The sequence below is a fragment of the Aethina tumida genome, chromosome 2 (genome assembly GCF_024364675.1).
Source record: "Aethina tumida isolate Nest 87 chromosome 2, icAetTumi1.1, whole genome shotgun sequence".
NCBI classification, from domain to species: domain Eukaryota; kingdom Metazoa; phylum Arthropoda; class Insecta; order Coleoptera; family Nitidulidae; genus Aethina; species Aethina tumida.
The window spans coordinates 30485231-30557319 of NC_065436.1; the positions used below are offsets into that span (position 1 = coordinate 30485231).

Sequence of the window (72089 nt, forward strand, 5' to 3'; positions counted from 1 at the left end):
TTTTTCTAGGAGGTAGCATCAGCAACTCTACGGTAACCGGTAAAATTTGTACAACAGACATTATCGATAACATTGTTGAACATTATTGATGGAATTTGAAAATACATTTTCGATTTTTAGACGACTACGATAGATCACACAGAGGTAAGGTTGTCTCAACCATTTAGAAAATGCCCAAATTGAATGTCTGCCCCTTACCAGCCTTGTTGTCTGATCTGAATTGTATATATAGAACATGCCTGGGATATGCTCATTAATTGCTCATCAAGCCCGTGCACTTACTACCAAAGAATTAAGACTTCTTCCAGAATTATGGGACACTTTGGATCAAAATCATATGGATGTACTGATAAGAAGTATGCCACGGGGGTACAAGCTAGGAGATAGGAATCAGAGGCGGAATTACTCGACATAAAAAAGGTGTATTTTTCATTTTATATTTACACGGTTTAATTCTGAAAATGATGTCAAAACTGAGGTTAATACTTACTAGAACTCAGTATTGTTTTCTCTTGAAATGAATTTGCTTGTAAAACGATGGGAATAAATTGTTTATTATAATGATGATTTTGTTGAATATAAGTCTTTTCAAATAATGATATGTTACTTTAAAGGTTAAACGTTAAAATGGTATTATGCTTTCCAGTACTTGCTATTACTTGTTATTGCTTTTTAAATTCCTGACATTTGACTTTTGAAAGGAGAAACAAACGGACCGGATATTAAAGAAAATGAAAACATTTATTATATATTCTACTATGAAATTATTAAATTGTTCGCATTTAATTCGTACACTTGTTTGACATTTAAATTGAAATAGAGTCGATTTACCTCCACATGGTTAATACAATTGTTTAAATAGCTTTCAGCATATTTCACAATAATTTTGTGACCTTTAAAATTGCACCACAATCTATTTACTCCCATTTACTCAACCTACAAATACCGTATGTTGCAACTTTTTTATTTGCACTTCAATTTAAACCCTAACATTCCCGATAACTCAAAATTTTCCCCAGTTTTTTCCACCAACCGTCCGTTAATACGTACACTTGTTTGACATTTAAATTGAAATAGAATCGATTTACCTCCACATGGTTAATACAATTGTTTAAATAGCTTTCAGCATATTTCACAATAATTTTTTGACCTTTAAAAGTGCACCACAATCTATTTACTCCCACTTACTCAACCTACAAACACCGTATGTTGCAGCATTTTCATTTGCACTTCAATTTAAACCCTAATATTCCCGATAACTCAAAATTTTCCCCAGTTTTTTCCACCGACGGTCCGTTATTGTTGACGCACGGTGTCCAAATAATTGGAGAATCCACGATAAATCTCAGACTCGCAAATTGGATGTAAAAGCGGTGGCAACAGCTGCATACAAAAAAAGGGGTCCGACGTTTAAAAGGCAGACAAACCGTAATCCAGTTCCGACCACCCCCTAGCCGGTCGCAGCAAAAACGTTCGGAAAATTTCACGCGCCGAAATAAAGATATAACGTCGGCAACGCCGAAAAAGGGTCGTCCGTTCGAAAACACATTTATTATCTGCGATGATTGATGTCTTCCTCTCCAGGAAGCGGGCGTTATCAACCCCCGACGTTTAATCCGCATAATATTTTCCCGGGACTTTCGTTCACTTGATGCACACAACAACTGACAGCCATCAAATCCAGTTTTGGTTTGTTGCTGCAGCGAAACCGTTACGTTTCGATTTCGATTAGGCCCGGAAATTTTATACGTTCTATTGAGTAATTTAAACTTGCCGAAGTGGTTTTACATCTGTTAAGGCTGGAACGGGCGCTGCAGAAGTGAGCTACAGTCGAGTTGCTGTTTACTCAATTATTCAAAGTGAAGTTGTGTTGTCGGAGGGAGTGACGCAGAAATTTCAAGTAGCTTCTCATAGCGCTTTTCAGTAAAAATGGGTCATAACGATTGAGTTCATTTAAGGTTGAACAATATTTTTAAACAATTATCGTTGGGATATGCTTCAGGTTTTAATTGTTTTTATAGATTGATATTATTTGTGTCTTTCGAAGTGGATAATTTGAATTTCCTAGCATATGGAAATATTTCCACTATCTTTTATTTTGCATCGTTAAATTTATTTTACTTTTTTGTATTTAACAGATATAAAAATAAACAACATTCTATTTCTTGGAAAATTTATATTTCCATAAAATGCATATTGTCCATTTAAACACCCTATATTCTGTTCATTATTAATTTATCTGTTGTAACACCGTAAAATGCCTCAATGAAGAATTTCTTTGAGTGGCGGATGAGGTGGGTGAGGTAGTGCCTCATCTATGAACATTTTATTAACATAACGTTAAAAATACATTTTTTATGTTTTTATTCTTTAAAGTGGAATGAATATAGCTTAATATTTTCCCATGTACATTAGACCTAATGTGAAGCATGGTGGAGGAGGCGATATGGTTAGGGGATGTTTTCCTGGGTTTGGTTAAGATAGACGGGATAATGGATTAATTTGTTTATCATTTATATTCTGAAGAATCATATGCTTTCATTTGCAGTAGATAACTCGAGTTTAAGGTGGACTTTCAAGCAGGATCACTATCCGAAACACAGGTTTAAGTTTTTTAACTTCTGAAATTGGAAAATTAGTTCCTAGACACCTAACATGCTTTCCAAGGATGACCTCTTAACATAATTTTAATAGGAAAGTCCCCTTCATCTCAGTTTTCCATTTTTCCTTCAGTTACAGAATATTTCTATTAACATTTTTTGTAGGAAATTGGAGACTTTGCAAAGGTATCTTACAATTTTTCCATAACTCTTACCGTTTAAAAGATATCGAAGGTCAAAGCATTTACAAAAATTTCTTTTTTACTTCTAAATTTTATAACTTGTAGATAAGTAAATATTGTCCAAAATAAATGGTATACTTGTAAATGCGGAATATCACGTCCAAATGATACCTTGGAGGTAAAAAAAATATCTTTAAATTTAAATAATTAAAAATATAAACATTTTTTACATGTATGTTTTTGTAGAAATTTTCTTTTACGTACATATTTTACAAATTTACAACTATTTACATATTAGTTTATTTTATTAAATACTTTTGGACAAAAAATCTTTAAAAATAATAAAAAATAAAAATTATTTAAAAACATTCCAATTATTTGAAATTATAAATGAAAATAATTAATTATTTTTTGTAAATTACATTCTTATTTTTAAATGAATGTCATGAAAATAATTTATTAATTAAAATATTTTTTCCTCAATTCAAGAGCCTAGGAAAAGGTCTAACAATATTTTTTTCTTTTTATAAATGTAAAAAATCAAACCTAAGGATATGTTAACTTGGGGATAAACAAATAAGTTTAAAATTAAATAATTAAAAATATAAACAAGTTAATTTTTTACATGTATGTCTTTATATAAATATAATAATTTTTTAAAAATTATTTTTTGGACATAACTAATATTTCAAAATATCTAAAATTACATTAAAAAGATTAAAAAAGAATATTTAACTTTTTATTTAGAAATATTTCTATTATTTAGAATATTTATTATAAATGAAAAAAATTAATTGTTTGTAACTTCTTATTTTTAATTTTCATCAAATTGTTTTATTTTTAAATGAATGTCAAGTAAATAATTAATTAAGATATTTAAGTGTTATATTTGTAATATCACATCAAAATATCCATTCAGAGAATACAACATATAAAAAAATAAATATATAATATAAAATTAAATATCTAAAAATGTACAATAAAATAATTAAAATTTTTTATATGTGTATTTTTTCAAAAACAATATAATTTTTTAAAATAATTTTGTACATAAATAATATTTGAAAATATTTTAATTTTTTTTCTATTGATATATTTAATGATATTTCTTTATTTTTTAAATAAATAATGAATTATCTCATAATTCATGACTTAAATGGATAAATTGAAAATGTTTATTAATAAACTAAAAACAGAAATGTTTGTTAAATTCTTCAAACTTTGACCTCCGATATCTTTGTGGAATTTACCTGAGGCGGAAGGATGTGCCAAATGTTTAATTCGACTTATCAAGATTCAATTCATTGGGTATTCTGATTTTTGAAATAATTCAAATCATCATTCAAAAATATAGATAGAGAATTGAAAGATGCATAAATATAGAAGTTTATCTGCTATTGTAAAATGATATTATCTATTTTTCTAAAATATTTTCGAAGATCTACCATTTCCTGTTTAACTTTAAGATCTACTGTGTATATTACGAACGATTGTAATATTGAAAAGTTAATTCTTGGTATACACATTAACAAGAGACCATAATTAGCATCAGGAACCATAAATAGCATTCCAATATGTTATACAGGGTGTTTGATATTTCCCAGTTTTACTTATTGCAAATGAAAAATGTAAAGCAAATTAATACAAATTTAATTACCATGAAAAGTCAAATGAACATCATAAACTTGGTAACAAATTAATAATTAAAATAAAATATTCCAAATAAAAAATTTATATTAAATTGTGATGTCAATGAATAAATTTTCATTTGATCACACATTTAATTGAAAGATATTGTACATTTTATGCTCATTCCATTTATAAAACAACGAAAGTGTTTATATAAATTAAATTTGAATTGGACTATTGGAAACGGTAATGAATCGTGATGGACTGGAACTGATCTTGAAATATTGTCAGTATACGGATCGTCCATCTCAATATTATATCGGTAATGTATTGTGACAAATTTCGTTCTCATCTTCCAGTTACGTGATTTAAAGTCACATGTCGCATCTCTATTTTCATTAACCGCGATAAATCAATAGACACCGGGAAATGCAGAGTTCATTGTTCCATTCGTAATATAATATATTTGTTTTGTGTTACTTGCAGTGAAAATACGACATAGAATGGGTTTAATTAACATAATTGACATAAAGATTACAAATATTGCTCGTATAGATTAGGATTTATGGCTGTTTTCAATGTTACACATACGTTTATGTGTAATAAATCTGAAAAGAAAAGTAACAGGAAGAGGAAAAAAACATTTTTTTACCCACGACCCGTACCAATCAATGAGGGTTATAGCCTTAACCTTAGAAACTAATTAGTCAGTTAATTTAGTTTCGAAACTAAAATTTAATCCCGCCACCACTGATTATGTTTTAATCAAGTTTAGTTTATCCAATCATAGTATTTCTCTTGGACGAAATTTGCAAACTCAACTATTGAGTTACGTTTCCGAAGTTGGAACTTTCACTCTACTTACCTCCAGTTGGAAGGTCATCCGACAATCGAATAATGCAAATGCGCCCTTATACGACACTTCCTGTCGACTTCTTTTTTATGGGCAACAACAGGACAATGAAGCCCGAGCCAATAGTTATTTAAAACATAACTAAATCCCCCGTTAAAAGCGCCCCTAATGGCGCAATTTTCCACGTCGTCCCGCACTTTTTCAGGTCAGGAAATTGAAGACTTGCTCGAACCGGTATCGCGCGCCTAATGAAAATTTTATGCGTTTGATGTGCGCCATTTAAAATGCAGATTTATGATTCGAACGACTGTCCCCTTTTTAATTGTATCCACTGCAATTGCCGTCGCGTAGGCAGCATTATTATTTCTTCTCTATGGAAATTTATTTAATTTATATAATTGCGTTTTTAATTGAATTTTATTTACGTTATGCAGTAGATGAATGGATGTGCGATTAGAGTATCGATGTCGGATGAGAAACTAATTACTCAGGTTGCAGTTTAATTTTGTTTGTTCAATTCTGGTAAATGGGTTTGGATTTGGGTTTGCTAAAAGTATGTGGTTTTGGACGTCCATCAATATTTATTAGGACGTTTTAATCATGGCTATATTAAGTTTACATTAATTCGTTGATTACCTGTTACAAAACAATTGTTGGTGTGTTTAATGACTTTATTATGGCGAAAAGTGTTTTTAAATTAAATTGGTGTGAAATATAAATTTTAATATATGTTATAAAATAAAATATAATCAAAATTAATATCAACAATTTATAATAAAGTATTTTAATTCATTTTAATCATAAATCTGTAAAAATATTCTTTGTATTTCATTTTTAACTTTGAGGCAATTTTCCATTTGCTCTTCTCTGCACTACAAATATTTGTTTAAATTATGATATTATGAAATACTGTTTAAATATTTAACGTTTAAACATTTACATTGAAGGCAGTGTCTATATTTAAAAAATATACCTTTGACAACTTTTTCCTCTTTGATGGTGAAATTTATAATTATTCATAAAAACTGCATAAAATACAACTATTAGTTTATTATCAGTTAACTATTTATATGAATAATCAAAAATTTTGTTTGTATTTTTGTCAGTGTACCGTTCTTTTTCTTTTTGGTATTTCTAAAGTCATAAATTTAATTTACGATATTGTGATAATGGAGGCAGTGCCTGTATTTTAAAAAATTATAAATTTATCTATTTTTCTCTCTTAAATAATAAAATTTATAATTATTCATAAAAACAATATAAGCCAAAAGGAATTATCAGATAACTATTTATATTCATTTTTTTGTTTTAACTTTTAACTAACTTTTTTTATGGTATTCCTCAAGTCACAAGTTCACACAGCTAATACTCAAACATTTTATTTGTTTTTTTTTTCGTTATAACTTTCTTTTTCTTTTTAGTGTTCATCATGTCACAACTTTAAATTACGATATTGTGAAATATTCACTAAATATTTTTACTGGTGGCCTGTATTTCAAAAATTATAAATTTAACTACTTTCTCTTAAATAGTGAAATTTACAATTATTCATAAAAACAATATAAACTAAAAGGAATTTTATAACTATTTACATATTCATTTGAACAGCTAATACCCAAAAATTTTATATGTATTTTTTTCTTCATAACTTTATTTTTCTTTTTGATATTCCTCAGATCACAAATTAAGATATTGTGAAATTATACTTAAATATTTGTACTGAAGCAGTGTCTATATGTGAAAATTAAACATTTTACACTTTCTTCCTCTTAAATGGAGAAATTTATAATCATTTATAAAATCAATATAATCTAAAACTAAAAAGTATTATCAGATAACTATTTATATTCATTTTAACAATGAATAACGCAAAGTACAATGTTACAACGTTATTTTTCTTTAGTTTAATTTACGATATTGTGAAATATTCATTAAATATGTATACTGGAGGCAATGCCTCTATTTAAACAATTATAAATTTAACTGCTACATTGACACAATATAAACTAAAATCAAATAACCATTTATATTAATTTAACAGCTAATACCCAAAAATTTGATTTGTATTTTTTTCATTATAACTTTCTTTTTCTCTTTGGTATCCCTCAGACCAGAAGTCCTAATTTAATTTAAGATGTGAAATTCTGCTTAAGTGTTTGTGCTTGAGGCAGTGTCTATAGTGAAAAATTAAAGAGTTAACAATTTGTTCCCCTTAAATGATGAAATTTATAATCATTTATAAAGTCATTATAATTTAAAACTAGATTGTATTATCAATTAACTATTTATATTAATTTTAACCACGAATAACCAAAAATTTTCTTTGTATTTTTATCATTTTAACGATCTTTTTGGTATTTCCCAGTCACAAGTTTAATTTACGTGAAATATACATTAAATATTTATACTGGAGACAGTGCCTGTATAATTTAACTACTTCTTTCTCCTAAATAGTGAAATTTATAATTATTCATAAAAACAATACAAAGTAAAGAAAATTATCAGATAAATAGTTAATTCTTTGTGACAGCTTATACCCAAAAATTTTATTTGTATTTTTTTTTTGTTATAACTTTCTTTTTTCTTTTAAGTTATTGTGAAATTGTGCTTAAATATTTGATTGGAGCAATTCCTATATTTAAAAATTAAAAATTTAACAATTTCTTCCCCTTAAATGATATGAATTTATAATCATTCATAAAATTAATATAATTTAAAACTAAAAAGTATTATCTGTTAACGATTTATATTCATTTTAACAACGAATAACAAAAAATTTTCTTTGCATTTTTGTCATGATAAGGTTAAATTAAGGTATTGGAAAATTCTGTTTTAAATATCTGAAAATAGTGTCTATACTTATTACATATGTAACAATTTCTTCCCCTTAGATAGTGAAATTTATAATACTTCATAAAAACAATATAAACTAAAACTAAAACTATTTATATTCATTTTAACAGCAAATACTCAAAAATTTTGTCTCTATTTTCTTCGTTAAAACATTTTTTAAATATTTGTAGATAGATAAAGTACTTCTAATTAGGAAAAATTAAATCTCCAAATCCTATAATTAATTATTCATAAAATTAACATAAACCAAAGTAAAAATAAATTGTTAAGTTAACTCGTGGATTCATTAAAGCCGCAAATACCCCCAAATATTGTTTATATTTCGCTCGCCGTGACGTCGAAGCAATTCTCCTTTAGGTCACCCCCACGCGCCGTCTAAATCTGCACATCTAAATGAAGAAAATTCTCTCGCAGTGTAATTAAATAGCGACGTTTGCGTATGTGTGTGTAACCCCGTAACGCGCCCCGCGAGACCAACTCAACCCGCACCTTTTCAAACAGCCGTTCGCAACTTGATATTCATAACGTGTTCGAGGAGCACTGCTAAGACCCGATTTAAATCAATGGTAATTTGCAACGGGACGCCGAATCCCATCTGTTTACTCGACGTTGGAAAAAGTGGATCGTAAATTGAATACAGGAAATTGACAGTTTCATAATAATAATTATAATTATAATAATAATTTTTATTAGTGTCAGTATTAGTTAAAAATTGTAATATCTGCGATATCGTAATACGCCTTGTCCACTAAAAATTTATAAAGGATTGGTCCACTACTTGACAATCCTCTTTGACTGGAAGCTTATTAGAAAAACAGGGCCCTAGTAATTTAATGAGTGCCTACTTTTGTATATTCTGCAATATTCCACTGAAACATCCTCCTTGAGACGCGTATCATGATTATGTTGGACCGGTTCTGTTACATATTGATTAAAATTAACTTTTATGTAAACTAAGCCCTTTAAAAAATACTTTGATGGAACAACTAAAATTCTTAAATTGGGTTTTAAGATCTTCAGTGTATTTCTGAATGGAAAATATCCTCTTTAAATAACAAGAGTGTCTCCTACTCAACTACGAGTTTACAAATTGGAAAATAAATCTTTATATATCACTATGATTTTTCTATGCGTGTATGTTATATGAATTTTATAATACACTGTTCCAAGAAAGTAACGTACCATCTACAATTTTTTGAAATTACTCGAAATTTGAGAGAATTTGGACCTAAATGAAATTCAAATCCAGATTTTGAGTATGAATAGAACGTGTGAGGCTGTCATTCGTAGTAGAGATGGAAATACTATTATAAAAAAAATGTAAGGTAAAATAACTATAAATCAATGTAATTAATGGGAGCTGCAAAGAAAGACTAGCTACAAAAAGCACCTTCAATTCACAAGTATCCTTCAAACAACTTCAAAAATATAAAGGGAAAAACACTGTAAATCGTTAAGAAAAGTGACTCAACAAGAAATTAATGTCTTGAGATGCTTAAGTAAAAATAACTGGAGTACTGATAAAAAAAGCTTACTACACATATATCAGAGTCTAATAAGATCAAGGATTGATTATGCAGCAATTGCATATGCATCAGCCAAGAATTGCATCCTTCAAACAATACAAAATATACAGAGTGAGGCTTTGAGGACAGTGACAGGAGCTTTTTATACAAGTCCTATCGAGAGTATTCTTAGTGAACCACCACTGAAATTAAGAAAACAAATACAATCCTTTAAATATGTTGCTACAGTTACAACAGCGAAAGACCACCCAAACTCTACAACAGCAACTACCACAAGATTCCACAAAACTTAAGTCGACAAACCAAGACTTAGCCTCACCTTTGGAAAGAGAATATCTAAGTATAAAGATGAGCTAGACTAGAAAGAACTACCACAAAATTTTAAACAACCAACAAATATGCAGTACCTTGGATAATCGGGCTCCCTTCATGCGATACAAATCTTACAAAATGGGACTAAAATGAAAACATTCATCAAAGAATAATAAACGAGTTTAAGTATATCATAGTCATATACAGTAATTACACCCATATATGATGCATCAACGACTCTCACCTGACGCCTCTATATTCACCGCAGAGCTATACGCCATATTTAAGACAATACAATGGATAAATAACAATGAAACAATGAGCAAAGCATTAATAGTGACATATTCACTAAGTTCAATTATGGGAAAACAACTGTATAGCAAAGAGCCACTTCTACAAGAAATTAAAAGCTGTTTGTATGAAATTCAACAAAAAAATAAAATAGTTTGTTTCATCTGGGCCCCTTCACACATAGGTATGGTCGGTAACGAAATCGCGGATAAATGCCAAAATGGCCATTATCTCAGAAGAAGTCTAACAAGAAAACAAGATAACCCTAACAGATATAAAAAACAAAATTAAAAATGCAGCTCTACATCTATGGCAAACAAATTGGGAAAACCTTTCAACGAAATTGAATGACATCAAACGCCACGTCCTAAGCATTCCTAAAGAACCGATGACAAGAAAAGAACAAATTATAATAACACGTTATAGAATCGGTCATACAAAATACACACATGGACACCTTCCAAGCTCCGAAGAACCACCGTGGACGAGTAACTGTAAAACATGTACTGACCGAATGTGAACAATTCCGAGAAGAAAGAACAGAAAACAACATACCCAGGCAATCTTAGAGGACAAATTATCAATCACTAACCTGATACAATACCTAAAAGATATTCAAATGTATAATAAACCCTTATATGGTTAATGCGGATAATAATAAAAAAACTTTAAAAATACACCTTTATTTTTCCTCCCAGATACCTGGTCATCTTGTTTGTCCCTATACAGTTAGCCCTCCAATGTATGCCCAGAAATTTGATTGACTCTTTGGATTAATCAGTCGATTATAGGAGAACTACTCTATGACATTAAAGTTTGTTTTTTCAGTTTCCTCCATCCATTTTATACGTGTGTGTGTGTGATGAAAGGGGGTGGAAACTACACCAAGCAGCATCGATATCTCATTTCGGCACAGAACAGAAGTTTATTGTTGTCGCCGCTTTTTGTTAGAGGGGGCCAAGCATCATATTTTACGGACGCACGTAATTAATCATTCGTTTAACAATGAAACGCCCACGCCGTTAAAACCGATTGTTGGAATCTACAGATTTAATGAAACGCCAAGTGAAAGTGAAAAAAAAAACGGTAATCCACAAAAACACCCCAGCAAAAATAAAAGGCGCAAACAAAAATAAGGGAAAACAAGACACCTAGTATCAATTAAGAGATTTGAATGTGTGTTTTCGGTTCGAGAACGTGTTCTGAAGTGAACGCCTCGAGTCAAAATATTGTCGCAATTTGCCGCCGCATTTATATCACGCATACACGTACAGCATTTCTCCCCGTTTCGAACGTCGACACGTTTTAGCCCCTTACATATATTACCGTAATTACCGAAACGGTGACACACCAGACACACTTATTAATGCGAAGGCTCATTTTTTTCTCTTTGACTTGGTGATGATAAGTGAGTGCGACACAGGGGATTAACTTTTTCATTGTTAATGAAACTCAGTGCTCTCCCGATAATATTGTACGTCCCATTTTCGCCGGTCTTAATTGCACCGTTGTATGCGGGTTCGTTTTAATTGTGTCACATTTGTTTGTTCTAAGGAACAAACTAATTATTATTCGCAGACGACGATGGTCCATTTCGCTTATCAGACTTGACTTTTTCAGCGTTTTTAATATAAACTAGCACGTTTCAGTGAAAATAAAAGAATGCATGGATACAAATTAAAAATTAATAGACGAGGAAAATTTATGAGTTTCTAAAGAAACAAAATGTTTTATTCATCTTTTCGTTTGTTTGTTGTGATACGCCTCTAGAATATATATTTATAACGAACATGAATTCAATTTATAATTTAAAATTAATATTTTCAACAAAGAATGAAAATAATCCTCCATCATTTTGACTTGACACGTAGGCCAAAATTAATAAATGTCGAATCCCTTCATATTCAAAATATATATTAAATAACCTGTAAAATAGAAAAACTTCACAATTTAAATTTACATTTTAAAAAATGGCGAATGCACTGTCTAAAATTTCAACCACAACTGAGTAATAATTAATTGGTAGTAGATTTTTTTATAGAATTTATTGTCGTTGTAATTGTTATATTATCGAATATCAAGGTCAACTATTTTTTAAACTTATATTTCAAAAGTAACTGTAGGAAAATTATATATATATATATATATTATATTATTATATATATTTAAAACTAAAAATATCCAATAAATATTTTTAAAAAAATTAACTCAGTAATTTAACATAAAAATGAATAAATATCAATAATAAAATTATAAATTAAATAAATCTGAAACCGGCATAACACGATATTCTTTATGTCTAAATACCCTGACAAAATATATTTATGAAGTAGGTATCAATATGACCCAAGCTTAACACTCAAATAATTTTGTTTATGTACCTAGTTTGAATGGAGTATATACTTTCAATTTGAACAAAACCCAGAATAATAGCTAATAAGCAGGTCTTTTATTGAATTTATTGTTGTTGAAATAGTTAAGAACTAGAGTCAAAGTAAAACTCTGATAATAATTTCTTGAGAATATTTTGATAAAAAACCAACCAAAAAAAATTATTTTAACATACCATATATAGACATTTTTATTTTCAAATAAGTTTATAAGCAAATTCATTTAAATTTACAAAGGTAAATCAGAAGTAGAATGAGGATGATGTAGAACCTATTTAAAATTTAAAATTTCTCTTTGAAACTATAATGTGACTTATGATTTCGTGTTTATTATAAAGAAGTAAACCCGTTTTTTGTTGAAAGTTTTACATGAATTTGATCACCAAAATCTTTTTTTCGTTATAACATTCTTAAAACACTCTTCCAATAGATTTACCAGCTTCAACCCATGTCCTGTCAATTGTCATATTCAATTTCGTCGCATATAACACTACAATCAATAAAAGCTTCATTTGCGTCGCTTGCAATGAGATTGTAAGATAATTGTCAAACACTTAATATTATTAATCTCACTTTATGTGGAATACAACAAAATTAATAGTATGAAATATTTTTCTAATGGTTGACTCAAAGTTTATACCTTAAATAAACAGTATTAAAAACGTATTAGAAAAAATGAAAAATGTTTATTTATGTGGAAGAATATGTTAAAAATGGTGAATGCGCTTCCAAAAGAACTATTTTATGTTTTTATAGTTTCATTTTAATATATCAAATCATTCTTTAAAATAATTTATTTTTTATCGGCGAATTCATTTCAATTTGAAGAAGAGTTCAATCTCTAACTAATACTAGAAATATAAAGATAGAATGAGAATGAGATAAAACTTTCTATTTAACATTCTTAGCTTCACTTGAGTTTGTATTATATACTGTGATCTTCCATACTCATGAAGAAGCAAACAACCTTTTTATTGAAGAGAGTTTGTCCTTGAGTAAGTTTTTCATGAATTTGGACTCCATACAGTCATCAAAATCTTTTTTTGGTTAAGAGATTCTGAAAGTACTTTTCCAACTGACAATTGTCATATTCAACCCATTTTTCGTCGCATATAAAAAGACGATCAATAGAAACTTCATTTGCGTTGCGTGCAAGGGGAGAATTGAAAATTCTCAAACACCTAATTCTAAGGGTTGATTCAAAAAATTTTCTTTGGTTGGTTTCAGGGTGACCTTGAAGTTCTTCATCTTCAAGGCATTAATTGCCTCATTTAAACTTCATTTCATGCAGCATCTTCTCAAATTATAGCACCTAATATTGTTTATTGCAATATAAGAAAAATATATAAATAGAATAGTCAAAAAAAGTTTTCAAATAATATATAATGTTACACAATTTTTTTCAACTAAAAAATATAATGACTTTTTGGGAAATCATTAGTATTAATAGAAAATAATATATCTGCTTATATGCTCATTATCATATTAATAATTCAGTTATTTCAGTTTATATAATTGATTATTGAAGTAAACTATCCGTACGTAGTAAACATTAATCTGTTATCAGAGATAAAGATAACTGAACAGATTTTTTAATTTTTTATTGTATCATAAATATTATCTTTCGTACAAGGTTTATGTTTTGAAAACGGTGTTGTTTTAACGGTAAAGTTTATTTATACGTTGAACCTTTTATTACAGAATTGTTTTAAAACGATGTTGTAAAAAGATAAAATGTGTATCGTGAAAAAATGTTAAATAAAAAATAAGTTGTGCCTTAAAAATAATTTTTGTAAGTACATATCTTCATATATTCTGTATTAATTTTATTGATATTGACATTTAATTGTTTTTAGTTTACTAATAATAAGTATATTTCAATTACATTTAAAATATAAATTAAAAAATATGTATTTGTGAAATTAACTTTTTATTACTATTAAATTTACATATATCATAATTATTTATGAAATAAAGTATACAAATTAAATTAACACATCACTAATTATATTGCCTAAACTACCTTTAAAGAATTATATATTTATATCCGTTATTTGGACTTAATACTTCTGTATCAACACGTAAATCTCACCAAAATCAATCTGTGTCGAGTCAATAACAAACCTGTGAGAAAAGCTTTTATAACGTAATCTCTATAAACATCTTCATCGATAAATATCAGATTTCAGTTCATTAATGTAGATATTACCAAAACAATACAAATTGAATTTGTAATTCTAGAACATCATAAATGAAAATAAGGGTTCATTTAAATTGTTGTTGTTAATTTTCTCGAACATGATTTAAATTTAAATTATAATCCATTTATTAAAATTATAATGTACAACATTTTAATTACGAATTATATTATTTATTATGTGATATCTTAATGACAGAAAAAGTTTTGACTTGACATGCTAAGATGAACACTAAACAAACATTACCTTAAACCGGCAATCCTGTTTGTCCAACAACGACAAACAAAACCCCACTATCACTCAAACCACGTCAAATCGTGTCCCACTATACGCCATATGTCCCCCCCAAAAAAAAAAAAATACGAAGATAAAATCCCAGTGATTGCGACGCCCCGCACAATAAAACTTCGCAACGTCCTCGTAAACGGTCCTGTTGTTCCGATGTACCAAATGCAGGGAGAGAACGATTAGACGACGTCAAGCATCCCGACGCAACTGCGTTCATTCAGCGTTCCGACGCTCCGGTTTTGCTCTTCCCACTCTTTGCATCCGGCCATGGAGCAGTTTTGCAGATGAGACCTGAATCTACTTCTTTTTTTTCCTCTCTACTCAGTGATTGAATGCACTTTCACCGACTTTTCCGGATCCAATCTTTATGTGCTTCATGAGAGGAATGCGTAGGCAAATTCTAATTCACGAATTAATTGAAGTTATAGAACAGTATTTCAAAGCATTATAAATAAATGTGATGGAATATGTTTCTGTGGAGGGAGGGTTAAAGGAATAAAAGGGTGAATGAAATTCTGGTGAATGGTATTAAGGCCCTTTCATGTTAATGTGACAAATATAATTTATAATAGGTATTTATGTATATTCAATTTACGATGATAATGATGAAAAGTTTCAGATTTTATAATGCAATATTAATTATTAATTTTCGATTTTTTGTTTTTGAAGAGAATCCTTAATTCCACTCAATAGATTTTAATTTAGAAAAGCTAATATTGAAAAAAATTTTGAAAGACAATAAAAAAATTTATCATCATATTATAGCCTCTCTATTGGGTGATGTAAAAAATGTATAGATCAACTGAAAACTCATTTTTCTGATGATAGTTTATTGACCTCTGTTCAGCCTGTTGAGTTATAATAGAGTTTAACCATTTTCAATATTTAACATGTTAACCAACATTTTATTTTAAGTTATATGATAAGAATTCGGTAAAGGCTTTCTATACTATTAATAAAATGTTTTAGATACACCTTTAATTGGTATAAGTTAAAAAATTTTAATATAATGACAATGTTGATTTATTTCCGGCTTTTTATTATTTTTAGAAGGATTTCCTAAAATTTGATTAAATCATTTTTTTCTTCCATATCATGATACTAGTTAAGTTCAGCTGTATATTTGTTTGTTTATTTCTAATTTTTTACTAAATAAAACAAAATTACAATTGTCTTACAGTTTAAAGTAATCTTAAAACTTTTACGATAAACATTTAAATTTTTAACTCCCTTAATTGGTAAATTAGAAAGAAAAATTGATTTTGTAAATATGTAATTGTTACCACTTTTTTTCAGGACTGTTTTTATTAATAGTATATTTTCTCCTACACATATTCAATTAATTTTTAACATATCACCAATATTTTCATATGTTAAATTTATTATTATTTTAGCTGTACATTTGTTTACTTCTAAATTTTTATTAAATAAAATAACATAACAATTATCATAAAATTTGAAGCAGTCTTAAAAATTTTTACGATGAACACTTAGATTTTTAACTACCCTTGAGCGATGAAAAAAGGGTATAACCGGATTTGCCGGGATCGTTTTGACATCAAATAAAAATTCAGCCAAATTTCTTTTTTCAATAAATATTAAAAATTAATGATGGGGATATTTTTCCCAATTCTTACAAGCCATAAAAAATTTTATTTAATTTTTATTATGAATTTTTAAGAACAAAAACTAAACTAAAATCAGTTTTTTAACCGCTAAAACTAAATTTTGTCAGAAGAAAATAAAAATAAAAAATAAATAAAATAAAAATTTGTTTGATTCTTTTACACTAAGAAATTCAAAATTTGACATTTAAACTTTTGTTGGTAGAGAAATATAAAGAAATTTTTTTTAAATAAAAATATACAACTTATTCATAAAAACATTCATAATTTTGATTGTAATTGTCTTTAGTATTTTGTAGTGAGTGTAAAGAGTTCTAAAAATTATTTTCTAACAATATTTAAAAAGGAGGTTAAAAAATTGGTTTAAATTTTTTACTTCTAAAAATTGTAAAAAAAATCACTATTTAATTTTAACTTTTATTATCGAAAAAACGAAAGATTCGAAAACCGTTTAATGTAAAGAGCTGAAAATTTGGTTAAGTTATTTTTTCAACTTAATATACAAAACATATTCATCATTTTAATTTCTATTGTTTTTAGAAATTTATTGAAGTTATATTATAAACTGGAACTTTCAGTCATCTATTGTTAAGACAATAAATATTATATATTATTAAATAAATATTTTCGTTTATATTTATTATTATTAACAGTGAGAAATTATTGATAATAATACAAAAAAATTGCAATTAATTTTTGGATAACTAAATATTTTAAAAGTCAATTTAAATTTTTTAACGTCTTTAATCTTTTGGAGGAATGCATTTCTCGATTTTCTAAATATTTCTATGGGTAAGTAGTGTTTTATAAGTTATATTTATTTATTATATTATTTTATTATTGAAAAATTATTTTTTATGTATCGCTTTGCCAGCAGAAGAGTTTTGAAGCATTTAAACACAAGATTTTGAAAACAAGATTTATTTATTCATAATATCCCACCACTTAAAAAAATAAAACATTCCTGAGTGTAAAGAGGTTTAATAACATTTTCTGACAATTTTAGAAAGGAGGTCAAAAAATTGTTGTTAGTTTTGTACTTCTAAGAATTGGAAACAAAGTCACCATTGAAAAATTCGAAAACTGGTTAAGATAAGAGCTGAAATTTTTTATGAATTATTTTTTCGACTAAAAATTTACATCTTTTAAAATATTCACCTTTTTGATTTCTATCTTTAGAAATTTATTAAAATTAGTAATATATTATTATTATCTACTGAAACTTTCAAATACCTATTGTTAATAAATAGATATTATATCTTATTAAATAAATATTCATGTTTATATTTACTGTTATTAACAGTGTGAAATTATTGCAAATAATATAGAAAAAATATACCTTTTTTATTTGAATTAAATTTTGGATAAATAAATATTAGTCAATTAAATTTTTTTAATGTCCTTAAGCTTTTGGAGGAATGCATTTTTTAATTTTCTAAATATTTTTATGTATAATTTGTGTATTATAAGTAATATTTATTTATTACATTATTTAATTACTGAAAAAATATTTTTTATGTATCTCTACCAGCAAAATAGTTTTGGTGCGTTTAAGATTTTGAAAACAAGATTTATTTTTATTTTTTTCATACCCTACCACTGAAATTCCTGTCCTTTAAACGGCTTTAAAAAACATTTTTAGACACTTTTTAAAAAGGAGGTCTAAAAATTATTCTTAATTTTGAATATTAATTTTCACGTTTACTATTGAAAAAATTAAATAAAATCAAAAAGAGGTTTTTTAAAAAATTCGAAAACTATTTAAGGTAAAGAGCTGAAAATTTGACTGAATTATTTTTATATGATGTCAAAATAATTCCCCAAATTCAAATTGAAAAAGCTTCCAGGGCAGATTTCCCATATAAAATCGTCAAAGTTTATTGTAATTAAAAATATGTTGTTAAAGTACTTTTATTTCTATATTTAAATTAATTATTCAAATAATTACAACGTAATCTTTTATAATCCAGCAATATCGGCAATCCATTTATGATAAGACGGTACTCTGGAATAAACATTGGGATAATCCTCAGTGGCAATGCCACATTCCCTCGTGATGAACGACGCAATACCCGCTTGTTTCCCGTCAACCATCAAAGCAGTGCCAGAATCGCCCTAAAACCAAAGTCTTAATGCGATCCTCAAAAGTTCCAATAAACTTACGTTGCACGCGCCTCCGACTCCGGCACCGAAACAAACGTGATGATGATTATCGAAGCGTCTTCCGCATATCTTGTCCGTAAAAACGTCCACATCCATCTTTTGCAGCGTCCTCGCTAATGGGCCGCCGTGCTAAAAATACCCAAGCTTCAGTCACGTACGCACTTGCCGCCGACCAGCGGGGGCACGTTCATCAAATTTTAATAATCATGTTGGCCCAGCACCGTTAACCTTGGCACTCGTTAGCATATTTACTTACGTAGATTCTACCCCAACCGATGATGACTCCCTTCTGTTTGCTTCCAGTGTTTAGTTCGGTAGCCAGCTCCACGGGTGTCCATTTACCTGCCGGTATCGGCGATGCCAACTGGAAATCAACGCGATTTATTCGTTGCACAATTAGCTCTAATTAACCCACCTCTAAAACTGCAACGTCGTAAATTAAACGTTGGCTGCTGAATTTGTTACAGTTAATCGTTTCTACCGGCACTACGTTCACCGGTTCCCTGGTTATGTTTAGGACGTCGTATTGAATTGAGTATAAGGATGCATCTCGTGGCCTGGAAATAAACGATCGACGTTGTGGAATGGTGGAAGACAAAAGAAAGCGTCTAAAAGGATTTATGTTCTTACTCGGAATTTCTGCATACACAATGGGCCGCTGTGAGGATGAATTTTTCGTTTAATATTGTTCCTCCGCAAGTGTGACTATTGTTGTATCGGAGGGAAACCTGTTGTTGGATTTTATTTTTAGTTTTAATATTTGTGTAGGTGTGATGAAACTTACGGCGTAAGGAAACTCGCCTTCCTCCGCATTTGTACCGTTGACGATCCGAGAATCAGCTTCGGAAACACTCCACATTAATGACAATAAACTTGAATAAAAATCGGTGCTTACCCAAACTTCCCGCAATACACAAACTGACAATTAGTAAAAAGTACATGTTTAGCGATCAAAAACTAAACTTAGTTTGAATACTTTACGACCTGGTGAGCTTTATATGGACGGTACTATCAAACTAAAGCATTTAGGTGCTCAATTGAAATTAACAAATTGGATTATCGACAGTAAATTTGAATAATTTACCATAATATTATCACATAAATTTAGGACACCCATTTTCAATGTTATATCATCACGATTTACCACGTACAATATGTTTCAACTGAAATCCCATTAATGCGCCCACATTAAAATTATAGATGCGGAACGTTATGATAAAGTTTTGCTTTGGTGCAACTTGTATAGATTTAATACCTTTAAAATCCGCGGCTCAACACGGGAGACAAAGTTTATTTATGTGGGAACGTTACTAATAACACCACGATTCGATTTTGAACCTAAATATATCTTGTGAGTTTTGAAGTTTTGATGTTCAAGTAGTGCAGTGTTCGGATTTTATATTAAACTTTTCTCATTATTCACTCATCGAGTTAAATATATAAAAAGATTTATCTTGTTTCAATTGCTAATTAAAGTTTTACTTTGACGTCTGTACATGGAAATTATATGATATTTTAAGATTGTATTTCCTTTTAATTCAAAATTATGTGTCAACTTTTAAAATTACCTTTATTTTATACAACATTATTTTAATACCTCTTAATATTTAGTTATTTTAATATTTTAGTCAAATAATGATAATAAATATTGTCATCTTTTTTTTAAACATAAATACACATAAATACACTCCGATTCAAAAGTATTACATCACGGTATAATTTAATTTAAAATTAACAAAAATTTGTTCCTAATATATTATAGGCTCCTTCACATCTGCAAAGAATGCTTAAACCATACTCAATTGGGATCATATCCGAAGAAAGTGGTGGCCACACATTCATACAAATTTGGGATGATAGGATAAATATTAGATATTTGATGATTGTGAAAAATATAAAAACTTGGGTGGTTAGAACATAAAAATCATATTGATAATTTGTGTGTTTTTAACGTAGTATCTTATAAAAACCTGAAAAAATTTTAGATGAGTATTATTTAAACTATTTATTAAATTAGTTTAAAAATTAATTTTGTTTTGAGATACATGATAGTACTGTTGAGATGATAGTACTGTTGTAGGACACTATTTAGTGGAACGGAAACTGTGTATAAATTTTTTATTCACATATAATCTGCATTTTTTATTGCATTTTATTTATTTATTTATTTATTTTTTAAACAGTTAAATGTACATACATATACAGTTTGAAGGATGCAGGGAGGTAACAATATTTATTTAGATATTGAAATCAATACGAAAAAAATACCAAAAGAAATTAAAATCAAAAAAATATATATTAAAAAAAGCATTTTGTACAAACAAATTTCAAAAATTAATATTACTAAAATTGACAGTTTTTTACAAAAAAGTGTGTTTTCAATATAAAAATGACGAATTTAACCTTTTATCACAAAAACATATGTACTTTATTATTAAATTATTAATGCATCATCCAAAAACATACAAAAAAATAAGTAATAAAGGTTTATAAACATTTATTACAGTCCGAGTATGTGTTTATTACATTTACACAGTTCAGTAAATTGTAAATTGTAACACAAAAGCTTTTTATAAAACAACTACTATAGTAAATATACCGCTATGTGGAAGTATTTACTCAATGCCCATTCCCTTTATTTATGCAACTTGATAATAAAATGCTCCATGTGGGGCTTATCTTTATTAGGTTTTGATAAATTTCTAATACGGTAGATAATTTATTTCACCAAATATAATTGGGCAATTACGTAGAATTAATTAGGATTAATGTCTGCGATATTTGCTATCCAATTATAAACAGATGAGACGTTTACTGCTCCGTTAGGATAACTAGCGTTTGAAGGTCCACAGGAGGCTGATAAAAAACTGATGACACCAATAACTACGCCATCAATTGTCAAGGGAGACCCAGAATCACCCTGTAACGTGCAATATTTAGTATATAACAGGGGTTAATTTCAAATCACTTGCTTCACAAATACTTCCATTAGAAGATCCAAAGCAAATAACGTGGTCCCAGTAACATGTAGGGTAAATCTCCAGTTTGATTTGATGCAATGATTTCACAACTGTACCATTTTGCTGAAATTATTGACAACTTAGTTAATGACATTACACGTAATTCATTTTTTACCGACGATTTTCCCCATCCGGCTGCCAAGGCAATATTACCATCACCGACGTCGTAAGTGTCAGCCAATGTTGCAATTCTCCAGGCTTCGAATTCCGGAAGTTCACTTTGTAACTAAGCAACAAACGTTTAGCCGTTAAATTTGTCTTTTATTGTAATACTTACCCGAAGTATGGCTATATCTTGAGTTTCATGACAATATATCTTGGATGTGGCTTTTCTTGTGCCTAACATAAAATTAGATTTTCCGTAACTCACCGTGAAATTATCAGTTTTCGGTATGTATTTGTTGCTGAAGACAATATTTTAAATTATTGTTTTTCTTTTAACTTAATATTTACACCTTTGGTAGATACAGGGACAATGCCGTGCCGTCAGAATGAAATATTTGCTTATTATAGTTCCACCACAAAATAAACTTGTTTTAGTTCCAGCAATAGCTACCTACAGTTTTTAAGATGTTAAATCTTTTAATACTTTGTTAAGTAACTTACAATGTAGTCGACATCTTTTTTTAGTTTCCCTCCATAAATCTTTGAATCACTTAACAATCTTTTGCTAACATGTTTTCCCATTCCTAAAACTAAACAACGAACAATACCATAAATAATTGATCACTTGTTTTTTATGTTTTTAATATTACCCGATATAAGTGCTATAAATAATATCTTTTGCAGAAGCATGATGCGTCAACTAAAATACAATATTTACACCAATATATATATATAGATTAGATTATAATTTATGCATACACATATTGGAATTTAAAACCTGCAATTATACGGACACAAACAATATATTTGCAATACTTCCCATTGTTTCTGTGACTCAAGCTCATACATTAACATTATTTTTAGTTTTTATTACATTTAAATTTTGCTTATCAGAAATGTGTCACAATTCTTCTACCCAAAAAAAAACCAAGTTTCCATTTTGTTCCCAACATAGTTTGGTAAACTAAATGGGATCTTTTATTAAGCATTTCGTAACAGCTAACCTTATTAAAAGCGACCCAATTTGTAAATGCAATTAAAACATGGACACCAAATAATAGTTTGATAAATTGATTACCGTTAGCAGGAAAACTTGCCGAAATATTTAAATTGCCAAACCTAAATGAAGGTTTTTATGCAATACTGAAACTTATGTCCCCGCAAAATACGTTGTTAGATTTATCTCGGAGATGATGATAACAATAAATCTGTAGATAGCGGGAAAATCCTCTAAAAATAATAATAAAAGCAGTTGCAAAGATAGAAATACGTTAAAGAAACTTTACATGCCACCATGAAAAGTTTAACTTCAATTCGATACAAATAGTATTGTTGGGCACGATGCACTTTCCAATATTACCTCATAAGAAACGAGGTCGCAAATGGACGAACTGGAGTTTATTGTATCTCGTCAGACATTTACAAAACGGCTAAAGTAAGAATGTTGACCTATAATGCAAGTAAATACATTCCTGAATAAACTCTAAATGTAATTTTTAAATCAAAGACTTCATCGTTATATTTAACCAAGTGAAAACTTTAAACGGGACATCACAATATTTAATAGATTCTGTAAACCGAGGTGTTCTTATTTTTGAACATTTTTATATACTATGTATTTTTTAATGTTACAAGTAATAAAAACTGCATTTATTTTGCCAATAGTCAATATAACATTATTCTAACAAACATGATTGTGTACAAAAGAGTAGGCAAAGGTTTTATAATATTTTGGGAGGATGGTTTTTCAGTAGGTTCCGAATTCTCCATGTTTTCTATAGTTGAACTTTTTATTATATTGGTAGTCAAATTTTCTGATGTGGAAGTTAATGAAGCCTCTTCAGTCGTTGAAAGAGTGAAGTGAACTTCTTCTGTTGTTAAAGAACTTTCCCCATCTCCTCCAGAGGTTAAAGAACTTGAATCGTTCTCACTTTCTCCAGTCGTTGAAGAGTTCAATTCAATGTCTTCTGTTACTAAAGAACTTTGAACAGTTTCCTCAGTAGTTACAGAACTTGAATCATTCAAAGTAGTTATCTCACTTTCTACAGTCGTTGAAGAGGTCAATTCAATGTCTTCTGTTACTAAAGAACTTCGCATAGTTTCTTCAGTGATTACAGAACTTAAATCGTTCAAAGTAGTTATCTCACTTTCTACAGTCGTGGATGAGGTCAATTCAATATCTTCTGTTGCTAAAGAGCTTTGAACAGTTTCTTCAGTAGTTACAGAACTTGAATCGTTCAAAGTAGTTATCTCACTTTCTACAGTCGTTGAAGAGGTCAATTCAATGTCTTCTGTTACTAAAGAACTTCGCATAGTTTCTTCAGTGATTACAGAACTTAAATCGTTCAAAGTAGTTATCTCACTTTCTACAGTCGTGGAAGAGGTCAATTCAATATCCTCTGTTGCTAAAGAGCTTTGAACAGTTTCTTCAGTAGTTACAGAAATTGAATCGTTCAAAGTAGTTATCACACTTTCTACAGTCGTGGAAGAGGTCAATTCAATATCCTCTGTTGCTAAAGAGCTTTGAACAGTTTCTTCAGTAGTTACAGAACTTGAATCGTTCAAAGTAGTTATCTCACTTTCTACAGTCGTTGAAGAGGTCAATTCAATGTCTTCTGTTACTAAAGAACTTCGCATAGTTTCTTCAGTGATTACAGAACTTAAATCGTTCAAAGTAGTTATCTCACTTTCTACAGTCGTCGATGAAGTCAATTCAATATCTTCTGTTGCTAAAGAGCTTTGAACAGTTTCTTCAGTAGTTACAGAATTTGAATCGTTCAAAGTGGTTATCTCACTTTCTACAGTCGTTGAAGAAGTCAATTCAATATCTTCTGTTGCTAAAGAGCTTTGAACAGTTTCTTCAGTAGTTACAGAAATTGAATCGTTCAAAGTAGTTATCACACTTTCTACAGTCGTGGAAGAGGTCAATTCAATATCCTCTGTTGCTAAAGAGCTTTGAACAGTTTCTTCAGTAGTTACAGAACTTGAATCGTTCAAAGTAGTTATCTCACTTTCTACAGTCGTTGAAGAGGTCAATTCAATGTCTTCTGTTACTAAAGAACTTCGCATAGTTTCTTCAGTGATTACAGAACTTAAATCGTTCAAAGTAGTTATCTCACTTTCTACAGTCGTCGATGAAGTCAATTCAATATCTTCTGTTGCTAAAGAGCTTTGAACAGTTTCTTCAGTAGTTACAGAATTTGAATCGTTCAAAGTGGTTATCTCACTTTCTACAGTCGTTGAAGAAGTCAATTCAATATCTTCTGTTGCTAAAGAGCTTTGAACAGTTTCTTCAGTAGTTACAGAAATTGAATCGTTCAAAGTAGTTATCACACTTTCTACAGTCGTGGAAGAGGTCAATTCAATGTCTTCTGTTACTAAAGAGCTTGGCACAGTTTCTTCAGAGGTTACAGAAATTGTATCTCTCATAGTAGTTGTTTCATTTACGTCAAAGTCTTCTTCAGAATCATCTTCGGGATCTCCAAAATTAATGGATGAGACCGAATGGGCCTCTATCCAATCCCTAAATTTCGAAATTCTAGTCAAAATTTTTGGTCTATTCTCATCACTGATGCTGCAATCTTCAGACGCTCCAAACGTGACAATACCAATTTGTCGTCCACCCAACATCAAAGGACCTCCAGAATCTCCCTGAAAAATGTTCAGTCAGTGTGTTATAAATATCTTTAATTGGGGAAATCAATTATTGGAGTTAGTTAGTGTACGTGTGCCGACTAAATATTAACATTTCCGCTTTAGATCGTAAAACGAACTTTTTAATTCAAAACTGAATCATTGCTTTGCAGACAGATAACACTTTAATTCCCCATTCCTGAAAAGTTTGCCTACTGCGATTTGCACGGCACACAAAAACGCGAAAAAAGCCAAACCAGGCCGGGTAAAATCGAAAAACAATATTGCAGTGAAAAGCGAAGTAAATCGGATGCGTATTTCATTAAAGTCAGTCTATTTTCACCTGGCATGATCCTCTCCCATTATTCCTCCATCCCGCACAAATGTGGTACTCTATATTCCTAATTCCGCTCCAGCTGGATTCACATGTCGTGTCGTTGTATACGGTCACATCCACTTGCTGTAAAATATTTTGTATCGGTCCGTCTGTCTGGAAATAAATTGAAGGCTTTGGAACTCATGTAAGTGAAATACAGACGCGCGGTTATTTATCAAGAAAAAGTGGTCTTTTTGGATCTAAAGGAGATTTACTTACGTAGTTACGTCCCCAGCCGAGAATAATGCCGTTTTGTTCCGATCGTGTTGAAAATTGTCTTGATGCGAGCTTAACTTTACCAAAAAATGGATCCGGTATTGGGAACTGTAACTGCTCGAATTTCAACGTTAGGAGTCGAGTTGCTTTAATAATTTCCCAACCTTCAGAATTGCCAGATCTTTAATCAGCTCTAAGACGTCATAGTCGTGGCACGTGATTTCAGTAACAGGAAAATTGATATTTGCTGCGTCGTCGAGAAGTACATCGAAAGGTTTACGTACAGTTATCTGTTCTAGCCCGCTATTAAATTACCAAAGAAATAAATCACGTAAACAATTGTCATTCAAACACTTACATATCATTTGAACAAACACAATGCGCAGCTGTAAGCACATGATCTCTATTCAGGATCGTTCCGCCGCAAGAGTGTAGCCCATTGACTTGTACAGAGACCTAAAGTTCAACGTTTACTGAAAAAAAGAAAAAGAATCTAGATGCTAAAAAACGATACCATAAATTTGAAACTGCCGTTTGGAACGTCTGTTCCATTCACGATCCTTTTTTGTCCGCAAACCGAAACAGTGCTCAGATAAACGAATAAAATTATGGACCGCATTTTTTACTACTACTATGTTACTACTTACTCCATAAAATTGTACTGGCGCCTGCTTATTATATTGTGTACTATATCTTTATTGTGCTATTGATTGTAAATGTTTAATTTTAATCGTCGATATCATTTATAGGGAAAATAAACTAATACGAATGGAATTTTTATATATTTATTTACAACGTAAATGCATCTACTTAAAATTTTATTTTTCTAAATTTTATTTAACTGTGTGTGTGTGGGAGTACTACGATGAGTAACCCTAATTACTAGCCGATTTTTTTCTTTTGAAACATCAATTAATTAAACTTGATTACGATGTTCTTACGGGTATAATTAGAGGCGAGTCTTAATTAAAAACGTTGGCTAATTGATTAATTGGTCAGGTTATTAGCACAAATCTAAAAACCAACGTTATATATTATTATTTGTATCATTCTTTCATTTAATTATTAACGTTTAGCGCATTCCCTTATTTTTAAAATTCTATTTTATGCTGTTCTTAATAATGTCTTAAAATAGAACAATTAAAATGTTTAATTGTAAGTAAATTGCAGAGAACAAGTTAAAATAGTCTTTGCTGCATGTTATAAAGTTCACTTGTTTCGCGTTGGTTTATCGAATGACTTCACAAATTTAAGGTAATTAACTAATAAAATTATTTTAGATTAAGTGACTAAAATGGAATGAAAAGAATTTATGGAAAGACCTATAGATAATGTTTACACTTCCTCCCATTTTATATTAAATTATTTCAACAAATTCGATAATAAAATTGCAACAGCACATACTTTCTTGAAGAAAACAATAATATAAAATACACACATACCCGGGTTTCACAATTGGCAGTAAATATGATAAGGTTTATTATGGGTAATGAATAAATAAATACTGTTATCTATGCAATTTATCAAAAGTATCTATTAATTTATCAGAAAATCAATGTTAAACTATAATGTCTAGACCTATTTAAATTTAACAGAAATTAAAAGCAAGTATTTTATTTGTTAATTACATTAATAACTATTTATCATAACAGTTTTAACTATTAAAAAATCCAACTAGAATAACATAATATTCTAGTACGTTAGTCGATTATTATTTCCAATCAAAAGCACTTGATGCCAGAGATATTTCTAACGCCTAAGACGAGAATCATTCCTTAATTAGTATTTTATAGATTATTACTTTTTAAGTAGTGTTTGTCACAAAAGACACCGAAATTACGGTAAAAAGAAATATAGTAAAGTGCTTTAAAATTGTATCTTAGATGGTTTGTTTTCACAAAACTGGAAAACTTCTATTATACTTCCTACACAAAAAGTTTTTAATATTTCGTTATGTAGTGACTCTGTAGGTCTGTTGAATAAATTTTGGATACGATCGTAAAGAATAAACTTATCAAATATTCTGACAAAAATTCACACCATTTTTACACGATTTTGCAGGTTCCCAAAAATTCCGGTAAAAAGAAAGTACTTCGTACTTATACTTGTATTTATTAAATATATTATAAAAAATACAGTATAATATACTATATATAATATACAATGAAAAAAGAAAATAACATAATAACATGAGATTCAAGAAAAATTCATAGAATATTGAAAGTGGTGTTAAATCAAATTCGTACAAAAAGATGTGTGTGCACTCAGTTGATAATAAAAATTAGTTGAAAATAATAAAAATTTGTTAAAGAAATTGAATAAGATTGGTTTTGATTTAACTCTACTTAACTGGTTTGAAAATTACTTAACAAACCGATATTGAATTAACAAAAAGAAATTGATGTTCCACAAGGAACAGTCCTGGGGTCTTATACATAAATGATATTGTAAAATATATAAGTGTAATATTTGTATGCTTACAGACGATACAATTATGTATATTTCTGGTAATGATATTGAATATATATGTATGTTTGAAACTATAAATCAGAAGTTATGATGTATGATCTTTAAATGGATCTGTGATAATAGTTAAATATAAATATAGATAAATCTAAGTTTACGTTGATAGGTAAGCCTTATATATTGTCAATATGTAATAGGAAGAAATCTTAAAATTTATATTAATGATAAGGACCTTAGAAAGTAACAGAAATAAAATACCTAGATGTGGCTACAAATAATAACAATTTCCAAAAAAAATATTTATTTATCAGAATGGCTTACAACTTAGAAATGGGAAATTAATTTCATAAAATACAAAATAAATGCTTAAGGAAAATATTGAAGACATATAAATATACTCTTATAAAAATATGTGTTATACTTCCAACATTTATGAAATTAAAAACCAGATTACACCATCATATTTATGTAGAAAAGTAAATCAAGTAATTGACATAAGAAGTATAATATTAGAAGAAAAGAGGATTTTTATGTTACAACTGCCAAAACTTAATATTTAAACAAAAATATATTTTGTAAAGGTTTAAGACTGTATAATGACTTATCAAATAACCTAAAGCATTGTGATAATTTTCAAAAATGTAAGAGTAAAATTAGAACCTGTAGTTTTGTACAAATTTTAGTGTTGGTTTATTAATAATTTTTAGTTTTATATGTATATAAATTTGGTATTGCATTAGAGCATGATAAATAAATTTATTTAATTATACGGAACAATATACTTGAAGAGGCAACTGTTCATCAAAATACTCACACAAGAGTAATGTAATTAATCGATCATCGAGTTTAATATTATAGCTAACTGATAGTTTTATAACGATAATATTAAGTTAGTTACTTATTATATTTCAGAACTGCCTAGCAATAACAATTATTTAATAAATTGCTTCGTGCTATGTATTTAGTAAATAAAGACTAAAGTAAAGTGGCAGTAAAAAATATGAACAAAACAAACAGAGGTTTATTGTTAGGGTCACTAGATTTGACTTGACCTGCGGACATACGGCCCATAATGAAAGGTATAAAGGTCTCTTCGCCTATGAAGAACACAATAAGAGCGATTTAACACAACATTGTGTACCAATTGTTCGTAATTGAATTAAATTACCACCTTCAATTTTATTTAACCGTAAGCGAAAACAATTTGATCGCACGCACACATTTATAACCGGCAAATATGTCCTTAAATATTTGTCCCTATAATTTTATTTCAGGAAAGGAAAAATTCGAACATCTCAACGGAAAATATGGGACACATCTAACAAGCATTTTTATAGACTTCTTGACCATCACATTCAATTGATAGATCCATAAAAGCCATTCATCTTGATTTCACACTCCCCCCATGTGAAAAAAAGTGAAATAAAAAAAATCAGTGTATATCCCGTCGATATAATGAGGTAATAAAAAGATTCTCTCATGTCGCATAATCCAATGAAGCGACTAATTGAGAGTGTTGGGCCCTGGTCGCCAGTAATTGTCCACCACTTGATGGCATAAGTCACACAGCAGTGTCATTCAGTATTAAAAGAGCCGTTCCCGAATCGCGGACTGTGTTGAGTGACATGGGTACCTGGTTTGTGTTGGTGTACTTTTGTTGTTTCTGTTTCGCATACGGATACGATTTTAGCAGTCCACCCACAACTGTCAAGGCACGCGAAAACAATACGGTCCTCCTGCCATGTTATCTCAACACACTTTCGAACGGTCTGTTTAAATGATTTTTTTTATTAGATTTTTTTTTTGATTAATTAATCACTTTTAGAGTGGTGACACCTACATAAATGTTTTTATCGTCAATCGTTCACAAGCAGAGTTGGGCTTCCATTTATTTTAAAAATTATTAAAAAAATAAAAAAGGCTGTTTTTTAGGATATTTATACATTTCTCTATAAATATTCCTCTATAAATTATATATTTTATTTAAATATTTTCTTCTAATATACAGTTTTTGTATTCAAAAAATATTTATTTATATGACACTTGTAACAATTCTTATTCATAAAGGCAATTTATTTATTAACCAAGTAATACATTTTCTAAAATCTACTATATAAAAATAATATGTTATAATAAAATAATAAATATTTATTTTTTATTTATTTAATGTTTAAAACAATAATTTAATATACTATTTTAACGTATATTGATTTAATTTATCAAAAACGAGTAAATATTACTGACAGTAAAGGAAAATTTTTAATTGTCGAATTAACAAGCTTTATTTGCTTTTAATTGAAATCGGCGATTTAGCATTAAAGATACTAACCATCGCTGGGAATAGAATCACCGGCTGATATAAAGGTTCCAATTTACTAATTTATACTATGTGGGCTTTCTGTTTACCAAAACAATATTAGGAATAAGGAAGTGGTATATTAAGATTGCCGTTGAGATAACCGTACGTCATTATATTGATGTTCGCCTTTTACCCTGATGTGCATCAAGAATTAAGTACTAAACTCAGAGGGGCGAGATTATTCTCAGAAAATACAAAAATTTACAATTAATTTAGGAATACGTCCTTAAAATAGGCAACTACTACAACAAATAAATTCAAATCAGGTGTAATAAATTGAATATTCACTTTAAATTAGTTGTTCTAGGGTATTTTTGGTAAAAATAAGATCAAAGTATATTTGTGTAATGTATAGTTACAAACTGCACTTTAAGTGCAGCGTCTATTAACTGTGTGCATTATCGATTCCTCCAGGAAAGTAATAAAGTAAAGCGTTATTAACCCAAATATTTACACAATCTTTATCAATTCAATGAATATAAATTGCAATTATGCTTTAATTTACGTAAGTTTAATTGAGTTTTACCAACTTTAAATGACTAATTTTATATTCAATTTAAAATAGATTTGTATCAAACAATTTCTATGTAACTTGATTCCTTAGATTTAATTTTTTTTCTAAGTATAAACGTAAATCATAGTCACTTCTATACTTTATTCATGTCTTGAGTAGGTTACGGTTTTCATAAAATCATTTTTATGTTTAGATGAAGCGTATGCAGTAGCCGTGAGATGGTTCAAAGATCACGACCTGCTGGTAGACAGTTCAAATGAATCAATACCGGCACCAGAAAGACATACTTTGTGGGAGAACGGTTCTTTGGAAATTGTGACTGTCCAACCGATGGACACAGGTGAATACACATGTGAAATTGAAAGGCCTCATCCATGGGGTGCGGTACGTCAAAGACACGCCATCGAGGTTTTACGTAAGGCTGATTCCTTTTGCTCCATTTTAATGTTGCTCATGTTTTCCATCTTACAGATGCACCGTCAGTTGAGCCGTTTCCTCCCAATGGATTTCTGGAGGTCAGACTCGGCGAGGAAGTGAGGATGTCATGCAAAGGTGGGGGAGTTCCGTACCCTATTATTAACTGGTACTTTCAGGTTAGTAGTCAAACCTTGTTTGTCAATTGTGTTGAATTCAATAAAAATATTTAAAGGGGGAGGAATTGAAGCTGCTGGACCACAGGGAGATGTTGAAGTTCACAGCTTCAGATAGACTTTTGGCAGGAAAATATGCCTGTGAAGCTGTCAATGGAGTTGGAGAGCCGGCTAGAGCCGAAATTTCCCTTAACATCATCTGTACGTAATTTTCTTACTAGGTACCTATTACACTTTGTATTTTCCAACCACCTTTTATTTGAATTCTAGATCCCCCTGAAATTTTGACGTCGAGGTCTTGGATTCATACCGCTCCAGGTTTAAGGGCCCAATTAGAATGTAAAGTCAGTGCTGACCCCCAAGCTACAGTAACCTGGCTTAAAGGGGAGATACAAGTTCCTTTAGATAATAGAGTAGTATCCTTGCATGACGGCGACAAACACAGTTTGCTTATAAGAAACGTGCAAAGGAGTGATTTTGGCATTTACACATGTCGTGCTAACAACGAGCTGGGACAGGGAGAAGTCCACATTCAATTGTCAGGTCAGTTAATCCAGTCTTTTATTAAACATTAGTCGAATCATGTATATGTTTAAGGCGTACCCAACCCGGGTGTATTTAAGAAGACTCTGGAAAAGAATCTGGAGGCAAAAAATTCATACACATTAATTTGGGAAGTTGACAGTTACACTCCAATTATTGAATACAATTTGTGGTTCAGACCCTACAGACCGAAAAGCGGTTTGAATAAACCCGATTGGACTAAATTAACGATACCAACTGAACACAGTCTTGGCCCCGTGTATTCTAAGTCTTACACCATAAAAGGTCTAAAAGAGAAGAGTGTATATGAAGCTCTGTTAGTTTCGAGAAACAGATATGGTTGGTCTAAACCTTCGCCGATATTAAGGTTCGCAACTATGGGTGCAGGTAATTAAATTTTATAAAATTCATTTGATAATGGAATATAATGATGGTTTGTTTATAGTAATCAATGAAGAAGTGATGACAACAGTACAAATGATACCTCAAGATAATATTATACCCATGGATCTGTCACGATCTAGTGCGTCAACACCAAAATTTGTGAATGGATCTAAATATATCTTATATTTAATTTTATATATTGCATTAAAATACAAATAAAGAGAATGTTTTATTGTTTCTAAAACATATTTAAATCACAACTAATGGGAATATTTATTTATTTCTATTAGTTATTTATAAATAAAGTAACAAATTACAAATACTAATTAATAAATCAACTTGTATGTGCAAATGTGTAAACTAATTGATTTTAATTGTAGGATGTTTGATAAGAAATTCAAATACTTAAAACTTCGTATGTGCACATCATTTTATTTTTTAATATTACTAGAAGCTTCAAAGATAATAAAACCAAATTTTTATTGTAATAATCTATTTATGTACATTTGTCCATATTCTATATATTGAAGGAAAACTAAGCCAAAAGCAAATAAGCATTCCCATTAAATAAATTACCACCCTATTTCACAGTGGGTATAACAATTTACCATCTGCATAATACAATAACAGGAAAACATTACTATATAATTCACATAGCATATTTTTAATACATTTTAACTATTTAACATTGACCACTACTCTATATTACATTTAAAAGAAATTTGGTAAAAAATACTTGAAGTCTCATACTTCTGATTATTATAATTTTAATAATTATAATTAATATTGTTTTAAATTGGGGTTGATATAGGTAAAAAATTAAAAAACACTTGTAACTTTGAAATATATTCATAATTCATAAAGTAAATATATAAATGAGAAAATGCATAAAATGTATAACTTACAAAATACATTAGGTTCTATAACCAGTTCCAAAGCAAATTTAATCCTATTATAGAATGTCCACCAGTCTTAATTTTAATGAAAGTAATCAAAATAAATATAGGAACTAAATACAAAAATTTTTGTAAAAAATTTATTATCAAATATTTTCGAGCTCTCATCATTGCACTTCAGAATCACACTGTTTAAAATCACTGTTTCGTAACAATAAACCATTTCGGATATATCAAATAAAAAGTTTTCCTCTGGACATTCTGAGTATATAAGTTGATTGTGACCATAAAACTACGTTGTAGAGTGAGAAACTATTTACCCTAATACACCATAACTCAATGCTAAATATATCTATCAGGAATATACATATTTTATTCGACAACATCGAACCTATGGACTAATTGTTACGGAGAAAACCAAGCGTGAATGTCGCCTATTGAACAAGCTCGGAAATCACTCTGGTTAAATCATCATCGTATCTGGCCAATAAGGTCGCGTTCAGATCTCTGTCCCAAAAGCCCATTTCGGCCAAAGCCCTCAAATTAGCCTCCCGTGGAGTGTCTGCTCTTTGAGACACCCAGTGACCATTCACCCAAGCGCCATTCTGGAATATATCATTAATATAACTAAATAACTGGATAGCAATTTCGTCTCACCTCCCTAGGTGGTACAATCATGTTGATGACTGAACGTGCAGTGTTGATGGCAGAGGAAGCCACGTTCACGGCCCCAGTCACCAAAGTATCTGGCAGCAAATGCACCGGCGACGTAGTGCTCTGGCTTCGCGGAGGAGCCGATGGTTCCTGACGATTATACTCCGGAATTTCGTACTGCTGTTGTTCCTGCTGTCGCTGTTGTTGCTCGGCTCTATTCCTTGCCTCCACCTGACGCATTATTTCATCTGCATTTGGGGCACGCCTTTCCGCGGGCGGAGTTTGTTGATAGTTGGGAACGAAGGAGTCCGGACCACCGCCCAATGTGGTCACGCGGCAGTTTGTAGATGCTGTCGTGTAGATCGGCGCCGGGACCGATGGTTCCTCCAACGGACCGTACGGATCATACTTTGAAGCGCCTGTGTTAACTGCAAAGCAAGCAGGATACAATAACATAATGGGTTAAAATATTGACACTTACACTCAATATTAGGACTGGTGACATTGGGATTTTGTCTAGACTCGTACTGCTGACTTTGTTGTGAGAAGATAAACGGGGTTTCCTTTACAGTAGGTTCACTCGTAACTGGTTTATTTCGAACCTCGTATCCAGGGCATTCTTTTGGGAAAACGAACAGTCGAGAGGCACTATCTTGCATGGCCGAAGAATCCGTCATATCCCGCCACGGCATATTAGAAGAACTTGATGGTTCTTTAGGGACATCACCCTGTAACGAAATTTAATTGTTTATGATTTTTACTTAACTTATTGCTTATTTATACCTTTTGGATGTCTTGAGGAGTCTCAATTATTGTAGTAAGATCAGGATTATTTGTAGTATCATTTGGATTTATTCCATCCGTCCTCAGTAGTGAATTCAGATCGTCAATGAGACTTCTGGGGCTAGATGCCTTTTTGGGAATACGCTCTTCGATAACCGAATTTTCGTCATTTTGTGTGTCTTCCTCCCACTTATCGTTAATCACAACCACAGATGATGACGAAGATGATGTGGTGGTTTTTGTTTCTTCCTCGGACTTGGTTAGATACTTAGTTTTAATCATTTTTTTAGGAATATGCATCCCCTGGCCATTACCATTCACCACATAAGCGTATCCTAAACAATTACAACAAAATTAACTACAAATTAATTCCAACACAACAAAAAAATACCTTCTTCGATGCCGTCTTGAACGTTAGGCATTGTCAGGATTATATCAGCGTTGTGTGGAGAACAACCCCTACTCTCAGTGTTGTTGTTCGTGTCGAAATTTTCATCTGGTTTCACGGCGCAAGCGCCCTGCTCTTCACACACTTTCTCCACCTCCTCCTCCACTTCGAACAGATCGATGGAATCGATGCGATAGCAGCTGGATGGTGGCGGTATTTCCGTTTGGGGTAATTTAGGTTCCATTTTTATCGGGACTGGCACCAACACAAACTCATCTCCCAATACTTTACCAGATTCAGCTTCGTCAGAAGACGATTTAACACTCTGATTGTCAGAATCTGAACTACAATTTGTGTCGGTTGGTTCGTGATGGATTTTCAGAGCCTCTAATCTGGCATTCACTAGCTGATCAATAAATTTCTTTTCACCTATCTCGTCGGCATCAACCAAAGCTTCTTCTTGTGCACCTAATTTGTTTGGCTGCTGATTAGGTGTGTCAATAGAGAATTTCAGAATTTTCATCGGTGTAGTTTTCTCGTCGACGCTTTCGTGACAGCAACTCACTTTCGTTGGTGGTTCGTGGAATGGGACAACGGTCAATTGACAACCTAGCCATTGACCAAACCTGCGACCCATGTGATGGAAGTGCCAGTAGCATTCGTAAGTACCATACTCGACTGAAACAAACATAAATTAACAAAAGAAACAAGACAATCAAAATGAACAAATTACAAGGTATTTTAAGCTGCACGCCAATAGTTCCCTGTTCTCCAGGCTTGAGTTTCGGGCAAGGAACCCTAGCTCCAATAGGATGCAACGCTTTGGAACCCCAGGTATACTGAAGATACGTATCTGACGTCCAGTTCTCCAAGCCAGTATTTACCACATTCCAAGTGTGCATGTAGATCTCGCCGCCTTGGAAACGTGGTATGTGATCTTGAACGTTCTTGATCACGGCCGCGTCCATCTGATATTCGGGCGTAACGTCCCTCATCTTCTTGAGACTGGCGTGACTCGGACCTGCATCGCTGTCGCTTGTCGATTTAGTGAACAGGGCCAGTTTCTTCTCCTTGATTTTTTTAGTCTTGTTTTCGAGTTTTTCCAGTTTATTTTCGAGCTTACGCTCTAACTTCAATGATCTGATTATCTCTTTGCTGTGAATTGAAAAATTTATATTTAAAATGTCTAATTCTTTTAAGATTAAATTCTTATTTTCAATTTTCTAAGCTTAATAATTCAAAAATTATTAATTTAAATTTAATATTTATTTTATTATTTTTTTAATAAAATTGTTTATTTTTTTAATTAAAATGTTTATTTTATTTTTTATGCTTAATTCAAATATTAAAAATTTTAAAGATATTTTTTCTGTTAATTTAATTATATATAAAATATTAAAATATTAAAATAGAATATTTTTAATTTTTTAAGCTTGTTTCAAATTAAATATTTTAATTATTTTTAAATTAAATATTTTGATTTTTTAAAAATAAAATGCTTATATTTTTTAAGTTAACATTTGTAATATTAAAAATTTAAAATAAATATTTTATCATTTTCTTAATTTAAATGGTTAATTTAAAATTTTTAAACTTGATGTTTCAGATATTATAAACTTAACAATTTTAACTTTTTATAACTTAATATAAGTTGTAATATTTTAACAGACAACATACTCATTCACTTGATGTTCAACAATGCTGGGGTATTTTCTGGATCTCTTGGATTCTGGTTTACTCTTGCGCGAGTGGTAAAAATGTTGGGAAGGTGCTGGTGGTGCCGTCGCCATTGGTGGTTTCAAATTAGAAACTGATGCTGCCACAGCGGACTTAATTTCCTTGGATACCTCCTCTTTAAACTACAAGAAATACGCCCATTTAAACCCAATTAAATAATCTGCATACTACCATCCATACATACATCATATTCAATAAATTTTAATTGTTTTATTTATAATTATTTTTATTATTATTAAATTATTTGGGGTCTGTTTAATGTTCATTAATTCCATCAATTTTAGAGAACGAGATCTCGGTTTTGGAACTTAAGGATTATTGGAAAAAACTAGGAATATGGGAATTGTTTCAGATAAATGTAAATTAATAAATAAGAACTAATATTTAATTTTTAAAAATATACATATTTATTATTTATATTTTATAAATTATCAATTAATATGATTACAAAAATACAAAGAAATAAAAAATATGTTCTCATATTATAATATTATGTATAATAATATAATATTATTGAAGTGCGACCTTAATTGAAGGAGTTCTAGTTCTGTGGTGCTGCGGTGGTTCCCCTGATTATCTCGCTAACACAGCAGTACAACTTTGATCGTATTAACGTCTCACTACTGAGATGATTTCAGGGCATAATTTTTAATTGTATTTAAATTCTTGATGTTTTCTAATTAAGCCCAAACTAACCCAAAAAAAAACTTTGTTTTTGTCCTTTTTACTTCTTAATATTTTCAAATATTGTAACTCAAACAATTTTCATATTTATTTCGGAAAAATTATGAAACACCCCGTATACTGATTATAACGAATACACATCAGCAAAATATTTTATAACAAATAAAATTTTAATATTCTCTTTGTTATGAAGTATTTAGTTTTAATTAACACATACACAACGTGTATGAATCATCAGGATCAAATCTTGTAGACTTTGTACAAATTGCATTAACGTCCATATTCCAACTAAATGCTATATTTTAATTTCTTGGAGAGTAAATAACCAATATTACAATATGAAATATTTATATTAGGAAATTTTATACTATGAAATATATACATATATCTCGGGTTCTATAGATAAAGCCACGATAAATTTCTATTTATGACTCAGATAAGTAAGAGGAAATTAAATATTGTGAATTGTTGATATGCTATATGGCCAAAACAATAACTATTTTAGCATATACAATCATATTCTCATTTATGACTCATAATACAATATTGTGCAATCGCAATTTTCGATTAAGATCATCATAAATCTTCAAAAAATATGTAATGACAACAAAATTAAAAATAACACTCACCTTTGCCATATATGTAGTGAACCACATGGGAGGTTCTTCTTCAGCTGCCGGCGGTGTGATGGGTGAATCCACGACGTCAAATTGAGTCTCCACATCTATGGACTGCCTCTTTGTCTTGGTTTTTGTCTGCTGGGAAGACACCCTGTCCAACTTAAGGGTGATGATCTCGTTCATTCTGGCCTTACGTCTGAACGCATACAACGCAATTTCGAAGTCCCTCTGCGATTGTATGGGGAACTCCCGATTGCTGGACGTTATGTACGACACTTTCACATCGTCCAACGCAGTGCCAGCATTTTTTAGCTGAATGACAATTCGTCGTAAGAGTCGCTGTCGATAATAAAATGCATCAACTTACCAAATAGGACTTGAACACCTCCCAGTTGAGCGTCGTCGCCGGTATGTCGTACATTCCGACAATGTTCGCTTTCTCACCGCCATTTGCAGGATCGTTTTTCCACAGCAAATTGTACACGATTTCCAAGTCTCGCTTTTTGTTAGACTCCATCGTTGATCCGGCACGTTACGTGCTCAGATTTCGTTACAGTTTTGCACCGTCAATTTGGTTTGATCGTATAAACAAACACTACTGCGACACAACAACAACAGCTCAGATGATTCTGTATTTATTGTTTTGATTCTGTCATGACATAACAAAAGGGTGAAACCAATCGGATGGCATAGTTTTGCGTTTGCGCTCTCGCCTATTACGCAGTTAGGTTTTGTTCACTTTTAAGAGACTATTCGTAATTTTTTTTTGTCCTTTTGAGCAGAAACGATTTGTAAAATATGTATGTGTCAAAAAAGTAGAAAAGTTAATCAATGTAAAATAAATTAAAATAAATCGACGGTGGCGCTCCTTATGGCCGAACTATCAATTAAAATTCATGAAATTTCACTTATTTTGTTATTGTACTAAAACTAAAAGTTCAATGAAGTTAATTATATAATAATAACAATTGTTCATACATTTCAGATAAAGTGAACATTAATTTCACATCATGTTTTCTTATCATAACCAACCACCCCGTCATGCGCACCTGCTTCAAAACAGGATTGTTTTGGTTCATAAAAATAAATTTGATAACATGCCTGGTTTTTTACCTTTAAACCCGGGAACTGAAACATAGAGTGGCACTTGTATTTATAAATTGTGACCGGGATTAAGTGTGTGCCAAAATCGGGCTAAACAGTGGCACGATGAATCGGAGCAATACAGAAGCTTATTTGCGATTAGTTTCAGATATTTTAAGTGTTATAACAATATCGACATGTTTTATATTGAAAGTGCCGCAAATTTGGAATATTTTATCACTGAAAAATGCACGGGGAATCAGCCTCATCGGTCTAATGATGGAATTGACCAGGTGGATATTAAAGTGTCCATGAATTTAATAGTTACATTAATTAATGGCACATTTCAGCTACACAATAATGATGTCATACAACTATAGAAATCATTATGCCCTGCTCTCATATATGGAATATCCAATAATTTTGGTACAAGAATTGATATTAATTTTCTTTGTGCTCCACTACAAAAGACAAATAAACATAATAAGCCTCATTGGTATGGGAACGTACTTTTCATTTGCCGGTGGTTTATTATTTGGAATTGTGCCAATGGGCATTTTGGCCTTCCTTGTGGTTAGTACACAGATGACAAATAGAACAAATTTATAATGGTATGTACTTGAAATTTTACTTGCAGCCTTTATGTACACCCATTGGGGCATCTTCCAAAGTGGTACAACTGGTTGAAATCCTCAGAACTAAGAATTCAGATTCAGTGAGCGTCCTAACTTGGTTTATTTCAGCTTTTACCAATTTTAGTAAGCATTGAAATGTTTTAATAAAAGTTGTTTTTAACATAATTTATTTTAGCTCGAGTATTCACAATAATGGTTGAATCTGCAGATTTAACTCTGTTGTTGAATTTCACAGTGAATACAGCTTTGAGTACATCAGTAATGATGGCAGCATATTTCTACAAATCAGGCAGAGTGAAAAAAGAATGAGATTAATTCTAGGAAATTATTAAATAGGCTCAAAATTACATTTTGGTATTATGATTTTAATGCATATGAACACAAATTTACAAAATGAACAAATATTTTAGCCTATGAATTAATTTATATAATCTTATAGAAGATTGTATTTTTATATTTATTTTATATTTTATTTTGAATAAATGAAATGCTCATTTTGGATGGTTTTAGTTGTTTTAAAGGTCCTACTAATATGTCATATCCCCTCCTCTGGTTTATGTTCATTTCTAACCAAACATAACCCTACAATTTAAAAATTACAAAATTGCTTTCCTGTTTTTTGTCGTCAGCAACTCTAAATAAACTAATATTATTGCACACTTTGCAATGTTTAACAATATTAAGGCAAATTAATAATGTTTGTCCTTTTAGTTTAAAACATGACGGTGGCCACATCTTACGGAAATGGTTTGTTTACCTAATATTAATATAGTATAAAAACAGTAAACATTAATTTAATTTTATATTTTTGTAGCTGTTATTTGACCTGTGATATTTTCAATATAAACAAGCATGGAAACCTTGAAAGAGTTGGATACACAAAACATTTTTGTAAAAAATGAAATAGTAGATTCTAAGGAAACATCTTTGATATCAAAAAGTAACTGTCCCATTAAAACAGAAGTCAGTGAAACCCAAGAAAATGATGAGCTTAATAATATTCTCTATATCGATAAATCTATATTAATTAAAGAAGAAATTGATATAGACGAACAAGTATTAAATATTAATGAAGAGTGGGAAGAAAAGGAGATATGTAAGTTCGCTGAACTTTTATGTTGCATTGTAAACTAAAGAGCAATTTGTGTTGTCTAATTATTCATTTATTTATTACATTACTGTTATTTTTGCAAAAGGTAAAAGTGATTGAAACAATATTTTATCAATAAAAATCCACACAAAATTTGACCCATTCTATTGAGATCATATTGCATATTAAAACTTAATTGTATTTACTATGAATTTGTAAACTTCTAATTTCTGTTACATTTAAACAAATTAAGCTTCTAGGGTGTGATGTGTGTGAGACATTCAGTGAAGGCTATTGCACTGGATGTGGAATATCAAAAGTCCTAATTGACACATTTGTTGAGATTGGCACAAAAGACAGAGCAAGAAAAACACTTCCCAAAAGAGTCTTATCCATAGCTTCCAATCAAAATGGCAATATGGGAGTGTTTGCACTTGAAAATATCCAAAGTGGTGTACAAATGGGTCCATTTGAAGGACTTAAGAATGAAAATTTGGTATAGTTCTTTGTTGTACAACTTGTTTTACTTAAATAATTATTTGCATTAATGTAGTTAGATATAAACGACGAATCCCAGTCAAATTGGATGAGATATGTGAATCATGCTACTAGTTTTGAAGAAAGCAATGTTACAGCCTTTCAATATGAAGGTGACATATTTTATAGAACTTCCAAGGAAATTTGCAAAGGTGATGAAATATTAGTATCTTTTAATGATATTGCTGATCAAGTTAGCGTTGAAGAGGAGCCAATTAAAGAGTATTTTCGATGTGATTATTGTGATTTGTGCCTTACAACAGATAATTTCAAAAAGTTCCACATGAGAAGATGCAAGTGGAAGTTTGCAGATGAAGTACCACAAAGTTTTTTCCAATGTGAACACTGCCAAACTTACATTGCTGACGAAAATTATTTTAAGAAACACGTTACAAGATGCAGTCATCGAGAAATTGCGAAGTGAGTAACTAGTTTGTCAGCATATTTTAGAATTACGTAGTTAAATATTTCAGAAAGAAGCCAATAAAGAAACCAGAAGGGAAAACGTGCTATGATTGTGGCTACACAACAATCAGTAAAACTGATCTTAGAAGGCACATTTTTACCAAACACAGAAAAGGGGATTTCGTAAAATTTTGCTGTCCGCATTGTGATTACACAACCGTCCGCAAAAACACATTAACTCGCCACCTGAAAACACATTCAGACTCGCGCATATTCAAATGTTCCTACTGCGACAAAAGAGTATCGACCAAAAACAACTTGTATAATCATGTATTGAAGGAACATAAAAAGGAAAACGAGGAAAAGAATTTGGTACCACTTAAATGTAAAATTCACCAGTGTCCCACCTGTCCCTATATCACGGTAGCTAAAGGCCATTTAGTTGATCACATGCGGACGTGTGGAAATAAGACTCCTTTGGAAATGGACAGGAAAAATGATAGGAGGAAAATTAAGCGTTTGCGCTGTGAACATTGTCATCAAGAATTCCATACCAAGAAATATTTTGATAATCATGTGTTAACAAAACATCCACACACAGATTCATTGCAGCTGATTACGAGTAAAATTTTTAATTGTGAGCGGTGCCATTATAAAACTACTATTTCAAGTAATTTTAAAGCACATGTTAAAACTCATGAATGAGTTGGTGGTACTTTTCTATTTTATTACCAGTACCTGTGTTTTTATTATATTACTTTATTTTATGTAATTTATATTGGGGACGTTATTGTATCTTTTTATAAATTTTATTAAATATTAAAAATATTTTTTATAAATCTTTATTTGTAATATTTTGAATTAAATTTATGGAGAATTAGTTTTCAAATATATAACTATTATTAGTGATAAGAGATGGCGCTGTTGTACACAGAAGTATTCCATTTTAGTTATTTGTTTTCTGTAACGTCTATAGTGACAAAATAATTAACTTTGTAGCAGAGAGAGCTTTATTATTTCCTTAAGTGAGTAAGCGCCATCTACCAGCGACTAGTCAAATTTTTTTGTATGTAAAGAAAAAATAAAACAGTTCTGCATTACATAATATACAAACAATTCTCACATTCAAATTTTGAATATTGAATAAACAAATATTTGAAATAATTACTTTTATCTATTACAGTACATACATAGTATAAAATTTTGTGTAGGTATCAAATTAATATTAAATAAATTAAATTTATAATTAAACTAATTTTTTTTTAAATATTTTCGACTAATTAATTAAAATTTAGAATTGTATATTAGAAATGAGAAGATATTGTCGTATTATATGTATTGCTTAAAATTACAAAAAAATTACATTTTATGAAAATTTATAATATACAGTTTTATAATTAAAATTCTAAATGCTAATCTTTTTTTAAAATTTTATTATTCAAGTATCATATTATATCAGATTTTAATACTAATTTTGTAAGTACTGTACTAAATTTATGATTAGTATGCACAAGTAATCAATTAATTTGTAAATAAAAAGCATACTACAACATTAATTTAAATATATTGTACATACTTTTCTATAAAGAATTTAATTATAAAAATCAGAAAAAGAAATGGCGATACTCTTTTATTTCTACAGCCATATTCATTCAAATTATCTACCAGTTTTTACAGAATTTTAAACATAAGTTAATCATTCCATATCGTAAAAAAACAGCAGATGAATTGGCCATTGAACATTCTAAAAGACCTGTCGCAAAAACGTCGATCGCTCCAATCAGGCTTCGACACCAGCAGCAATGAAAAAAAAGGTAGTTTGCCAAAGACGATAAAAACCGGTTCGCACAAAGCGAACCGCTTCCATGCATCGAACTGCCGCGGCAGCAATTTTCCCTCCAACTGATGTTCGTGTGTGCGTCCGACGTCCGCCGCGACAACCCCAAATGGGCGCGGCCTCAAGCGCCGCCTCCGCAACGGCGGTTGCAGAGGCGGCCGTCAGGGGGCCAGCGGCACACGTCGAGTTTAAGTATATGGCGGATAAGTCGGTTGATTGTTAAATTGTTGATTGTCTTTGAATAAACGTATTTTGGTTTTGTGTTTTGATCGATTGCATCGGCATAGGACGGGGGAGTCGTCCACGCGGGACATTATGGGTAGGTAATGTTTCCGATTTGCTGTTGCCACTGTCATGCGTAGATGCTTTTATTTATTGCTGTTTGTTTAGGATTAAATACATAAAACTTCGACTGTTTCTTTTGATATGTGTTAGGATATAGAATGGAAACTGTGCAAATCGTTAGCTTTCAGAAACAATTATTGTTTGATTATAACGCAAAAAGACTTAAAAACAATAATACAATTTGAATTTCTTAGACCTAGTTTATTTGGATGAAAATGATTTTATTTAAATACGTGTTTAACACAATCTGTTATAATTTTTTTTTCATATTAAATTTGGCAAATTAAACTAATAAATATGAATTTCCTAGAAGTAGTGTTTACTGATGATTTTATTTAAATATTAAATGTTTATTGCGATCAATCGCAATTTTAAATTTTTAATCAAATTATAACAATAAAAAATAATTATGTGAATAATATAAAACTAGGAGATTTAAATTAAGTAACTATATTTTCGAAATTTAAGATCTTTATTAAATATTTTTTAAATATTAATATTTATTTATTTTATTAATAAAATTAATAACATATTAAGATGAAACATATTATGTATGTATTTAAAAAAATAATATTTCCAGTGACATTCTTAAATCTCAAGTGTCAGGTTTTAATAAATAAATAAATTAAAATATAATTATATTTAATATGGATATTCCCATTGATATTTTCAAATGTAAAAGTGTATTTGATTTTACAAATTAACATTAAATAAAAAATTTTTTGAATTTTTTAGATATTTTATTATACAATATGTATAACTAATTAAATTGAAATTAAGGACGATGTTTTCGAAATTAATTAATTAAAAATTTATTTTTAATTTTTAAAATTAACAATAAAAGATTTTATAAAGAAAAAAACAATGAATGAACTAGATATTCTCACTGATATCCTTAAATTTATAGCTGTGCTAAATTTGCAAATTAAAATACATTTAATTCAATGTTCAAATTTTAAATCAAATAAAATCAAAATATACTTATCTATTAATTTTAGATGTTAATAACATTTTTTACTAAAATGTTTAAATTAAATTTCCATATAATATGCTTTTTGTCTCAGATTTTATAGATCAATTTATAGTTAAAATGTTTAAATAAATTAAAATAAAATTCGTCAAGGAGTATAATATTAGAAAAAATTAAATTAAATAACATTTTTTTCGAAATTAGTTAAAAAACATCTTGAGTGATTAAATATTCCCACTGATATTCTTAAATTTATATTTGTGTCAGATTTGTTTAATTAAGATACAAATTTCAAAGTTTAAATAAATCATTTCAAGATAAATCATTTTAAGATAAAATGTTTAAATAAAAACGAAAATATTGTATATATATATATATATATATATATATATATATATATATATATATATATAAAAATGATTTTTATGTCAGATTTTGTAAATTAAAATAAAATTGGTAAAGTATTAGTATAAAATTAGAAAAAAGAAATAAATTAAATAATAATATTTGTTTAAATTAATTCATTAAAAAACATCTTTTCTATTTAATATATTAAACAATGTATGAACTATATATCCCCACTGATGTACTTAGATTTATAGTTGTGTTAATTTGACAAATTAAAATACATTTAATTCAAATTTAAAATAAAATAAATAATTAATAATATTAATCTAAGGAATATAAAATATGTGACATTGAAATTAAAAAAACAAACGAAATAAACAAGATATTTTTAATCCTTATTGTTTAAAATGTTTAAAATATAATTCGTTAAAGCATATTTAATTAAAAACAAACATTTTTTGTCAAATTAATTAATTAAAATATATCTTTAAAAATGTTTAAATTTGAGAAAGAAAAACATTATGAATAAAAGACAATGAATAAACTAGATGTTCCTAAAGTCATTTTTTAAATTTAAAATTGTTAAAGATTTGGTTGGTAAATTAAAATACATTAAATTTAAATTTAAAATTTTAAATCAAATAAAATTAGAATATAATTATTCAAGGAATATGAAATAAATAAAATTAAAAAGAATTAACATTTAAAAATGATTAAATATGATGTATTTGTATAAAAAAAGAATTTTTATAAATTAAAATAAAAATCTTTAAGGAATGTAAAATTAGAAAAAATTGAAATTAAACAAACGATTTTCTAAGCTTTGCAGTTGTTTGAAATTGTTTAAATTAAAATAAATTTAATAGAAATTTTAAATCAAAAAATAATTAAAATGTTAAACATTATGAATATGTATAAAAAAATTATATTTGCATAAAAATATTGAAGGAACTGAATATGTTCAATGATATTTTTAAATTTTCAGTTGTTAAAGGTTTTACAAACTAAAATATATGTAATTATTATTTAAAATTTTAAATCAAATAAAATTATGGTAAAATACAATTTTTTAAGGAATATAAAATAAGGACTATGGCAATTTATCAAAATTTGATATAATCTAGTTTTAAATTTATAATTAAAAAGTACTGAAAAGAATTAAAATGTATATTAAAAAATGAGGATATTTGTATTAAAACAATATTGCCACATATATTAAATTTGAAACTTTATTTAATAAAGAAAATATGAAAACATGTTAATTAAAATTAAATATTATAATTTATATTATCGGCAATATATATTTTGTAACAGAATTGATTTTATTTAAAATACCGAATTCTAATAAAATTTGAATTTAATAATATGCTTAAGAGTTTTTATTGGTTTATATTGCATACATATTTATTTTTGTATGTAAAATTAATTATATTTTATTAAAAGGTTTCCCATAATATCATATTTTTAAATACATTGTTAACGGATCATTTCATAATTAAAATATAATAACCTGGAGGATTATCCAGATAAAAATATCGCAACAAAACTGCACCCAAACCAAAAATACTCTATCAGGTGAATAAATGTTTCTATTTCCGACCGAAACGCAGAAAGCAGAAAAGTCGAACACCACATTCACCTCGACGACAGTCGGCACTTTTTCTATTCGTGACTCAATTAAAAAATCGACACGGGGTCGAATATTTGACATTTCCTTGTAAACACATCGCCGTGGTGTTGACACGTGAACACGCGTACACATGTACAAAACTGGCATGGGTGACGACATTTTTATTATGTGGGCCCATAGGTGAACGGGTGATCAACATGAAAGCTGTAAAATTAGTTAATGACCGGCTTTTTCGTTTCTTATTGGCGTATAAAAGTATAAAGTATTAACAGGTTCGTTTCTGTACGGTATGCACGCTCGTAAATCAGGGACAAACTAATTTAGGACTGGCTGAAAGAATGAATAATGACAAGGGAACAAAACAGATGCAACGAACGGAATATGACGAGAAAATAAAGCTGAGCAACTTAAAAGTTTGACTGAATTGTGATTTTACGAAACGGTGACTTGTGCGCTAGTTAAACAAGTTTAATAGTTTTAACTCTACAAACGATTGTTATTATATTTTATACGTTGCGCCGGTGCTATTATAAAACCATTTCGCAAATTTTGTACACACCACCTGCGGTGCCAGTTCATCAATCTCTCGAGAGACGGGGTCTACGGACACATCCATCCACCCTGTGCCGGGGTGTTAATCCGCGACTCTCCTTTTGTTGTCCGTTTAACTCTTTTCAATCGCGATTTCATGCAACGTCATACCCGCCTGGCATTAACACCCCTCATTTTCTAATCGCGTTTTTTACCATTCCGTCTAATCGGTTCCGCTAACACAAGTGTTCCGATAGTGTGTTATAATGTGCAATAAATATTTGTAAATATGGGATTTGTACGTCTGGAATTAATCGTCTGATCCGATTATGGTACTTAAATTATTACCCCCTAATTATTTCTTGACATGCAGATGAAATTAGATTTTAAATAACCCGAACTAAAACGTGATCAAAGTATATGATTCCTTCTAGTTATTTAAACTATTATGTAAAGCATAGGTTGTGTCTTTATAGAGTTTTAAATAGGAATACAGTGTATTTAATGAATATGTAATTAATAACTCCAATTCCGATTTCAAAGATTTACAACAGGGATGGCGAACCTCTTTTGATGTCCGTGCCACAAAGTCATAAACATTTTTTTTTAAATAGGTAACGAGTCACAATAAAATTTCACGAAAGTATAATTAAATAAACAAAAAAAGCAATTCTTTTTTAAACAATTTTTTATTAATCAATGATTTACAAAAAAGAATATACAAAAAAACAAAATTTACGTTAAAAATAATTGTTTTTAATGTGATTTTTATTGCTGTACACATGATGATTAAGATTTAACATCAGGTTCATATTTCAAAATTTTATCTAATATACTTCGAGAGAATTCATGGGATATTTTAATAATAAAATGTATAATATGACGGCTCTAGTTAACATACTAAGATAGGTATTCACTACTACAAATTTATATCATAAATTATAAATTAAATGTAGATTAATAATTTTTAATTCATTTCTATCAAAAAAGGTAACCTAAAAAAAAATAATTTTGTTTTTATGCGTGCCATAAAAATTTTCGTGCCACTTGTGGCACTTGTGTCATTGGTTTGCCATCCCTGATCTATAATATCTTTAGCTGTAGGGAACTTAGAGGAAGCAGTGTTATTATTCCCTGTTTAAAATTATAAAAAATGTATGGCAATTTTTCAAGTTTCAAATTCTGATTAAATGTCTTCTTTTCATTCTACCATTCTATCACGTCTTCCTATTTACATTATTGATTAATTTCGACTTTTTAAAAATAATTTGGAATGGTTTAAGATTTATAATCTATATTCATACCTAAGTTTCCCTTTGAAAGAAAAAGGTCCGTTCTATTTGAAGTTGAATCTTTTCTACAATTTTTTCTTTTAATTTGTACTTCTAAAATTTACAGGAATTCCACCTACTTTCTCCTATTCATATTATTGTTTAACTTCGACTTTTTTAAAATAATTAGAATTGGGTTATGCTTTATAGTCTATATTCCATGATCAGGTTTGCTTCATCAACACAGACCATTAATATTACCTTAATTATTTTTGTTTTCTGTAAAATTTTCTCAAGTTTTTTTCAAAATTCTCTCTAGAGATAATGTTATTTCACTTGTTTTGTAATAGTTTAATCAAGTGGTAGCACCTTTGATATCATATTTGAAGGAAAATGGCTAATTCTATTTGAAGTTGAATGTTTTCTATATTTTTTCCTTTTAATCTTAACTTTTAAAAATCAAAGGAATTCCACCCACTTCCTTCTGTTCATATTATTGTTTAAATTCGATTTTTTTAAATAATTAGAAATGGGTTATGCTTTATAGTCTATATTCCATGATCAGGTTGCTTCATCAACACAGGCCATTAATATTAGCTTAATTATTTTTGTTTTCTGTAAAATTTTCTCAAATTTTTTTCAAAATTCTCTCTAGAGATAATATTATTTCACTTGTTTTGTAATAGTTCAATCAAGTGGTAGGACCTTTTATATCATATTTGAAGAAAAAAGGCTAATTCTATTTGAAGTTGAAATATTTTTACATTTTTTCCTTTTAATCTTAACTTTTAAAATTCAAAGGAATTCCACTTACTTCCTCCTATTAATATTATTGTTTAAACTCAATTTTTTTTAAATAATTAGAAATGGGTTATGCTTTATAGTCTATATTACATGATCTGGTTGCTTCATCAACACAGACCATTAATATTACCTTTTTTTTCCTGTAAGATCTTCCCAAGATTTTTTTCAAAATTTCCTGTAGGAAATGTAATTTCACTTGTTTTGTAATACTTTGATCAAGTGGTAGCTTTTTGATGTCATATTTGAAGGAAAAAGGCTAATTCTATTTGATGTTGAATATTTCTACATTTTTTCCTTTTCCAAAGTTTAAAGGAATTTCACCCACTTCTTCCTAGTCATATTATTATAGACTTTTTTAAAATAATTGGAAATGGTTTGTAATCCAGGCTCTGGTTGTTTCATCAACACGTACCATTAATATTAATCAATATTACCTCAATGGAATAGTAACAATTTTGATGTCATAGTTGAGGAAAAAAGGCTAATTCTTTTTGAAGTTGAATTTTAAAATCTAATTTCTATTGGATTTATATAAGAGAAAATTTGGAAGTTCTAGAAGTAAAACAAAAAACTGATATATTTGAAATTTTTGTTTTGTCTGGACCCACAAACAAAGTGGGCATAAAACCGTAATCACAAAGACCAATAAATTTTCCACTTGTATCAGATTTCGCATTGGAACTGGGGTAAAATGTCGAAAGTTGACCGGATCACCTGTAAGCAATTCAGTATTATTTACGCCCCGCAATAATATCGGGGCCTGTCTGCTTTATGAATCAATTAATCACGCTCGAATCGTTCTCAATAATCCCCCTTCGGTTTCGATTACTCGCCTGTTTTTGGGGTCCGACGCGGGGGCACCGGCTCCCCCAGTCTCATATCGTGCCTTCTAATTGATAAAATATTCCAAATATGTTTACACATCCGCGAGCACGACGAATAAAAATAATTAGTTCTGCTTAGTTATGTCTCTGAAGTCTCTATGTCGAGTGGAATTTCGACAATTTGACAAGGGACTGTTCGGACGTGGTAAAAAGAAACAATTTATAAAATTTAATTCCGCCAATCGTACACAATTTTCCGGCCTTGTCATTACGCGTCCGCACCGATTCAATTTTTAATTGCGACGTACCAAAGGGCTCATCGATTAGTAAAACGGTTAATTGTTGGTAGGAACACATTGGCTATAGTCAATAGTGGTTGTAAAACATGGTATAAATGTAGTGTATTCGGTCGTGTTTGTTGCAGCTGGCGGCCTGGGTCCTTTGTGCGGTATGTGTTGCAGGCCCATCAACGATCGATTCCTTCTAAGGATAATGGACGCGTCTTACCACGAACAGTGTGTGCAGTGTTGCGCGTGTGGCGACCGCCTCCACCACACTTGTTTCGTCAGGGACTGCAAACTTTACTGCAGGATCGACTACGACAGGCAAGTCCATGTACATTTTCTCTTAATATCACCATAGGTTGTCAAGAATTTTGTTGAGTTTTTCAATCTTAAAAATAAAATGCACAAATCTAAGATTAAACAAATCTTGATCAATCGAAATATGTTAGGAATCGTGGGAGTCAAAACATTTTTGCTAACGAGAAAGAAGTTTATTTATACCGATAAATTAGAGGTTCTCAAGGCGATGAAATCGCCAAAGGCAGCAGATCACCAAACAGTAATTATAACATTTTGTTGGTGCAATTTTGTTTTTGGAAAGTGTTTAGCCATTGTGCTGAACATCGTTGAAGAAGAGAAACAGTTCGTTCACGAGGTGTAAAAGAAGATTAGATGACACCCCATAACGGTGGTTTTTGTGATATTCATTCAATTTCTGTAGCACCCATTATAGAGCTTTTTGGTCTTTTTAATCTGTTTGAGGTAGTTAGAAATGAGAGTACATGTTACGTCTAATTCAGCAGCAATCTCTGGAACTTTGCTTGAAGTGGAACAAGAAAATTGTACGAATTTGCTACTTATCCAAACTTTATTCAAAGCCTTGAATAAGTGACCAAATGATTTCAAATAAAAACGGGATTACACATTTAGATAGAGCAAAACACATCAACATATTAAAAATTTGACCCAATAATCATCACTAAGAAACCAATTAACAAAGAAAGCAATGACTTTCTTGACAGTCTAACAGTAATCAAGATGAAGTTCTCTTCCGTACGCCTCACTGAAAAAAAAAACCTAAAACCCATACAATCAGTTTCCTTGTGCCTCCTCATCAAAGGCGCTTCGAAGTGCGAATTCTCGAAAAGCAATTAGCGACAGTGGCACGCACTATTGATCAAAAGGCAAGAAAAGTCAAACACGTCGTCGTCTCGGGGCGACACGTGATCACCGTGCCTTGACAAAAACTCATTTGGTGCGAACTTTCGGACGGAACGAACTCGTTCAAATATTTGCGCGCAGAAAACCGGCAAAGGTTTTCACCGTTATGCGGCGCGACACCGTTTGGAAGTTTATATAAAGCACCTCGGAGCAATCGGATGCGACGAGAGCACTCCAGGTTAGTTTGCAAATATTTCATCGGAAGAATGCCGAACTGTTCGCCGTTCTTTCGAGATATTTTCTTATCGTAAACGCCCCGACGCCCCGAACAGGGGCGCCGGCATATCGAAAACGGAATGTCGTCACCTCCCTCCTCGCCCCGCGGGCCGCTCCATCGACCGCACAAATATTTTCAATGAAATGTGTTCAACTATTTTAAATAACCGCGACAGACTGAATTTTATTGACGCATTCTTTGGGAAAATGTACATATTTTCTTCGAATCTGATGAGACGTTGGTCATCGGTGTGTCCCCTGTTTATTATTTTATTAAATTACGCTGGTTTACAGCCATTTTGCCTAGCATGTCACATTATGATTTTCATATATGTTTGGGCCCACTAAACACGAAAGTTACACTAAAAAAAAATTATGTATTTTTTAATTTCAATTTTTACCGACGTTTTTAAATATTGACCGATTTGGCTAAAGAACCATTTAATAAAGTCAATTGTTGGGACAAAAATACCTAAAATTTACATAGATAAGTAAGTTTATTTTGAATTTTTGTACATGAAGATTTACAAAAAATATAAATTTCTAGAAATCTAAATCGAACGACAACTTACGTTACAGTTCTTTGACGATTTTTGCATATTTTCTCTCTTTTATTGAAACAATTAAAAATGATCTCACAATTAAGAAGCTGTCTTAATTTTGTGGCACTATGAGCACGGGGCTGGTGAGCAATGATCTTCCAAACATATTCCAGACATGTTCTATGCAATTCAGATCAGGCGACAGGGCTGGTAAGGGTAGACGCTCAATTTGGGCATTTTCTAAATGGTTGAGGACAACCCTAGCTCTGTGCTAGAATGTTGTCTAGAAATCTATGTTCAACAATGTTATGGATAATATCTGGTGCATACATTTTATTTCTACTTCCTATGAAAACACCACCCCATACTAGTATGAACCCACCTTGGTATAAGTGAACTTCCTGCAAATAACGTCGTTTTATTCTTTAACTTGGAGGTCTCTAGACTTGTACTGACCATCACTAAATTCTCTAAATCTGCTTTTTCATCTGTAAACTTCATAGTATTCTACTCTTCATGTCATAATTCTCTTTTTTGACATCAAGCTAATCTCGTTGGAGGGGTATTTGCCTTATGGGTCTCCTGCAACGGAGTCCTGTATTATTTAACCGATTTAACACTGTCCTTGGGCTTATATGACGTCCAATATCTAAAATCAAATCTTGTCTGAGAAGTGTGCAGTTTTTTATTGGATCCGTTCTTGTTTCTTTGATTAATAATCTGTCTCTTTGTTGATTTTCTCTAAGCCGATCTTGCACATTGCACGAATTGGTCAACATTGAATGCAGCAGCCAGATCTTGCCACATCAACTTGTCTTGTGCCAAACTGAAGCATTCCTACATCACGATGTAGGTCAGCTTTTGATAAAATACGTCTTTGCATGATTGTAAGAAAAGGCACTAGAAATTGGTTGTTAGTTCTTAAACAGAGTTAAAATTTATATTTTGGTCGAAATATGTTAATATGTACTTTTTTCGATCAGTTTATGTGAATTTTCTGCAACGATTTTTGAACAAAAAAATTCGCTGTCATCTAAACTATTGGACTAATCTCAAAGCTACATAAATATAGAACGTTGATTTATATTTAATTTAAATGTTTGTTTAGCCAAATCGGTTAATTATATCTCGAGTTATACTCAAAAGTAACGGAACAACTATAAAAATTGAAAAATCATGGTGGAACATAAAAGACAATTTTTTTAAAGTAGTGTTATACTTCGAAACATATCAAACACCGAATTAATTATACATACCCCTTAATATTATTCATTTAATGGGGTTGTAAGAGCGAAATGTGAATTAATTTTGCGGATCATCCCTTTAAAACTGAGGCAGGTGTACGCGGTAGGGTGGAAGACAACATTGACCCTTCTAATATTCCGAAAGTAAACACCGTCATGAACCACACTTTATTGACATCCAATTCAAATTAGTCCAAATGGTAATTTCATTTCTAAATCGAAAACGACCGATTTGTATATTAAGGGTACAATTCGATTCTGGGCGCTAGATAAACAATAATATACATTTGGGTTTAACCCCCCGGGCTAGAAAAAACGCTTGGACAAATCTGGTGCAATATGTTGCCCGCCTTAGACCGAGAAGCCGTTTTCTCCTGCTTGCAGTAATCCGAATTTGTGGGGATGCCGCTTAAATAAACGCTTATCCGAATATTATGGGGGATTCGCCTTTATTGTTGTATAGTAGTCAGATGAAATCCGCTTAAATTCGTTCTGCACATATTCCTACACAAAAGAACCTCTGGAAACTGTAACGGAGAAATATTGCTGCGACGAGAAAGATTAATTGATTTCATACGATTAATCTACATACTATGTCTAGCAGGAGACTAACACTACTCGGCAAATACGAAGAAAATTACCACTGATGATGTAACAGGTCCGAAAACTGTCCACCAAGTATAGATGTTGGGTTATAGAATACATCAGTTATTTTAATTTTCTTCTAAATTTCTTATATAATTGACAGTAATGTAAAGGTTAAGGCCTTCGTTGGCCATTGTTTGCATATTTATAGTTGTTCAGGTTTACAGATCAACGTCTGTTGGAATTATTTCCTATCGGAAACCTCTTCAGAGGTTTGATTTGATTCGTATCACTTTGACACGTCCCAATATTTGATCAGTCACTAAGTTTGATGCCTATGGTTTGCTGCTAGAGCTAATACCAAAAAAGGGCGATAACTCCGAAGACAGATCGAATACCAATTGGCCTACATTTATTGTCAAAAAATTCATCAGCGTTGAACTCATCTTGTCCTTGCAAACCGGTGTAATAGACCAATTGTATTTCAAGTAGACCAAATGGAGGAAAAGTTAATTAGACAGTGCCCGAATTGAGACAAGTTTGAATAGTTTTTTAATTAGAGATGAAAACATCGATGCATGAAGCGGCGTCTGACGATTGACCAAACAGAATGGCAACGTAAACAAATTGCGCCTCCGGCCAGCTAATAACCGTAAGTAGCCAGTCAAAGATGGCACAAGTCGAAAGTTTGCTTAAGTGCTTCGACGATCGGGTGCAACGGGGTGTACACGTGTCCGCTTCGGTCCCCGGTGGTCCTGGGGATACGTCAACGCCGACGGTCAACTGTGGCTGTGCAAACATCCCGAATGCTCAGTCCCGGCCGACACGGTCGTCCGACCGTGAGATTGCCAAGTTTTCATAAACCCCATAGAAACTACCAGTCAACTATCGGTGTTATTAAATTCTGTGTTTGCTGCCAAAACATGAGGGATTATCGGAATAATAAATATGTTCGGGACCGCATTGATTTGCTCGACGCGAACGATGAGAAAGTTTCCAGGATTCGGTTTATATACCAGTTTCATATTCATGGTTTGTGGGAATTGTACAAACACCGCCGTCTAGTTTGATTAGGTATTCACAACTGACCAAACTGAACCAATTAAAATCATTTATCTATCTGGCTACTGTAAAAGATGCTTATTGATCCGGATACGTGCGTGACCAAAGAAGGAGGAAACCTCAAATTATACGGAACCATTTAGGTGCTCCATCATCGTTAAACATATGCACCGTAATACAAAAATCTGGAAAACCAAAAACGCGTTTTTGATAAAGAACATCCACCCGGAGTATATAGACAGTTTTTGATATATTTGATGTGTATTTAATAACGAGGACACCTGTAAAAAAAGTGGGGGGTGACGAACGAGTCGTGATCTGTGCTCTTGCTGCATATGCTGCCCATAATGTGACACATCTCCGCCCTTGCACGCTTTTTAAGTATGATGTATATATTTAGGGGACGAATTGTGTCGTAGCTCGAATATGTGACGGGCAGTGGCGCACTGAAAAAATTCAATTTAAGACAACGGGCGTAAGAAAGGATTACGATGGCTGCTCCAGATTTTTATGAACACATAAAAGTTAGAGGTTTTTTATCTCGGCCTTGGCCTCTTGAGAAAAAAGTGGATTGTCATAAAGAACTTCTAATTGTATCAATTGTTTTTTTGAAGTTTGCAGATAGAAGTGGTTTATTCTTCTAAAAACATATACACTCCATTCAAAAGTCTTGCACCACTTTATAAATTACTTAAAATTAACAAAATTTGTTATTATACCTATTGTTAGACATATTGTTAGACATCTGCACATCTGTAAAAAACCTCTAAAGGGTTTTAAAATTTACCAAATAGAGAATAATTATGTTAATAAGAAATATAACTAGAATACCTTCATCATCAACAAACTTTATTATCAAAAAAGATAATTAAAGACAATTTAAGTTAAAAGTGCCTCTTATGCATGCCTTTTGTTAGATTATTAATAAATTCTTGAAGGATATTATTCAATTCTTCAGCTGCAGCCTATAGTGGGTCCAGATACTCTTATATAAATTTAAATGGTGTCGAATTAATCTGGATAATTAATCTTTAATTGGATTCACATACCGGGAAAGTGATGGTCATTCCGTTCTTTCGGTTCCATCTTCCATACATAATTCCACCCCAAAACATGACCAGTCAGCATATATAACTACTCCACTGGAAACAACGTTGCTGTGCACCTCTTTCTCTCCAGACTCCAATGAGACGATTCTTACTCACCAATCCTATCTTTCTTTCTATCCTCCATGGACCCATTTTTTGATGTTCTCGGTCTATATAATAGCCCAGGTACTCTTAAAGGTTTTCTAGATCTTAATCTAGCTAAGCAATTTCTCATAAGTAAATTCATCATTAACAGGGTGGTGCAAGACTTCTGAAACTGAAATTACATGGAATTAATTTTTTCAAATCAGTCAGCAAAAGCTTAAGAAACAGAACCAATATTCATTTATGAGATATTGACATGATTGGATTTTTTTCTGTGCGCCACTGCTCCTCATATGATCGGTACAAGCTGTTGTAGTTACTGAATAGCGACGCAGCGAAGGGAGTTTCTGGTGCACGTGCGGCAGTGGCGCAAACGACGCCGCAATCATATATTAATATATGCACATCGTCGGAGCCGAGACTCCCGTTTAATATCCACCCCTTTGTCTTGGTGTTTGACTTTTTCCAAGTAGGCTCATGTCGATCATAACTAACAGGTGCACGATTTTTAATCAGCCGTTTCCTTGCAGGTTGTTTGTCAAGAAATGTCTGGGCTGTTCCGAAAGGGTTAGTCCGGAGGAGCTCGTGATGAGGGCGAGCGACAATATTTTTCACCTCAGGTGTTTCGTTTGCGTCGTTTGCGGCATCCGGTTGCAAAAGGGTGACCTGTACGTCATCAAGCAGGGCCAGCTATTCTGTCGCATCGACTACGAGAAGGAAGTGGAGATGTTGCAGGGACTGGGGTACGGTATGTAAATGTAGACGTTGCACCAGAAGTGACCACATCCAGATTCGTCTTTTGAACATTTGATTTTCACTTTGTGTCCGTTTAGGTGAATTCATCTGTGACGATCTGCTGACGTCCAACAGATCGCACGACGGACGGCGCGGTCCGAAGAGGCCCAGGACGATCTTGACGACGCAGCAGAGACGCGCCTTCAAAGCGTCGTTTGAAGTGAGCCCGAAACCGTGCCGTAAAGTTCGCGAAACTCTCGCCAAAGATACGGGCCTGAGCGTGCGAATAGTTCAAGTAAGTTGAGCAAGTTTCGTGCCTGCTTCCCGACGAGTTTTCGGTATGTTCGGAAGTCAGTCAACATTGACAGAGAATCGGAAATAGTTTCGATGTTTTTGCACCCTAGCCCCACGGCTTTTGAGAACAACAAAACCGGCCGGTTCTTTCGATTACTTTTTTATTTTTGTTGGGAGCGAAGTATTTCGTTCACGCACTGAAACGAAATACATTCCGCAGTTTTATTGCCGGTTATGTATTCGGAAATGCTAAAGAGACGTTCTCTCTTTTGTGCCACTCGGTCCGTGACTAACGCACGTTACTTCCGACAGGTTTGGTTCCAAAACCAGCGTGCCAAAATGAAGAAAATGCAAAAGAAAGCGAGACAGGATAACAAAGCGACCAAGGATCCGGAAAGTGATGAAAAGAAATTGAACGTAAAGGAGGAGGATCCAAGTACGTACATTCTCTCCCCGTCCTCCAATTGTTTTCTAATTGACTGCATGCCTGTTTTGTTGCCTAGCCTCTTTGTTTAAAACGCTAGCTCATTCTACGGGAATTAATAAAACAAGTTGGACGGTTTTCAGGATTTGGAGTTACAGGAGTTTTAACGCCGCGACTTTCGAACTTTAAGCCTCTAAATTTGCACGGTTGTTTGCACCAACGTTTTCGGGGATTATGCTAATTGTAACGGGAAATAATTGGTTGTTGTCGCAGGTCCCAGATCCACACCGTTCTTCAACGACAGCTGCAGCGACACCGAAACCGTTACGGGAGAAGACGGGATCATACAAACCTCCAATGACCGACACTTCATCAGCATCAAAGAGGAGCGGGAGAACGACAACCCTTTTTTCAAAGCCAACAACAACCTACCCCTGCACACATTCCCAGGTAAACAACAACTTAACCGGCGCATAAATACTCAAAAACTCTCCTTAGGTGTTGACATCACTAAAAGACGAGACGACCATTTTATGGGAATTGCGTTCCCTTCTGCCCTAGACTCGGGCCAGTCGCAGTTCTTTCTGAATCCCCCAGTGGCCCATCAGAATCCCCCGCAAACTGCTCCCGGTTTGAACCCAATTGACCGGCTTTATTCGATGCAAAACTCCTATTTTTGTGGCGAGGAACAAATGGAACAATGAAACCAAAGCTTTGCTTTAACACTCACGCTTCTTTTGGACCCGTTTTGAAGATTGTAAATATGATGTTCTGTTGGATATTTATTGGAACGAATTATCGATAAGCTTCTTTTAATTGTGTGTGTTGTAGCACGCGAAAATTTTACCCTCACGAATTTTATGATGCCATTTATGTATTTTAATAAACTGGATATATTAATTGGTGATTTTTATTTGAACCTACTGAGCCAGCTTCCTTTTGTATCGATGCACGTCGATGATTATTAGTTTTAGTTGAATAGTATCAACATGCGGAGCGTCAAACTAATTCCATCTGCGATATTACCAAAAGGGCGTAAGTTGCGCAACACAATGGATAATGACTGTGTAACACAGCAAGGGCCCGTGTTGGTATTAGGTAATTCTTGTTTGGTTATTGAGCAAGGGACACAGAGCCGGGCAATATTAGGGGATTTCGGTCCCGATTCAATTACACCATTGTAAACTCTGTGTTCGATAGATTTACTGAAATCACCTGACGTCGTTATGGATCGAAAGCTAGCATTTATCGGATTAGGAAGGACCGTTCCGCGATGTTATTGAGCTTAGTGGACTTTAAAACAGGACAATGTAACATTCAGATTTTCCTCTTTGACTCTCTGCCAAAAATAATACAACGTAATGAGTTTAATTTTAGTACTGTTCCCCAGCGTCAAATATACACTTGTTGCTGACAAATATTGTAGATTAGATAGGATTGTGTACAGGATCTTAATCTGCAGGTGTGCTTTTTCTATAAACAACACCTGAATATCATCAATGCTTATTTAAATACATACTCATGAATTGTCAGAATAAAATATCAATGTAAACATTGAATATCCTATGGAATCGAGATTTTGTCGGATGAAGTTAAGTATCACAGCTGAGTAATGATACTAAAGAAATCAATAAGGTTATCGTAAGCTGAACAAATATGCACTGCTTGTCTTTTGAAGTGGATAATTTGAATTTACTGGAATAAATTAATTTAATTTTCAATGTTTTATTTTGACCAGAAAAATTTATTTGAATATTTGAAGACATAAACGGTTAGTATTTTAACTTATTTTACTTTTTGCCATATACAATGTGTTTCTAAATTGGTGGCAGTTAGAACAAGTCCAATAAAGAAGAAAATCTCCAGTGTTTTTCTTGAAGAAAATACAGCCCCTCAAATTTAAATTTCAAAAATTGTGGTTGTTATTTCTGTAATCTTTCTTGGAAGAAATAAAGCACTATTGTTAATAATCACAGCCATTTTTCAGATATTTTAGTTTTAATGATTATATTAATTTTGAAATATTGAAATATTTTATCAGAATCAAGAGGACATTTTCTAAATTGTGCAAAAAGCTAATAGTTTGTGGGCGTAGGAAATTTTATACATAAAAAATCAAAATATATTTTTATATTTTTTTAAAAGTGTTCTATTTTTTGGCACGATGAAGAAATTGTTTTGGTCGATTTAAAAAGGATTTAAATATCTTAGAGAAAAAATAATTTAAATCAATTAATTTTTGAGGTTGTTCTCTGAAATTGCATGGACACACTAATCCAAACTTTTTGGTTCTTTGACAAATTTGTAAATATTTTAGCAAACAATTTTTTTAAATAAACAAGATCATAACAGTATTATTTTTAACAACAATAAATAAAAACCTAACTCTACCTAATGTGACCTAACCTAACTCATTTTTCTTTCAGAAAGTTAATCAAAAATAGAATATTTTCAAAAAATTAATTGTCAATAGCATTATTTTTCATTTTTATTAAATTTAATAATAATTACAAAATTTTTATTAAATTTAATAAAAAAATTAAAAATTATGATTTTTGATTAATTTTCTGAAATAAAATAGGTTAGGTTAGGTATTCATTTATTTATTGATGACCTTTATGATATAAAATTTAAATTTAATAAAAAAATGAAAAATTATGTTATTGAAATTTTTATAAAAAGAAATTTATACTGTATGTCCATTTTTTTCAAAAATCATAATTTTTAATTTTTTTTATTTAATTTGATAAACATTTTCAAAAATATATAAAAAATTTTTGATCAACCTTCAAAGTTAAGTTAGGTATTTATTTATTTATTTTTTGAAAATATTCTATTTTTGATGAATTTTATGAGAAAAATGGGCATACAGTATAAACATTTTTTTAATGAAAATTTCAATAATGTAATTTTTCATTTTTCTATTAAATTAAATAAAAATTACAAATTTTTGATTATTTTTTTTCTCTTTTTGATGAACTTTCTGAATAAAATAGGTTAGGTTAGGTATTTTTGATGAACCTTGTGAAACAAATTAGGTATTTTTATAAAAAGAAATTTTATACTGTATTTTTTTCAAAAATCATAATTTTAAATTTTTTTATTTAATTTGATAAAAATTTACAAAAGTTAATAAAAAATGAATAATTACGTTATTGACATTTTTTTTTGAAAATATTCTATTTTTGATTAACTTTCCGAAAAAAGTTTTAATGAACTTTGAATTGAAATTGTCAATAATGTAATTTTTTATTTTTTTACTAAATTTAATCAGTTTTCAAAAATGTATAAAAAATTTAAAAATTACGTTATCGATATTTTCTTTTTTTTTTTTTGAAAATATTCTATTTTTGATCAACTTTCAAAGTTAAGTTAGGTTATTTACTTAATTATTTTTTGAAAATATTCTATTTTTGATTTTATGAGAAAACTGGGCATACAGTATAAACATTTTTTTTATAAAAATTTCAATAACGTAATTTTTCATTTTTCTATTAAATTTAATAAAAATTACAAATTTTTCTAAATTGGGAATTTTTTTGCAAATATTCTCTTTTTGATGAACTTAGGTTAGGTATTTATTTATTTATTTTAAAAATATTTTATTTTTGGTGAACCTTATGAAACAATTTAGGTATAAACAATTTTTTATGAAAATTTCAAGCACAAAACCACAAAAATCGAAAATTTACAAATTTAAAATTATTTTTTCTCCAAGAAATATTAATTTTTTTTCTCGATCAAAACATACTCTTTAATGTGCCGAAAAATAGCCGAAATTTGTCGATAGTTCAATTTTTCGATTTTTTATAGTTGAAAATAGGTGAAGCCGTGATTCTAAATAATTACCTTGAATGTGCTCCTAAATTTTGCCCATCTAATTTTTCGAAACACCAATCACATTATTACTTGTTAGGGAATGATTTCATTGTTTGTTAAAACTTATTATAATATATTTGTTGTAATATAATACCACTGATATTCAGATTTTTAAAATAATCCAAATTGCCCACTTCAGAATTTACGTGTGAGTGATTTTAACGGGTGATGTGCATTTTTCGTTTCTTTGTAACTGTTGTAGCGATTTCAGTGTCGACAGGATGTATTGTAAAATTTAGTGAATCGTAATGTCGGGAGTCTGCGGCTGGAACTAGAGCCGGCCAAAAAACCATTCGAAATGGGGCATGAAATGCACGTTTCAATCGGAAAAGTATAAAACTACACACAATGTTGCAATAAAGCCGGGGCTATAAGTTGTGGTTTTTTCGAATTTTATTAGCACCCGACTGTAATTCGGGATACAATGGTCGGGCTCGAACAAATTTAGCGGTCGCCCGAATCACTATTTTTGCAGCATTTGGCGCGATTGAGTCCAAAATATTGATGCGGAACAAACAGCACATACAATATTAAATTTTTGCCAGCATATAAAGAACAAAACGGAAAAAGAATGCGTTTAATGAGTTTATTTAGAAACATCTGATACATTTTGGTACCTATGTATTTATACTGATTACAAACATATGGTTACTTTATTTTTAAATGCAGTTATTAAAATTAAATTAAAATTGCAAGAGCATATAATAAGATCACTCTCGTCGATCATTAATAACTTTAATAGAATAGTGAATAATTAGGCTTAATTTTAGATGTAAAAAAATAATACATTAATCATTATATATAAGTTGGTTATAAAAATTGTCTTATGTGAAAGAAAATATTAATATTTTACTCACACTGAAATTAAAATAGTTAGATTTTATTTAATTTGAATTATAAAAATAAATTTAAACTATATTAAATAAAGAAAAATGAACTAAATCAAATATAAATAAATAAAATTGAGTTTTGGTTTTATGGTGTAGGTGTGTAAAAATTATTCTTTTTTATTCATCTTAACACGTAGTATATAAACTATTATAATAATATAATAATAATTATTTTTGTCTCAAATATATAAAAATATTATTACTTAATTCATAGTGGGATCAAACAGAATTGAATTCCAAAATTTAGAATAACGACGTAATAAAAATGGATTCAAACACTGTTAACTCTAATTAAATTTATTTTAAGTGAGAAAAAATATTTAATATATTACTCAAATTAAATAGGAAAATAATAAACAATTATATTTCAAGTTATATTAATAAATCTTAAAATAAATACATAATGCTCACAGTTGAGTCTAATTACTTTTGTCTCAAGTATATAAAAATATCATATTTAATTCTTAGTTGACACAAAAAGTATTAAATTAAAAAATCAGAATAACAATATAGTAAATAATTATAAATTCAATTTACAAAAATAACTTTGTTGAATAAAATCATTAATTGAAAAATACAAAATAATCGAATTTGAGTCTAATTAAATTTATTTTATGCGTGAAAAAATATTTAGTATTTTATTCAAATTTCTAATAATAATAAAAATATATAAAATAAATAATTATATTTCAAATTTATAAATAAAGTGTATAAAAATATTAGTATTTAATTTATAATTGACACAAAAAGAATTGAAATCAATAAAGTATTATAAAAATAGATTCAAACATTTTTGAGTAAAAACCTTAAATCAAAATATAAAATAATGAATAAATGATTATTTGTTTCAGTATATAAAAATATTAATATTTAATTCGTAGTTGACTAAGAGAATTGAACTAAAAAATTCAGAATAATAATTTTATAAATTATAAATACAATTTATAAAAATAGAATCAAACTTTGTTTAGGAAAAATTTTGAATCAAAATTCATAATACTCAAATTTGGGTAAAATTAAACTTTAATAAAAATAATTAGATTTAAAAAATCAGACGTATTTTTGTTTTAAATATATTAAAATATTAATATTTAATTCGTATTTGAGATAAAAAGAGTTAAGCGTCAAACTGTGTTGAGGAAAAATTTTAAATCAAAATTCACAATATTAATTAATTAAATTATACTTGTTTTAAGTGTACAAAATATTTAATATTTTATTCATATTTCTAATAAAAATAATTAGATTTAAAAATCCAAAAGTACGAAAGTAAATAATAATTATGTAAAAGTGTAATATTTAATTCATAATTGAAATAAAAACAAATGAACTCAAAAATTCAGAATAACAATGTAATATATAAATATAATTACAAATTATAAAAATATAATCAAACTGTGTTGAGGAAAATATTTAAATTAAAATTTACGATACTCAAATTTGAGTTAAATTATATTTGTTTTATGTGTACAAAAAATTTAATATTTTATTCATATTTCTAATAAAAATAATTAGATTTAAAAATCCAAAAGTACGAAAGTATATAATAATTATGTAAAAGTGTAATACTTAATTCGTAATTGAGATAAATATATTTGAACTCGAAAATTCAGAATAACAGCGTAATATATAAATATAATTACAAATTTTAAAAATATAATCAAACTGTGTTAAATCAAAAGTCACGTTACTCAAATTTCAGTTAAAGACATTTAATGTGTTATTCACATTTAAAAATCCAAAAGTACGAAAGTAAACATTAATTATGATTATTTTTATTGCATGTATCTAGAAATGTTAATATTTAATTCGTAGTTGAGTCAAAAATTCAGAATAATAACATAATAAATAATTATAATTCCAAGTTTAAAACCAATCTTTGATGCGAAAAAAATCAATAAAAAATAAATCATAATATTCAAATTTGAATCAAATTTCTATTTCTAAAAATTAAAATAATTAGATTTAAATATAATAGTAATATAAAGTAAATAAATAATTATATTTATATAATAATTAAATACATAATACACAAATCGACACCATTTTTGTTTCAGGTAAATAAAATTTATAAAATTAATTAGTTTTAAACAATGAATTGTCACTGATTTACAAACTTAAATAATGGAAATGTGAGTGAAACCTAAAATTGCAGTTTCCGTTGGGTCGAGTGTGTCGCAGCCGTAAAGCCGCTAATGAAACGTATATTGTGTAAATTTTCAGTTTCGCCAAGAATTTTAAGGAAGCTTTCATCGAACACCGATTAAATGAACTTCCAGCAGCAAAGCGTTCATCGCCTTCCGATATTTCTGCATCGAAATAAAAACTACATTGTCGACGAAGTCTACAATAATAACATTTGGTAGTCTAGTGGTGTAGAGCATTGAATGATAAAAAAAAAGTGTATCACATCGGGTTTGGCAAATGGCGGGCGAGCCATAAAAGGGGGAGGCCGTGCATCGCAGGATTCCTGTCCCCGCAATCCAACGGACAACTGCTCCTGCTGGCTCGAGAAGAATGCTCGGATCACCCGATATTAGATTCCCCGCACATAGCGCCACTCTTGTCCGCCAGCCCTTCGTCTTCGCTCGCCCTGCCAACCAGCCCTTCTTTCCTGCCACGATCCGGCCTTTCTTATAGACGATATATATTCGCTTCCTGCGAGGCCGCTTCTTGACAGACAGACATTCTTGTCTTTTTTGCGCGCCGCTCCGGCCTTTTTCCCGTACTGTTTTCTTTGTTCTCCGTGGTGTAAAATATAGCCCGTTTCGACGATCATGCCCGGAATTTTACTAGACGGGATTTGTTACTTTTATTAAGACAGATTGCACGGCTGATTAAAAAGGCTCATTGATAGATACATCGCCGCCCACCGCAGAGATATCCTTTTAAAGAAATCAATTGGGGGGCAAACAAGTGTTGGAAAGTAACAAAAAAAACCACCACCACTTGTCCCTTGTATCAAACCACACGAAAAATCGGGGTCGCTCATCCATAATCGATTCATGACTCCAGCAAAGACAATTACTCAGTAATTCTTCCAGTCCATAAACTCCACACCCCGCACCTGCACCGTCATAAATCATCGTCTAGTTTTACGGGGTGGGCTAAAAACTGCATATAAAGACGTTAAAACAGCAACACGCTGACGATAATCAATTTCTCTCTGTGCCGCCGTAATCACTTTGTAACGCTGTAACATTCATGCTGACCAACAGAGTGAGATAATCAAATCGAGTAACGCAGTTTCAAATGAGCCACAAATATCTGTTGTGTTTTACCATTAAGGATTCGAATTACTGTGTACTTTTTGGTGAAATTATTCATGTTCAGATAGCGGATTATTTAGAGCACACGTTGTGGTTTCCATCAAAGATGTCTGTCTGATTGATTTTCTAAACGTCTATCTGTTCTTGTTGTTGTTCTTTGTGTCTGCAAAGTTTTCATCGTTGTTTAACGTTTAAGTTTTGATTTATATATAAAAAAACTATTACAAAAATAATTTGGTATTTGTTCTAAATGACAAAGTGAAAGAAAATTAGCATTTAGGGAGTTATTTTTTTTTTAAGATTTAAGTCTCTCATTAAATCGAATGAAATAAGATAAAGTACAAATTTATTTATATAATTCCAAGAATTACGAGTCAATGCCAATCGTGGATTGATTATTTGGAGCAAACGTTGCAATTTCCATCAAAGATGTTTGATTTTCTATACATCCATCTCTTATGGTTTTTGTCCTTCTTTATATATCCAAAGTTCTCATGACAGTATATCAATATAATATAAAAATAATTTTATCTTTCTTCTGAACGACAAAGTTATTAGTTTTTTTTTAATTGATTTCAGTCTCTTATTAAATAGAATGAAACAAAAGAGATGAATAAGGAAACATTCATACAAATTTATTTATATAATTCGAAGAAGCATTGTGTTTCTTCAGCTTTAGCTTCGAGAGAATTCCAAGCGTGGATGATTTATTTAGAGCAAACGTTGTAATTTTTATTAAAGACGTTTGATTTTATATATATACATCTCTTGCAGTTGTTGTTGTTCTTTATATCTTCAAACTTTTCGTAGCAGTTCATTAAACGTGATATACCCTATATCATACAAAAATAATTTTATCTTTGTCCTAAATGTCAAAATGAAAGAAAATGTGTCATCACTGAGGGTGTTATTAGTTTTTTTAACTGATTTCTGTCTTTCATCAAATCGAATGAAACAAAAGATGTGGATAAGGAAACATCCAGGGAAATTTATTTACATAATTTGAGGAAGCTTTAGCTTCAAGTCAATTCCAATCGTGGATGGATTATTTGAAGCAAACGTTGCAATTTTCATTAAAGACGTTTGATATATCCACCTCTTGTAGTTGTTCTTCTTTGAGTCTCCAAAGTTATCATGGCAGTTTATTAAATGTGATATATATCATACAAAAATAATTTTATCTTTGCTTTAAAAGACAAAATGGAAGAAAATGTGTCAACACTGAAAGAGTTATTAGTTTTTTTAACTGATTTCAGTCCTTTATCACATGAAACGAAAAATGTGGATAAGGAGATATTCATACACATTTATTTGATTTTCTATATATCCATCCCTTCTAGTTGTTGCTCTTTATGTCTTAAAGTTTTAAGTCTTTAAAGTTTTCATGGCAGTTTATCACATGTTTCGATATATATATTATACAAAAAGTTTCATCTTTGTTCTAGATGACAAAGTGGAAAAAAAGACCCATCTCTATGTTGTTCTTTTTTATATATCCAAAGTTTTCAAGACAGTTTTTCAAATGTTTCAATTTATAATATACAAAAATAATTCTATCTTGTTCCAAATGTTAAAATGAAAGAAAAACTGCCAACACTCGTGTTATTTTCTTTAAAACCGATTTCAGTTCCTCATTAAACTGAAAGGAACAAAACAGTTGCATAAGAAGACAATCATTTAATTTTATTAAATTATTAATTAAATTAACAGGAGAATAGGCAACCATGTCCAAACATCCAAAGTTTTCATTAGCACCGAAGAGGAGGTAGAGAACAATAAGAGATACACATGTAAACATTTTAACTATGGTAACATATGTATACTCAATAATTCTTTTTAGGTATTGATATTAAGACAAAATGACTATCTTATAGGAATTTCGCAGATCCATCTTAATCATAGTCTATTTAACCATATGCTCCAGTTTTCATCAAAATTTTTTTATTTTCTAAACATCTATCTGTTGATTTTATTATTGTTCTTGATGTCTGCAAAGTTTTAATCTTTGTTTTGATGTGTATATACATAAAAAAATAATTTGATGTTCGTTCTAAATGACAAAGAAAAAAAAAAAGAAAAAAAAGAAAATGAGCCAAGTCCGTGCCGAGTTATTTTCTTTGAAACCTATTTCGGTCCCTCATCAAACCGAAAGGAACAAAACAAACATTCCGATGGGGTATGCCGGTCCCCAGTTCGGCGCGACCCATCCAGGTGGATAAGGAGACATCCATATAAATTTCCGGGAAAGAGCAATCGAACACAAAACAGAACAAACACGGTCGTATTTTTGAGGCCGAATTCCCGATGAAAGATCGGAGCCATTGGTGTACACAGCGCTCGGCTCCCTCGGGAAAGTTGATCTCGACGTCGCAACCGCCTCCCTCGCACTACCCTCCGCAACTCCCCCTCAACGTCCCGATGCCAGTTTAATATCTGACTGGGGTGTAGTCATCTATCAGATTCAAACAGACAAGAGTTTTATTAAAAGTCGGAGCAGCACGTCAATGGGCTGCTAAAAGTGGGCCGGGGGGACGGTTCGAGGCGGGGGCTCCGCCAAGATGTGGGGAATGCCGTCGTAGACACACGAGAGAAGCGTCAATCTGATCTATTGCAGATTATCGTCTTTGTTGCGTTCCTTCTTTCTGTCTTCTGTCGCGTTTCCAGGATGATCTTCTCTTCTCCTCCTTCTTTTTTCCTCGCAGGATGCCGAGGAATTTCCTTTTCTGAAAAGCACCTACGGAAGCTTTATTTCCTTGTATTGTTGTATTGCAACTTGTAACTTTTTATAACAATTTACTTAGTTTAAATTTTTATAACAATTTACTTAGTTTAAAAGTCTGGCGCATAGCAATGGTTTATGACAGATAGTTGAAGGGATCGATTAGGAAGAAGAGGGTTTACCAGTAACACAACAGCAAATTCCATCTCCAAATTCCTTAACACCCCAAACAGCCCCCGGTGTCGGATCAACTAGAAATTCGAACTATCACGCAATAATCAACAAATTCCGTCATTATTTACTAGTTTTTGTCCAGTTTGTTGATTGCGTTTTGTAATTTATGTATTTTTAGAAAGTATGTAGTACAACGCGTGTTTACAGAACATTTTGTGCCACTATGCATAAATAGCAGCTAAAAATTATTGTCAATAATTGTTTGCATGCGAATACGTTTGTATCAAACGTTATTAACAAATACAGGCATTTTGACAAACAATGCGTGAAATTTATTTCGTGTATGTAGAATACTTAAAAAATTAATTGTAAAACAATATTTAATATGTGGTTGAGTAACATGTGAATTGATTTCCGACCGCATATTGTTCACATACCGTAAACACATTCATCACGCTTCACGAATTTATATCAAATATTTTATTCGATATGGAAAAATATTTTTTTTATCCACCATACCGTAAACCAATTTTTAAGTGACAAAAATGTGAAATATTTTTTATAAATAACTCAATATATTATACTTAAATTTTTAACATTTTTTTTATACCAATTTTAAATATTGGTAAAAAATACGATAAACACTGAAATAAATTAGAGTTAAAAATTATATCGAAACAAATTTTAATTAAATAACAAGGGTTGAATAATAAATAAATTAAACAATCACATAAAAATATATTTTAAAAAAAAATTAAATATTTCTAATATAAAGACTATACATATACGGAAGTTATACTTGAAATTAATTATTATTAAATAATATACTATTACATATTTTGATTAATTTTTTATTATTGTATAATTTTTAAATATTTATTGGATAAAAATATATTATTAAATTTATAAAAAGTTTGTTAATTACTAATTAATTATTGTCACATTTTTAACCATAAAAACCACATATCTTTACCTAATTATATCTAATCCAAATTTAATCTAAAAATATCTAAAATAACTAAAATAACTAACTAAAATAACTAAAGTAACTAAAATAACTAAAGTAACTAAAGTAACTAAAATAACTAAAATAACTAAAATAACTAAAATAACTAAAATAACTAAAATAACTAAAATAACTAAAATAACTAAAATAACTAAAATAATTAAAATAACTAAAATAACTAAAATAACTAAAGTAACTAAAATAAATAATATAACTAAAATAACTAATACAACTAAAATAAAGAAAATATCTAAAATATCTAAAATATCTAAAATATCTAAAATATCTAAAATATCTAAAATATCTAAAATATCTAAAATATCTAAAATATCTAAAATATCTAAAATATCTAAAATATCTAAAATATCTAAAATATCTAAAATATCTAAAATATCTAAAATATCTAAAATATCTAAAATATCTAAAATATCTAAAATATCTAAAATATCTAAAATATCTAAAATATCTAAAATATCTAAAATATCTAAAATATCTAAAATATCTAAAATATCTAAAATATCTAAAATATCTAAAATATCTAAAATATCTAAAATATCTAAAATATCTAAAATATCTAAAATATCTAAAATATCTAAAATATCTCAAATATCTAAAATATCTAAAATATCTAAAATATCTAAAATATCTAAAATATCTAAAATATCTAAAATATCTAAAATATCTAAAATATGTAAAATATCTAAAATATCTAAAATATCTAAATTATCTAAAATATCTAAATTATCTAAAATATCTAAAATATCTAAAATATCTAAAATATCTAAAATATCTAAAATATCTAAAATATCTAAAATATCTAAAATATCTAAAATATCTAAAATATCTAAAATATCTAAAATATCTAAAATATCTAAATATTTTGAATATCTAAAATATCTAAAATATGTAAAATATGTAAAATATGTAAAATATCTAAAGTATCTAAAATATCTAAAATATCTAAAATATCTAAAATATCTAAAATATCTAAAATATCTAAAATATCTAAAATATCTAAAATATCTAAAATATCTAAAATATCTAAAATATCTAAAATATCTAAAATATCTAAAATATCTAAAATATCTAAAATATCTAAAATATCTAAAATATCTAAAATATCTAAAATATCTAAAATATCTAAAATATCTAAAATATCTAAAA

The 72089-nt window shown here is 30.2% G+C and overlaps 7 protein-coding genes across 10 annotated transcripts; 4 read left to right on the plus strand and 3 right to left on the minus strand.

Annotated features, from left to right (window-relative positions):
- Positions 1 to 18706: 18706 nt before the first annotated feature.
- On the minus strand, positions 18707 to 19853 carry LOC109604993 (chymotrypsin-2). The gene is made up of 7 exons (XM_020021549.2): positions 19806 to 19853; positions 19695 to 19750; positions 19541 to 19638; positions 19326 to 19467; positions 19167 to 19274; positions 18911 to 19039; positions 18707 to 18862 (listed from the first exon to the last, which is right to left on the minus strand). The coding sequence occupies exons 1-7, from the start codon at positions 19849 to 19851 to the stop codon at positions 18707 to 18709; spliced, it is 735 nt and encodes a 244-aa protein (XP_019877108.1). The 5' UTR covers positions 19852 to 19853.
- A 1537-nt stretch (positions 19854 to 21390) lies between these two features.
- Positions 21391 to 22883, minus strand: LOC109604994 (serine protease SP24D). Of its 2 annotated transcripts, none has more exons than XM_020021550.2 (7): positions 22686 to 22878; positions 22537 to 22625; positions 22386 to 22486; positions 22208 to 22334; positions 22046 to 22156; positions 21883 to 21993; positions 21391 to 21830 (listed from the first exon to the last, which is right to left on the minus strand). In XM_020021550.2, the coding sequence occupies exons 1-7, from the start codon at positions 22723 to 22725 to the stop codon at positions 21666 to 21668; spliced, it is 744 nt and encodes a 247-aa protein (XP_019877109.2). In that variant the 5' UTR covers positions 22726 to 22878; the 3' UTR covers positions 21391 to 21665. The 2 variants fall into 2 exon arrangements, with proteins under 2 accessions (XP_019877109.2, XP_049819318.1); XM_049963361.1 differs by having other exon boundaries at positions 21694 to 21830; positions 21879 to 21993; positions 22686 to 22883.
- A 7422-nt stretch (positions 22884 to 30305) lies between these two features.
- On the plus strand, positions 30306 to 33355 carry LOC109604995 (limbic system-associated membrane protein). Its single transcript, XM_020021552.2, has 7 exons — positions 30306 to 30493; positions 31793 to 32014; positions 32071 to 32192; positions 32249 to 32390; positions 32460 to 32732; positions 32787 to 33119; positions 33178 to 33355. The coding sequence occupies exons 1-7, from the start codon at positions 30352 to 30354 to the stop codon at positions 33333 to 33335; spliced, it is 1392 nt and encodes a 463-aa protein (XP_019877111.1). The 5' UTR covers positions 30306 to 30351; the 3' UTR covers positions 33336 to 33355.
- A 591-nt stretch (positions 33356 to 33946) lies between these two features.
- On the minus strand, positions 33947 to 39515 carry LOC109604998 (uncharacterized). The gene is made up of 9 exons (XM_020021555.2): positions 39246 to 39515; positions 38888 to 39190; positions 37515 to 37696; positions 36571 to 36992; positions 35841 to 36515; positions 35450 to 35784; positions 35148 to 35394; positions 34670 to 35094; positions 33947 to 34617 (listed from the first exon to the last, which is right to left on the minus strand). Exons 1-9 carry the CDS (start codon positions 39393 to 39395, stop codon positions 34447 to 34449), a joined length of 2910 nt encoding a protein of 969 aa, XP_019877114.2. The 5' UTR covers positions 39396 to 39515; the 3' UTR covers positions 33947 to 34446.
- A 204-nt stretch (positions 39516 to 39719) lies between these two features.
- On the plus strand, positions 39720 to 41097 carry LOC109604999 (solute carrier family 66 member 3). The gene is made up of 4 exons (XM_020021556.2): positions 39720 to 40254; positions 40312 to 40534; positions 40599 to 40719; positions 40772 to 41097. The coding sequence occupies exons 1-4, from the start codon at positions 40088 to 40090 to the stop codon at positions 40903 to 40905; spliced, it is 645 nt and encodes a 214-aa protein (XP_019877115.1). The 5' UTR covers positions 39720 to 40087; the 3' UTR covers positions 40906 to 41097.
- Positions 41098 to 41186: 89 nt separating this feature from the next.
- Positions 41187 to 43456, plus strand: LOC109605000 (zinc finger Y-chromosomal protein). Of its 3 annotated transcripts, none has more exons than XM_020021558.2 (5): positions 41187 to 41343; positions 41411 to 41692; positions 41947 to 42182; positions 42240 to 42643; positions 42684 to 43456. In XM_020021558.2, the coding sequence occupies exons 2-5, from the start codon at positions 41449 to 41451 to the stop codon at positions 42685 to 42687; spliced, it is 888 nt and encodes a 295-aa protein (XP_019877117.2). In that variant the 5' UTR covers positions 41187 to 41343; positions 41411 to 41448; the 3' UTR covers positions 42688 to 43456. The 3 variants fall into 3 exon arrangements, with proteins under 3 accessions (XP_019877117.2, XP_049818369.1, XP_019877116.2); XM_049962412.1 differs by having other exon boundaries at positions 41196 to 41343; positions 41940 to 42182; positions 42697 to 43456; XM_020021557.2 differs by having other exon boundaries at positions 41196 to 41343; positions 42697 to 43456.
- A 1190-nt stretch (positions 43457 to 44646) lies between these two features.
- Positions 44647 to 59836, plus strand: LOC109604996 (LIM/homeobox protein LMX-1.2). Its single transcript, XM_020021553.2, has 7 exons — positions 44647 to 44784; positions 51613 to 51793; positions 58066 to 58283; positions 58369 to 58565; positions 58877 to 59000; positions 59262 to 59438; positions 59487 to 59836. The coding sequence occupies exons 1-7, from the start codon at positions 44781 to 44783 to the stop codon at positions 59690 to 59692; spliced, it is 1107 nt and encodes a 368-aa protein (XP_019877112.2). The 5' UTR covers positions 44647 to 44780; the 3' UTR covers positions 59693 to 59836.
- Positions 59837 to 72089: the final 12253 nt, after the last annotated feature.

Excerpts from the sequence above, each read along its gene's own strand:
- LOC109604993 (XM_020021549.2), bottom strand. The coding sequence starts at position 19,851 with ATGTACTTTTTACTAATTGTCAGTTTGTGTATTGCGGGAAGTTTGG. Across the intron at positions 19,751-19,805 it reads GTGTATTGCGGGAAGTTTGG|CTGATTCTCGGATCGTCAAC; the intron begins GTAAGCACCGAT and ends GTGTTTCCGAAG. Across the intron at positions 19,275-19,325 it reads ACGACGTTGCAGTTTTAGAG|TTGGCATCGCCGATACCGGC; the intron begins GTGGGTTAATTA and ends GTTGATTTCCAG.
- LOC109604994 (XM_020021550.2), bottom strand. The coding sequence starts at position 22,725 with ATGCTTCTGCAAAAGATATTATTTATAGCACTTATATCGG. Across the intron at positions 21,994-22,045 it reads CCGGATGGGGAAAATCGTCG|CAAAATGGTACAGTTGTGAA; the intron begins GTAAAAAATGAA and ends CAATAATTTCAG. Across the intron at positions 21,831-21,882 it reads CTAATGGAAGTATTTGTGAA|GGTGATTCTGGGTCTCCCTT; the intron begins GCAAGTGATTTG and ends TGCACGTTACAG.
- LOC109604995 (XM_020021552.2), top strand. The coding sequence starts at position 30,352 with ATGGGTACCTGGTTTGTGTTGGTGTACTTTTGTTGTTTCTGTTTCGCA. Across the intron at positions 30,494-31,792 it reads TCTCAACACACTTTCGAACG|ATGAAGCGTATGCAGTAGCC; the intron begins GTCTGTTTAAAT and ends TTTTATGTTTAG. Across the intron at positions 32,193-32,248 it reads TTATTAACTGGTACTTTCAG|GGGGAGGAATTGAAGCTGCT; the intron begins GTTAGTAGTCAA and ends AAATATTTAAAG.
- LOC109604998 (XM_020021555.2), bottom strand. The coding sequence starts at position 39,395 with ATGGAGTCTAACAAAAAGCGAGACTTGGAAATCGTGTACAATTTGCTG. Across the intron at positions 37,697-38,887 it reads TCACTACATATATGGCAAAG|TTTAAAGAGGAGGTATCCAA; the intron begins GTGAGTGTTATT and ends TATTTCTTGTAG. Across the intron at positions 35,095-35,147 it reads CACCAGTCCTAATATTGAGT|TTAACACAGGCGCTTCAAAG; the intron begins GTAAGTGTCAAT and ends CTTGCTTTGCAG.
- LOC109604999 (XM_020021556.2), top strand. The coding sequence starts at position 40,088 with ATGAATCGGAGCAATACAGAAGCTTATTTGCGATTAGTTTCAGATATT. Across the intron at positions 40,255-40,311 it reads CTAATGATGGAATTGACCAG|CTACACAATAATGATGTCAT; the intron begins GTGGATATTAAA and ends GGCACATTTCAG. Across the intron at positions 40,535-40,598 it reads GCATTTTGGCCTTCCTTGTG|CCTTTATGTACACCCATTGG; the intron begins GTTAGTACACAG and ends TTTTACTTGCAG.
- LOC109605000 (XM_020021557.2), top strand. The coding sequence starts at position 41,449 with ATGGAAACCTTGAAAGAGTTGGATACACAAAACATTTTTGTAAAAAAT. Across the intron at positions 42,183-42,239 it reads GACTTAAGAATGAAAATTTG|TTAGATATAAACGACGAATC; the intron begins GTATAGTTCTTT and ends GCATTAATGTAG. Across the intron at positions 42,644-42,696 it reads AGTCATCGAGAAATTGCGAA|AAAGAAGCCAATAAAGAAAC; the intron begins GTGAGTAACTAG and ends TAAATATTTCAG.
- LOC109604996 (XM_020021553.2), top strand. Across the intron at positions 59,001-59,261 it reads CGTAAAGGAGGAGGATCCAA|GTCCCAGATCCACACCGTTC; the intron begins GTACGTACATTC and ends TTGTTGTCGCAG. Across the intron at positions 59,439-59,486 it reads ACCCCTGCACACATTCCCAG|GTGTTGACATCACTAAAAGA; the intron begins GTAAACAACAAC and ends AACTCTCCTTAG.